Source organism: Crotalus tigris, unplaced genomic scaffold (genome assembly GCF_016545835.1).
Source record: "Crotalus tigris isolate CLP2741 ecotype Arizona unplaced genomic scaffold, ASM1654583v1 scf7180000024437.13266115, whole genome shotgun sequence".
NCBI lineage: Eukaryota > Metazoa > Chordata > Lepidosauria > Squamata > Viperidae > Crotalus > Crotalus tigris.
The window spans coordinates 12,590,603-12,662,691 of record NW_024100606.1 but is presented as its reverse complement, the minus strand read 5'-3'; the positions used below and the strand labels follow the sequence as shown (position 1 = coordinate 12,662,691).

At 37.9% G+C, this 72,089-nt stretch overlaps 1 long non-coding RNA gene across 1 annotated transcript; it reads left to right on the top strand.

The window, feature by feature from the left end:
* The first annotated feature begins 15,045 nt into the window (after window positions 1–15,045).
* Window positions 15,046–40,526, top strand: LOC120302765. Its single transcript, XR_005555204.1, has 3 exons — window positions 15,046–15,179; window positions 17,983–18,024; window positions 39,104–40,526. It is a non-coding gene; the product is annotated as an uncharacterized LOC120302765 (long non-coding RNA).
* The last annotated feature ends 31,563 nt before the right edge of the window (window positions 40,527–72,089 follow it).

The window sequence follows — 72,089 nt, the reverse complement described above, 5'->3', positions numbered from 1 at the left end:
ACTGCTTCCATCCTGTGACATATCTGTAATACCATCAAACAGCCACATCTGCCTCTCCCAGGTCCTTGGTAAGGGCTCAATAGCTAGACAAAATGCTAAATCCAATCTGAACATCTGGCTGACTGTGCGATGATCCATAATAATAATAATATTAATTATTATTATTATTCACTGCTTCTGGAGGCAGGTTGTTCCATTGGTTAATTGTTCTAACTGTCAGGAAGTTTCTCCTTAGTTCTAGGTTGCTTCTCTCCTTGATTAGTTAGAAGGGACCTTGGAGGTCATCTAGTCCAACCCCCTGCTCAAGCAGGAAGCCCTATACCAGTGGTTCTCAACCTTTCTAATGCCGTGACCCCATAATACAGTTCCCCATGTTGTGGTGACCCCCCAAGTGGGTGTGGCCACCAATAAGAGGGAGTAGGACAGCTAGGGAAAAGGGAAAAAAATGGCGGACAGCATGGTTTGGTGACCCCCGTGAAATGGTCGTTCGACCCCAAATGGGGTCCCGACCCACAGGTTGAGAACCACTGCCCTATACCATTTTGGACAAATGGCTGTCCAGTCTCTTCTTAAAAACTTCCAGTGTTGGAGCATTCACCACTTCTGGAGGCAGGTTGTTCCACTGGTTAATTGTTCTAACTGTCAGGAAGTTTCTCCTTAGTTCTAGGTTGCTTCTCTCCTTGATTAGTTTCCATCCATTGCTTTTGTTCTGCCTTCAGGCGCTTTGGAGAATAGCTTGACTCCCTCTTCTTTGTGGCAGCCCCTGAGATATTGGAACACTGCTATCATGTCCCCCCCTCGTCCTTCTCTTCATTAAACTAGACATACCCAATTCCAGCAGCCGTTCCTTATATGTTTTAGCCTCCAGTCCCCTAATCATCTTTGTTGCTCTTCTCTGTAACTTTCTCTTCTCTTTCTAGAGTCTCAACATCTTTTTTACATCATGGTGACAAAACTGGATGCAGTATTTCAAGTGTGGCCTTACCAAGGCATTATAAAGTGGTATTAATACTTCATGTGATCTTGATTCTATCCCTCTGTTAATGCAGCCTAGCACTGTGTTGGCTTTTTTGGCACCTGCAGCACACTGCTGGCTCATATTTAAGTGATTGTCCACTAGGACTCCGAGATCCCTCTCACAGTTACTACTATTGAGCAAGTTACCCCCTATACTTTACCTGTACATTTGGTTTTTCTTGCCTAAATGTAGAACCTTACTTTTTTCACCATTGAATTTCATTTTGTTAGATAGCGCCCAATGTTCAAGTCTGTCCAGATCCTCCTATATCTTAAGCCTATCTTCTGGAATGTTGGCTATTCCTGCCAGCTTGGTATCATCTGCAAATTTGATGAGTTCCCCATCTATCCCCTTGTCCAAATCGTTGATGAAGATGTTGAAGAGCCCTGGGCCCGGAACAGAGTCCTGGGGCACCCCACTACACACTTCCCTCCATGTAAATGCGGTTCCATTGAGGACCACATGCTGATTCAGCCAATCAGCCAGCTACGAATCCATCTGGTAGTGATGTTGTCTAACCCACATTTTTCAATCTTATTAAGTAGTAGGTTGTGATCTACTTTATCAAATGCCTTACTGAAGTCCAAGTAAATTATATCCACAGCATTCCTCTGGTCCACTAATTTTGTCACTTGGTCAAAGAATGCAATAAGATTTGTCTGGCATGATCTGTTTTTGACAAACCTACATTGGCTTTTAGTAATGACTTTGTTTATCTCATCTTCCTCCTCTGCTTTCCCTTCTTTTGCTTTCGCTCTATTTATTTATTGAACCTCTTTTTCCCAAGCATTGTCTGCAAAAACTTTGCCTGACTTGGATATAAATACAATGAGGAAAATGTAAACAAATCACAATTTGGAAGTCTTTTTGATTGGACTGATACAATGAGTGTTATTTAGAAAGAGAGATTCAGATGCAGAGTAAGAATCCTATCGGCTTTAAGAGGAAAACCTACAGCTCTACTCACAATTAAATATTAAGCATACTGATAAAAATACACTTCAGATGATTATTAAGTTGTTCTCAGTTCTTGAATCCTGTGCTGTTCTTTCTTAAGAGTAGTACAAAATGTTCTAAGAGCAATTTATGCTTTTTAATGTATAATACACTTTTCAAGAATATATTATTTTAAATATATAATATTGTAGCAATAAGGCTTTAATGTAGGACTCCCCCCCCACTCTTTTCTGGATTAGTTGAAACCATGATGCTAATGATCACCAATGCATCGAATAGCTGATTTGATGTTCATCAGTTTCCCTGGCCTACTATTTATTTTACTTTATTATTTTTTTAAAAAACAAAGTTAATATGCTGTAAAGCTTTAGCTCCAAGCAAAATCTTGGTACTGCTGATGGTACTTTTGCATCCTGCATAATTCCAAAGGTATTTCATTAAAAAAAATGGCAGATGCACCTATCACCCCTCCCCCACCAACTCAAGAAAAAGAGATTGAAAAGAAGGCCGCTATTTTGAAAGCAGATTAATTGCCTTTGATCAAAATTCCAATTGTGTTTATAGGCCTTAAAAAGTTGGGTCCCTCTGCTTCCCTTACAGCTAAACAATTTGGAACCTCATTTACAAAAGAGGCAGAAGATAATTGCCTTATCTTGTATGTGGATATTGTGGACATGTAGATAATTGTAGATGTGTGTATTTATTTCCTTAAGGGCCTGATATTTAATGGGAAGAAGTGTGAGAAATTTCATATGGGTTGATCTGTATAATGATATAGCAAAGACCGCTGGTGAACTAAACTCACAGATAATGAAGTATATATGTGAGATAGGCCAATTAGGAATGAAGGAATAGAAATGTTTCTTTCTGCCAACTTTGGAGGAGGTAAAATATGAAATGAGATTTATTAAATAATAAGGTGACCAACTTTTTTACAACAAAAAGGAGGACACGAATAAATTGAAGAAAAAAATATCGTAAATAAAAGAAACATTGTATTTATTGCAACAATAATACAGAATACACTATAATATGATCAATGCATAATAAAAAACATTTGTAACAATAACATTTTATATTGTAATTATGCTTACATGCCTGTCAATTATTTAAATGAGTACTTTTCCATTGAATGAATATTTTTTGTCAATGTATCATCTTCTAACAATATATTGGAAATATCTGAACAAGAAATATCCTTCATATTGAATTTTACAGCAAGTCCTGCAGCTAGAATATCAACATTCAACCTCGATTTCTCACTTGTCCAAAAATCTACATGGTTGGACTGCGTGGGGGTGGGGGCGGAGGCAGGTGTTGTGAGCCAGGCGCTCCAGGATGGCCACGTAGATGCGCAGGGTGAGGTGGTGGCAGCGCAGGTCAGCACTGCGTAGACCACCAGCTGGCGCGGCCCATAGAAGGTCAACTGCCCGCTGCACCCCCGCCCACAGCCGCCCCGCCAGCACCGCTGCCCTGCCGTGGAGAGTCGGCCCCGCGGCTTGCAAAGCACCAGCCGAGCCAGCTCCAGCCCTGAGCCGCCCCCCAGCACCACCGCCCACCCTGCGCATCCCCAGAGAGCTGGCCCCACGGCTCGCAAAGGCAAAGCACCAGCCACGCCAGCTCCGCCCCTGCAGCCGCCCCCCCAGCTGCCCCCCAACACCACTGCCTACCCTGCGCATCCCCATAGAGCCGGCCCCATGGCTCGCAAAGGCAAAGCACCAGCTGCTCCGGCTCCGGCCCTGCAGCTGTCCCCCCAGCCACCCCCCCAGCACCACTGCCCACCCTGCGCATCCCTGTAGAGCCGGCCCCGTGGCTCGCAAAGCACCAGCTGCGCTGGCTCCAGCCCTGCAGCCACCCCCCAGCACCACCGCCTACCCTGTGCATCCCCGTGTAGAACCGAACAAGGAAGATCAAGAGAAACTTACTGATCCAGTCTTCTCCAGCTATCTGCGGAACTAAGTAAGAGATGTGTAGTTGGATAGCAGTGATGGGTGCAAAGTTCCTGCAACTTGCACGTGCAAAGTTTGCCGCCTGGGTGTTTTGGCGTGCTTAGCAGCAATTCCTATTGGCTTTCGAAAGCCAATAGGGGAGTAGCACAGCTCAGGCAAAAGTTGAAAAAAAACCATCAAAAAAAGGTCCCAGAACGCCTTCTGGGTGTTCTATGAGGGAAAAAAAGCCCTGCAGATAAGTCTTCAAATATAGAAAAAGAGGACATTTAGGAGGACATTTTCGAGGGAGGACAGAACTCACAAAAGGAGGACTGTCCTCCCAAAAGGAGGACGGTATATGGAAAAGGAGGACATTTAGGAGGACACTTTTTGAGGAAGGACAGAACTCAAAAAAGGAGGACTGTCCTCCCAAAAGGAGGACAGTTGGTCACCTTATAAATAAGGAATAGTCACAATCAAAACTCTGAGTTTAGTGCTGAATGGAACCAGGAAGATATCAAGCTTCCAAAATTAATTGATTTTTAAGATTTGCTCTGAAGAGTCTAAGATTTTATATACTTTTTAAATTTAGAAAACCACCATGTCGAATCTGCAAATTCTGAGTCCTGCATATGTGACATGTAAAGGTCCACTTCTACTGGTACAAATCTTCTTGAACTCTATTTACCTGGAAGAAATGGTCTTCTCACTGGTTCCATCTCAACTATGAATCTGTTGTTCTAAACAGGTACATGCATTCCTTTTTCATGAACCCTTCCTGTACCAATGATGTGCATTATTTTAAATTGTATGTCATCTTAATATTTCTTTATTTAAAAGATTTATATAGCTGTTTATTTTATGCCACAGAACCCTGAGTGACACACAAACATATAATGGCTTGCTTAGTTACATTGTCCTAGTAAAGATAAGCACATCATTGGGAGGAGTAGGAAGAGATTATCACAGAGAAAATTTATCTATGTGGTTGCTAAAAACTGAAACTTACTTCATGGCACATAATCACTCAATCAAACGTATTGAAGGGGTCAACCATGTATGGGCTGTAAAAATCCTTATGACCAACAGAAAATTTAGGTCATTTGGATATTAATTTGTTCTGTAATTTTTATGCCTTTTATTCTTGTGAGATGCTGTTTCAACAGACCTTATGTCAGGGGTCTTCAAATTTGGCCCTTTTATGACTTGTGGACTTCAATTCCCAGAGTTCCTCAGTGAGGCACGCTGGCTGAGGAATTCTGGGAATTGAAGTCCACAAGGGCTAAGATTGAAGACCCCTGCCTTATGTCATGGATTAATCTACAAAATTGTATTAAATATATACCTCATAAAAATAAAGTACCACTCAGTTTAAGATCTCCATCTTTTGAGGACAAAAAAATTTCAGGTTCTTTTCAATGAACATTTCAAACTGTAAAATTTCTCAGAAATAGGATGTTGCCACCCACATTTTTAATGGTTTTTTTTGACTGCCATACTTTAATTATTGTTATATTAGCAGTTGATACATGCCCCTTTGCTGCTGTACATTTAATTTGTTGATATAACACATTTATTTTTATCTTAATTTTTATTTGGTTGGCTGATAAAAAAAATAGATAGTTTATCAAAGACACGTGACCAATTCTTTGAGCGGTAAATGAAATGGTGCTTATATGAATGTTATATAAGAATGAAAAAATACTTATGAAACAGAGAAAACAAAGGAAACATAATAAAATATGAATCTGTGCTTTGCATTTCCATCCATCTCTTAATAATGTAAACTATGGTATTCTAATCTATTCTAATTCTGACAAAAATTGAATTATCCAGGCACAGTAGCAGAATACTCTGTAGGCTTACTCACTCTATTCTAAGATACTATTCTATTTTCTGTCCTACTTTCATACAGCAAACAGTTATATTTTTTCTTGTAGAGAAAATTGATGTCAGTAATATTAATCCATCAAAGGGGGAAATGAAAAATAGTTAATAGTTAATGCATTAATTGTGGTTATTTTCATTGTTAGAAAGGAATGCCAAACAGTTTTTTTTTTCCCCCTTTGGGGGTCTGATCCTTTGGCTGGAAGTCCCACTGAAAATAGCAGAGTCTACTTCCAGGTAATTTTTTTAAGGTCAAATGTCAGAATCCAAGCATTTACTGTAACTAGAAGGAAAAATTTCATTGACCTCAGTGAGAATTACTTTCAAGTAATTGTGTTTAAAACAAGGCTGGGTGCCAAGTGGCAATTGCTCTTTTTGAAGAAACATGAAAAATTGCATTCCTCGTGGATGAGTTTTGCAGCTCCCCAACCCCTATTAGTTTCTGTTGTTCATGGAAATATGTGAAGGTTCACAATGTATTATACGAGGTTTCAGGCAAAGCAGAAGAGAATATGTCACAGGTAGGAACAAAGAGTTATTGTAAGTCTTTTTAAGAATTGTAATCTTATGCTTTGTTGATTGGCTTTTATATTGGATCACTCAGTAGTTTAAATATATTGAAAGATTTTTTTAAAAAAATGGATGACAGCAGGAGGAGGAGTACTTAACCCATCTGATAAATGTGTATGATTATAAATCCCCTTAAAACAGGGCAAATGCAACCTGAAGAGTATTAAACAAGAGCAAGTTAGTTCAAGACTCACTGAAACAATGTATTCGATAGTTCTGTAGCATGTAGGGAAATGAGCATGTAGTTTAATTCTTCCATTCCCAGTCAAAGTGGGATGTCTTTAAGAAAAAGATAAATTCATGGGAAATAAATCATCAGTCATTATTTTAATTATCTATCACCCCAGCATCAAACATATTATTACTCTAAATACTGGAGAACACACATTAGAGGATACTATTTCTCCAGTATCCAACTTGTGGGCTTTCCATTTGCATAAGGTTAAGTTCAGTGGGAATGAAATGCTGATTACACAGATTTTTTTCTGTGATTCAGATTCAACCTTTATGCTTTACCTGGCTGGTTATTCTAACTTATATGTAAAAATGAGAGTTTTTCCCTTTCCCATTTTGCTGTTCAATTATCAAGATTTTGATTTGTGTTCTACATGCTTCAATAAGAGTAAAAAAAGAACATGATGTAAGCTTCAGTTGACATATATCCCATGGTTCATCTAGCAAGATGTTCATAGCTGTTGTGTGCCAACACTAGATATTAACTGAGATCATGTGCATCTATCAACAGACAAGAGGTTATGCAAAAGCTACTCAAACAAGTAGCTTACAGAAAGATTAGCAGGTAGCTAATAATTGTTAAGGACTTCTAGATTTAGAATGGATTTCTTTGGAAGCAGACAGATCACTGCATCTTTAAAAATAGATGGAATCATACTTGGCTCTTTCTCATCTCATTGCAATGAACAGCCAATGAGCCAAGAAGGGAAAGGATTAAGTAATACATAATGGGATGGATTCATTCACACATCATGTACCATCTTGAAGCCTCAAAAATGAAAATTCAGGAATGGAACAAAATTCAGACCTTTTCCACACATTGACTTGTTTCAACTGTTACATCCATGTTTTGGCTAAATCAAAAATGTAGTCTCCAGAAGAATGGATGGTGAAGTTAATGGAATTAGATCAGATAGCCACAATGACTACTCTGATTAAAGAAAAGTCTTTGGCTAACTTTGTCTCAACTTGAACTGTCAGACTTCTTGCTAGAAATTGAAAAAAATGACAAATTAATTTTGGGATTTGACAAGTAGAAATACTATTATTGTTGTATTATTGCTGATTTTATACTGAGAGTTTAATATATTTTATATCTTGATCAAAAAAAGAGGGAAGCAATTGTTTTTTCCTCTTCCCTTTTTTCTTTCTCTTTATACTCTTGAGTTTGCTTTTTCTTTAACCTTCCCCCCCTAACTCCTCTCTTTTTGTCTTTTTTTGTATTTTATTGTTTTCTGAACCTTCAATAGTGGTTTTTTAAAAAAATGTCATCTCCAATGTGTTTGGTGATCATATCACAGATGTTCTTTGAAGGTAATTTAGCAAATCTAGAAGGGACCAATTGAATAAAAGCTGTTATGAGGAAGACCACATCTGTTGTTAGTATGCTCGGCAATAACCCTACCTAACCTTAATCTGCTTTGCTGTCAATTTTTCACTGATTGTGCTGTAGTTTTTTGCTTCATTGTTGTCAGCCTGTATTTTTCTAGATGGAACTGGAACATAATTTGGGGATTTCCTGGACTCATATCTCTTACTCAATGAACAGATAATAGCTGTAATCAGAAAAAAAGTTTTCTCAGATTTATCTAGTGTGCTGATTGTACTATTTTCTAGATCAGGAGGTCTAGTCATGGTCACTCATATCTTAATCACCTTGTATATTCACTGTTGCAATACGTTTTACAAGGGCCAGCCCTTGAAGACTTTTCAGAATCTATAGCTAGGCCAAAGTATGGTGGTACAAATAGTGATAAGTGTATCTTGGTGTGTCCCTTTAATGCCTCTACTATGTGACTATATGGTCATCAGCTGGCTTCCAAGTGCAATTAAAAGCCTTCTGTGAAACAGTATATGACACAAAACCTGGTTACTTACAAGATGGCCTGTCTCTACTTGTATCTGCCCATCTGATAAAATCTGATAGGATTGAACATGCTTTGGATTCCATCTTCTGGGCTCCAGGATGGGTGCTTTCCCTGCCCCTATACTTACCCTCTGGAATGGCATCCCACCTTGGAAACATCCTTCAAGACAATCCTGCAGTTTATTTCTCCAGATTCTGGGTCAGAATGTTATACAAGCTCACTAACAATCTGAATGGTCTCTTTTATTAATTTATTTTAATATATTTTATTGATTTTTTTTAACATAGTCACCTTAATATTTAGTAAACAGCTTGTTGTCCGGGTTTATATTTAAAAATAATCCATAACAATGTTTAGTCTTTAAATATTCCATCTGATGAATGGTCTGTTTTGAATTGGTTGTCTTTATTGTAATTTTAAATTGTTTGTATCAGTGCTTTTAAGCCTTATAAGTCACCCAAAGTCTTGTACAAATGAGCAGCCACAGAAAAGGAGGAAATAAATAAATATCAAATATTCTGAATGTATCAACCATCTTTGTTATCTCCACATTCTATAGAGTGATGGGGAGTTCAGGTCAAACATGGTTACATGAAATAAATTCTATTTCAAGAATTCTTTAAAATAAAAAAAGAAAGCTTCTTAAGTTTTCTAAAACAGATAATCTTAAGCAATGCCTGAATCCTGCAGATAATCTAAAAAGTAACCTAAAGTTGTACCACTTTCCTATATCTTAAGGCTCCATTGGGTCCTTAGGTGGAGACAAAGAAAACAGATCATCTTTATCTTTAAAAAACCAGGTTTTATTGATATAAGGGTCTAGAAATTATTTATCCAGAGTCAAGTTGTGGAATGCTATTATTCTGTTAGCACAGTAATAATTTGGCATTTAACAGCCATCTAAGAGGCAGGTTAGGAGACTAATAAAGGATAGATAAAGGGAAGAATTTGGGGAGGAAGGAAAAAGAATAGAATCACAAATGTCTGCTCATTTGTTTTATGAGTTCAAATGAACAGAAATGGGGCATGAAATCCACCAAAATATTATATTATTAAATGTGCCTTATTTCAACTCATAATTTTATCTGTGCACACATTTACCAAACTATGAACTCTATATGGGCTGAAACCTTCTGCAGGTTGCACAATGTTTCATTAGTATAATTTTGATTCTTGAGTATATTATTTTCCTGTCACAAATAAAAGATGAAACATTTGTGCAAATACATATTACAGTAAAATGAAGCCAGAATGTATTTGGCACATATGAGAAAACACAAGTTATAGAGAAATAAATGATAACTCAGTTGAACTTGTAAAGGTGAACCATCATTCAAGTGGTAGAAATTCTGTCCAAAGCAAATCAAGACAAATTGTTGAAATTGCCTCCAGAGTAATGGAAAGGGTAAAAAGAGACATATTTGCAATGCTACAGTTATTGATAGGATGGCTATCCCCTTTTATGACATACACAAAGGAAAAGATACAAGACTTATTATTATAAGAGTCCTAATTACATATCTGAGAAATGGACCACTCATTTTAGAAGAAATGCTTTCTTTCTATAAAATTGTTTATAGAACAATTCATTCTCACTAATTGTTTCTTTAATGTCAACATGCTACTAATTTGAATTATAGAGCTTTCTCTTGCTAGTCTTTGGTCTGATGACCATTGAACTATATTTGTTTTCAAATGACACTGATTAGTATATCCTTAAGTGCTTAGAATCAGTTTGCCCAAAGTAACATCTGATGGAATCTGAAACTGCACACTGAATATTTTGTTGTTCTTGTTTCATTTTATTTTGTTGCTTTTATTTTGCTTTAATGATCACCTTAGTTAGTGCATAGAACAAGAGAACAGAAAGTGCCTTCAGAATCAGGGCAAACAAATCTAAGTTCACATTATCACAATCTATGGGAGCTTTCTACTGAACTCTTGGCAATATGTTCTTTCAACTTCTCATTTTAAAACTATTTGTAAAGAGATGCTATAATATAGTAAAGCTAAAACTCTACTGTTGGAAATGAGAAATCAACATTACAATCTGTCTTTGAGCTTTCTGCTTACTAGTCCTTCTCAATTTACTGTTGGGGAATAATAACAATAAGTATACAAACCCTGTATAGATATGATAATTTATTAGTATATGTTATATGCTAAACATAATATGCAGAGTTAAAAAATATCAGCATTCCCATGTAGTTGCGAATATAATATATAGAATTATAGAGTTGGAAGGAGACATTTAGACTATTCAGCCCAACCTAGTCCTGAGTAGTGGAGTCCAAATGATCTGTTCAATGGCTGTGTGGCATCCATTTGAATCCATCCAATGAAGGAGCAATTGGGTTCACTGTCAAACTGCTTATACTGCTAGAACACATTTCTAACATTCCACTGGCCTCTGCCTTCCTGTAACTTGAGTTCATTTACCTATTTCCTGCATTTTGGGATGATAACGAAAAGACTGTGGCATTCTTTTTGTGCGACATCTCTTCAAATAGTTGAAGAATGCACTCTTACCCTCAGTCATTTTTTCTCAAGGCTAAATATACCCAATGCCTTCAATGTTTTCATAGGACTTTATTTCTAGTTCCTTGAGCATCTGCTTGCTGATCATTGCCTCAAGGGATCAGTCACCCTGTAGTTAGGTCCCAGCTTGATTGATTTATTCTTCTTGAAGATTCTTACTGGTACACAGTAATTGCCTCCAGATCCATAATTCTTCTTTCTCTTGCTCTTTCTCAATGTCCAGTTTTCAGAGCCATACATTACTATTTGTAAGACCCGCTGTTTTTAACTATTCTAATCTTTATGGTCCTGGAAGTAATCCTTAACTTTAATGATCCTGTCTAGGTTTGCCCCTGCCTTCATCCTTACGATTAATTTACTCTCTACTTCTCCATTTACTTTATTTGAAGCTTGAAAAAAAATCATTTCCCCACTTTTCCACTTTCAATTGTAAATTCATTAAGCATGAAGATTGACATTATCTTTGTCTTTTAAATATAATCTTTTTTTCACTTTCCATTTTTTTACCCTCTTTTTGATATCTTCTACTTTTTCCTTATTTCTGTTTAACAAAGTTTTTTTGTTTACATAAACCAAATTGTTAGTTTTTTGGCATATATTTTATTCCTGTGATCCCTTCCAGTTCTATCATTCTTCCATTTGATCTAAGTCCAATAATTACAAGAATAATATGCATTCTTGTCTCACTCCTCTTTCTTTTCTGAGTGACTCTGTTTTTCCAAACTGAATTCCTACAGTCCTTTTTATGCATTGTAAAAGTGTCTAAGAAGTAAAAACAGGGACTTTTGGCAGAACAATTAGCTGTAATATATTCCTATTTTTGCCTGATCTATGTGATCAATAAAACAAAGATAAACTGGCTTCTTATAATCTCTTGCTCTCCTATTTGTTTGTTTATTTCTATACTGCCTGATGGGTAATTATGTACAGTAAAACCACTGATAAAATGCAATGTCTAAAAATACTTTTCCAAATCCATTATATCTAAACATAACAACCCATAAATAATAAGAAAAAAGGTTGCCATATATTCCTTGCTAAGAGCTAGAAGCCCATTGAAAAAGTAAAGTATATCTATCTTATTTTGGCTATTTCTTCACATGTCCCTTCATCATTCTGAAAGGTGTTTATTTTTATTTTTTTTAATTTAAATTTATCTTTTAATGTATGCGTCTTCATAAGTTCTTGGCAAAATCATGAAATATGGTTTGGTAATGTGCATGTTTTCCTCAGTGTAATTATACAGACTTTTCAGATGTGAGACTTTTCAAACATGAGTCCATGCAGCCTTGTTCCATAGATGTTAACATAGAGCTGTTAGCACTTGAACTTCCTCCTTTTCAGCAATTGTTAATAGTTTAATGGGCATTTCATCTGCACCTGGTGTTTTCCTTTATGACTGTTGATCTATTACTTGTCATATCTCACTTTTTAATTGGAGCAGACACCTAGACATATTACCTCTCTGCAAATTTATCTATCGTTGTATAAACATCTGTCATGCTTCTTGTTTTTTCCTCTATATTTCTTAACATTCTTGAATGCAGGGCCTTGTCTTTTCTTGCTTAAAAAGACAAACTGCAAGAAGGTTGTTCTAGGAGGAAGCTGATTATTAAAAGAAGTAAGTAAGCACACAAATAAACAGGTATCTTATATTCAGTCGTCATTCTTGTCGCCCAAGGCTTTCATCTTTCATCTTCTTTGGTTGTCATGAGACCTTACTCTGAAAGTCCTCTGTATCTTTTCCTCTGAAATTTTAGGAATGTTACTTCTGTCTAACTTGCCACATTTTTCATCATTTTCTCCTTGTGAAAATAGGGCAGGGCTTGATCACATGGTTATGGCTACTATCTTGACTTCATTTGCATCTATCCCTGCAACTATTTCACTATGCAGAAACAGGTTACAATATTCTGTACTATCCTGCAGCTTGAGATGAAGTATGCTGATAAAAAAACCTTTCCCTATGAACATTATTCAGAGTTCTATGTTTCTCATTGTTTCATCTATTATGTATTCAGTTTATTTTGGTTACATCTCCACAATTATTGGATGTGTGCATGCTAAATGGACAGTGACCTAGTGTGATGGTACGTGGGAATGACCTTGGGAGACAGGACAAACACTTGCAGTCTAGACAATAGTTTTCCTCCTGTTTTCCAAGGTCACTCCCACAACCCATTACATTTGGATCCAGACTTATTCATGCTTAGAATAACTCCATTAAAATCAGTAGGACATGAATAACTTAATGATGCATTGATGATGTTACCTAGTTTGGGTAATGAAATGTCCGCAGGAAAGGAACCAAGCTCTGTGAGCACCAAGGACCACTTAATCCCATTGATTTATCAACACAACCAAATCCTCGTGGGTATAAAAAGAAAAAAAAATCTTTGTTTAATCTGTTCCATACAGGTTGTTACAGCAACTAAGATGATCAAAGGTCTGTAGATCAAAACATAAGAAGATTGGCTAAAGGACTTGAGTCTGGCTAGTCTAAAGAAAAGAAGAAATAGGGGAGACAGGTTAGCAGTATTCCAGTACTTGAGGAGCTGCCACAAAGAAGAGGGGGTTGGGTTATTCACCAAAGCACCAGAGGGAAGGTTGAGAAACAATGGTATGAAACTGATCAAAGAGAGAAGCAACCTGGAATTAAAGAGAAACTTCCTGACCGTGAGGACAATCAACCAGTGGAACAGCTTACCCCCAGAAATCATGGGCGCTCCATCACTGGCGATTTTTAAGAAGCTGGACAGTCACTTGTCTGAGATGGTAGAGGTTCTCCTGCTTGAGCAGGGGGCTGGACTAGAAGACCTTCAAGGTCCCTTCCAGCTCTATTCTATTCTATTCTATTCTATTCTATTCTATTCTATTTTTTAAACTGACATATATGCTCCTTCAAACTAAATTTCTTGTTAAGCCGTCAGGAAATCTGGCTGATTATATATAGACTTATCATCTGTATTTCTTTGCTATTAATTGTTAGTAGAATTAATGACAGAACAAATTAAGAGGAGGCTTGTAGTTCAATCTAAGTGATATGTTGTTTTCAAACAGATAAATTTAAACTGATGGGCTTTAGCATATCTATTTTCAGGAAATGTAAAAATCTGATTCACACAGCATTTGCTATTCTATCCTCCTCATGTATGGTATCAATTCTAGACAAAGGTTCTTTCTTTCTATCTATTAAAATACTGAGATGTTAGTAGAATTTCAGTAGAATTAATTTCAGTAGAATTAATTATCATAACTAATGAAAAGGACAGTAGGTTCAAAATGGCGAAATAGGGACTAAATCTCGAAACCTTCTAACCAATCTGATCCCTATTGACAGAAGCCCTTGTCTTTGGTTTTGCTCTCTTTGACTCATTCTTATTTCTTAAACCGATAAAGCGAACAAAGCATATACCTTATCACAACTGTTTTCAGGCCCTTTCACAAATCCAGAAAGCCTAGGTTGCTTCCAGCTTTTGAGGCCATTATTCATAATATTTTTTTTAAAAAAAATGATAAAGTGAAAAAAAATTACACCCAAATGATGTAACAACTTCAAACGTTTGGCAAATGTCTTAATTAACTCATCACTAATGTTTTAATTATGCTCTTTGCCGACAAGCTGAGCAGAGCACACAACTGATAATTTGCAATGTTATGATTCAAGCTGTCATTTAGCCTTGAGCATGGCACTTTGAAACATTTTATACTTACTTGTCTTTGGCAACATGTGGAATATGATTTACAAATAGTACTAATGATCACATAACCTTCCATATATAGATGAAGTAATGAGAAGATATGGGAACATTCAGAGCAGGGAGAAGCAATTGATTTTATTTTATTTTCATGTTTCCAAAGAAACATAGGATGGTCATGCACTAACACTCAGTCTGAACCCTCAATCCCAACCCAGAATTATTGTTTGGAATTATTTTTCTCAGTGTGAATGGAGTATGAATTATGTTGGGTTCCCCCACCTTTATTGGAGGTCCTAATAGTATTTCTGTAAACAAAATCACTTTGGAAACAGGGAAAGAAAGAGGTCAACTTCCTTTGGAGGATGTGCTGATATTTCTGTTTTAGTGTCTTGCTTCATCCCTTCATCTGGCCGTGCAGTATTGGTCAAGTGACAGAGCAAGGTTGCATTCTCTGATGAAAATTTCCTGGAATAAACAGGTAAGTAGAAGACTTCTTGCGTACTTTGAAAGTAAAGAAGAAAATGTATCTCCCTTTGTCATCTGCTTTCCCACAACTAAGTACAGTGATGTTACCTTTCCTACTAAGAACTCCTAAAATATTTTTAACCCTAATTTCTGTCCATTTCACTCGACAATTTTATGTTCACCCTGGGAACAAACTAAAGCTAGGACAGATTTTGCCATAGTGATAATTAGGACTTTACTCCAATGCTCTCTTCTTTAGAGTTAGAATAAGTCCCACGAACTGTATTGGTTCTTTCTTCTCCAAAGAGATATACAGCTAGTCCTTGACTTACAACAGTTTATTTGGTGACTGATTGAATTTACAACAGAACTGAAAAAAGCGACTTATGACCTTTTTTCACACCTACGACTGTTGCACAATTGAGCCCAGCATTTCTGTTGCTAAGTGAGACATTTGTTAACTGAGTTTTGCCCCATTTTATGATCTCTCTTGCTGCAGTTGTTAAATGAATTGCTGCAGTTGTTAAGTTAGTAACACAGTTGTTAAGGGAATCTGATTCTCTATTGACTTTGCTTGCCAGAAGGTTACAAAAGGTGATCACCTGATTTCAGGACACTGCAACCCGTCATAAATATGAGTCCGTTGCCAAGCATCTGAATTTTGATCACAAAACACGGGGAATGCTGTAATGTTTGTAAGTTTGAAAAATGGTGATGAGTCACATGTTTCAGTGTGTTGTAACTTTGAACGGTCACTAAATGAACTGTTGTTAAGTTGAGGACTGACTCTATGTCAGAAGATACAGTAAAATGAACTGAGTTCCACTGAAATCAAATACAAAATTTAGTGCTTAATGCATGCTGATTTCAATAGGGGTTAAATGAGCTTAACTTTTTCTGAAGTGTGCCCAGAGACTGGAATGCTTTGTGAGACCTCACCACCAGATAGTGGAATGGAATCCCTAATTCTGAATAATTAATGCTTGAGTCAGCTTCTGATTCTAGAGAATTTAGGTATTTCAGTATTGTTCATTTAAGATGAATTGTATAAAATATTTAATATATTATTTTATCAGTACATAAATCAAAGCATTTGATGGATCCCAAACAAAAAATACACACAGTGAAATATTTTCCAAGAACGTATAGCTTTCTCCTGTTCTCTAAGCTCTGTCTCCAATAATTTCTTCCATAAGAGGTTGCCGTGACAACGATAATTATTCTTGATCAGCAGCATACCATAATTACTGCAATAAAGTTATGTAAAGCTTGCCACAACATGTATGAGCAAGTCATCCTCATGTCAATTATGTGCTTTCATTTTTTTCAGATGAACTCAGTACCTTTAGTAATGAAACTCTAGCAAGCAAATTCTAACAAGCGAAGTGTGAAACTAAGTTTTATTTTTTTGCTAAATTAATTTTAAGAAGAAAGAAGCTGGCAATTGCTGTTGTCATTTCTTTAAATATTCATCTCTCTCACATTTCAGAACATACTTATCTTAAAAGTTTTAATCTTGTTTTATTCTCATGTATTAATACAATGATCAATGTTCATAAATAATGTAACACAATATTCAGGGATTCAATCTGCTCCTTACAAAGGGAGCTTATAATGGCCCTTTGTGACATCATAGGCTACACATGAAAAAGAAAATCAAACTCTATTGTTAAAGATCAGTACATTGCTAACCTTGAACACCAAGGAGAATCCTCTAGTGCAGTATTTCTCAACTTTAGGATGGATGGATTTCAGCTTCCAGAATCTTAAAAATTATCCAGGCTGATAAACACTGCTCTATTGATGCCATATGTCTAGATCTGAATAACTTTGAAAATTAGGTCTTTGCAGAAGCAACGTCAATTAAGTGGATGAGTTTATATTGGGGAAGTGAATAATTCCCTTTTCTGTAGAGTTAACACTATTCACCTTGAACAAAGAATTTGTGTGGCCTAGAGCTTTTTCAGGCCAGCTCTATGGAACTACCTGCAGTATTCATCAAAAGTAGCCAGCTAAGGAGACCACTGATGTGTTCATTTCAGATTGAATAGCTTTGGCATGTGTAGATTGTGGCTTTGCCTGCAGGGTATTGAAACATCCTACCTTGGAATGTATGTCAAGTGGCCTTGAGGCCAGCCAGATTCAGTCTGAAATGCAGTTAGTTACTCATAGCAGTTGCTGAAACTGCCCAACTCACAGTCCCTTCAGCCAATACTGACAAGAAATCTTGTCTCAGCCTTCTTCTAAAATGTGAGCTCTACAGAAGAAGACTCAAAAGGCTTCAGGTAGAACATCATAAAACAACATGGTAGTCTTGGGTCTTACAAGCAAGGAGGGTACATGACTCTGAAAAACACCTTTAAGTGGTTGTTTTGCTCAAAACTTTGTAAAGTTAAAAAAATCTTTCATGATTTAGAAATTATCATCTTACAGATAATTTGGAGATAGACTTCTGCTACCTGGAACCAAGCACTTTCTTGTGTAGACTGCATCAATTTTTATGAACCAAATAAATAACAAAAGAGAGTAAGGATTTATATATTTAATAACTATCTGCATTTTAACCCATTTGTAGAAGAAATTTCACAGAAATCCATCAAAAATAATATTTTAAAAACTGTTAAAATATGTAATATTATATCAAGTTGGCCCACTTGCATGAAAACATTTGTTCTATGCATATTTTCCATTTCTCAAGACTCAATTTTTTTCTTGCACAAAATGAGTGGCATAGGATCAGTGTTCCCTTGTATGTAAAACATGCTGATTTCTCTGTCCAAACAAGAGAGTGATTCGTTTCTTCATCTTTTCTAAAGGAAATGTTGGAAGTTGCAGAAACAGATCAAAGAGCTGACAAGGTGAGTTGGTCAAGTATTTCCCTTTCATCTGTATATATTGTTTGTGACATATCATTCCTCAAGGGGAGGAAGGTTTCTAATCACTTTTAAGAAGGAGATGACAGGAAAGAGCAAAAGGAAAGATTAAGGATCACCCATAAACAAATTGCAGTGAATGGACAGGTAGAATGGCGGAGAGAGGTTGATAGTTTCAATACAATGAGAAAAAGAGAAAGCTGTGCCTAGTGAGTAGAATCATTGTATTAATTTATCTATAGAAAGAATTCAGGCAGTTCCATTTGCAACTTAATAAATTATTTATACAATAAATTATCTGATAATCTTATGAGACTGAAAAATAGAGATATAAAATAAATTAAAAGTTAAGTGCATTTTAATTTTTAATTAGAATTTATACTGGTTAAATTTGGCCCAGTTTCCCATGTCCTCAACTGAGTTCCAAATTGATCAATATAGCAGAATGTTCCAGTTTTTATTAAATCACATTTATAGCTTACTCTACTAAAGCTAGAGAGAGTTATGGAATTCAGAAAATCAAAATTATTATGTGTGTATGTATGTGCTTTAGAGTTGGGTTGATCTTTAAAAGGACTCCTTACTCTGATGAAAGTTCAAATAAAAGGCTCCTCCAAAGAGTAGGAGTGCTATGGTGCCCTGTTTCTAAGTAATGGAACTGCTGAAACACTTCAGACCAATCATACTCCACAATGGTCTGTTTCCTATTATCCGTCTTCTGAATGACAACAGAGGTGTTCAATACTCCGAAAGCTTAAGGATTCATTGGCTGCAATTCAGCGTCATTGTCTTAAAACATGTTGCTTTCTTTATGATTGATCTCAGAGCAGGACTTCAAGCATTACAGTTTATAGCAGGAGTCCCCAATCCCCGGTCCGTGGACCAGCACTGGTCCTCAGCATGCCAGAAACCGGCCCAGGCAAACAAGCGAAGCCCCATCCATAGGATGCAGGCAACATGCAAAGCAATGCCCCTTCTGATCCACGGAAAAACCTTTCTCCATGAAACTGGTCCCTAATGCCCAAAAGGTTGGGGGCCGCTGGTTTAGAGCTCTTGGTTGAATACAGTGCACATTATGGATATAAAGTTGAATGTGAATCCAGCCATATTATTTCACTGTATCATTCACCTCCCCCCAAATTTGTTTTTCAAAGAAGACCTAAGAATTGATATTATGCGGACTTAGGTTTTCTATAAAGCAAGCCATTTTTATTTTAAAATTATTAAATTAAGTATCTTGTAGTCAAGCTCCCCTGATAGGCCTTTATTTGTTTCTTAGATTTGATTTTATCTTTTCTCTTAAGCACAAGATAGCTTTTTTCTTTCATTTTATCCCATACTAAGAAAGATTGGTTTCCAACAGGCCCCTAAGCTGTTTAGTGATGGTAGATCTACACCTGAAACTTCCTAGTTCTAGTTAAATGTACAGCTACTCTACTAAACCGGTTTACAGTTTCTGTGTGATGCCTCCAAATTAAATCTTTGTTGATCCTAATATAGGTTTTGTATGTGTCTCTCCTCAAGAAATACTGTCAGCAATGATCTATTTGGCAAAAGTAAGAAACCCTCCTTTTTGAAAGGTAGTCCTCAGCTTTGTCTACATTTTTAATTATTATAGATTCCCATAATAATTAAATAAGATCAGTTCTGATTATACCACTTCTTCATGGGATGAAGTAACACAAACCGTTCCCAACTATGGTTCCTACACTGGCCTAGCTGCAAAGCTGAAAAGTTATTAGCCTAAAGCCAATCTCTGTAACGATAATGAAGAACATGTTATTGAGAATTTGCATATATCTAAGTTGATTTTCACGTAAGCCAATTCACATCATACCAGTGTTATCATTTTTGCTCTAGTGGAAATAAAAAAAGATTAGGGGCAAGTACTTGCTATATAAATATTTATATAAAATCAAACTGTTCTCGGTGTGACTCACAGATGTACAGCCAAATCTCAGTAATAAATGTAGTAAATAGTTAAATAGCCTTGAGTCAAAAAGTGGATGTGTTTAGACAGATGCTTGGTGTACTGAAATGCCTCATTTTGCTACTGATGCTTTCCCAGAGATGGACACAGCATGAGACGAAACTATATTTTATAGTTTCAGACCAAAGTTTTGGAAGTCACTGCAGTGATCAGCAAGAATGTGGCCTTTCCATGGTTATTTGGTTTAAGTAGAAAAAATGATTTCATTATTGGGAGTTAAATATAACACACAATTTTGAAAAATTGTAATGCCAAAATAAAACTACATTATCTGATTCAGTCCTGAATTAAACAGGGGGAAGTTTACCCATAATACTTATGAGCCAAATGAGAAAGTTCTTTGTGCTTCTGATATAATTCAGAGTAGGTCCCTTCTGTACTTCCAGAAGTGGTTGAATAAGGTTCATACACACACACAAACATTATACACATAAATGTTTCTCATCTTGATGCAACATGGTACTTTAATTTATATTCAGAATGGTGACTGAGCATCTCCTTAGATTGTTGGAGTTGGATCATAAGCATATCGACGATAAAAGAATGTCTGGGGAAGGCATATTGAATTGAAAATGTTTCCACCAAAGTGGAGCTGACAGCTGTGGCAAAGAACAAGTAACTCATGAGTAGGGTGGTTCTTTGGAATGTCTTTAGATAAAGAGAGGATAAGAGATCACCCACTTGTGTTCCAGACAGCTGCTTCTTGGGAGGAAACCTCAGGACAGTGATCTTCCATGGGTCTCACTTTCTAATACTTTACTCATGCTCTGGTGCTTCCTGATGCATTTGGATAACTACTGTGAGATATTTGGCTTGACCCATCAAATCTATTCTTCCATTCATATTGTATACAAGAAGTGTTACCATAAGATAAAATTATAAATCTATGTCCTTCTGTATATGTCTCAAATATGAATTATCATGATTAAAACATTGAATCAGATTGGGGAATTAAAACAAAGCAAAACCACCAACCTGTAAGAAACTACTTTGGTATTGTTGCCTGAGAAAATTACAGTAAATGCCGGCGTATAAGGCGACTTCTGCAAGCGCTGAAATCGGCGCCAAAGACGGGGGTCGTCTTATACGCCGAGTCGTCTTATACGCCGGAAATACTGGTAGTTTCCGGCGTATAAGACGACGTTCTAGGAATGCGGCCCGGCGATAAAGACGGGGGTCGTCTTATACGCCGGGTCGCCTTGTATGCCGGCATATACGGTATATGGACTTGTCCATAAATTTAGCATTGGACAAACAAATATGGTTGACTTTCTGAGAAATTGCTTGCAAAGTGCAGCTGGATCTGAGATGCCTCAGGGTGACATCCATACAATGTACCAATTACCTTATCAATTATCTCTCATTGGTAAAATGGTTGAACAAGTGCTTTGTGAGCAGCACACCAGATACTCTCTGCATAAAATAAAGAAGATAGGAACCCTGTATGATGAGCTGAAGAAAGAAGCACGTTGCCAGGAGGCTAGAGGTAACTGTGCCTCTCCATTTTAAAGTTTATTAAGCAGAGATTGAAGTGAAATAAGATCCCTTTTCTAGTTAAAAACAAAATAAGCCTTAATTATGATACAGTAGACATTTATCCAAGTGTATGCTAGAACCACTTCATCTGGTGATTCGCTGAGCTGCTTTTCTGTATCACATAATCATGAGCATCTGCAGGAGGCCTGAAAAAAAAAGGCCAATGGATGCAAAGATGTAATCAAAGCCCCACAACTTTTTATGTGCATTTTACAACCCTGTGGACAAACTTGGTCGTTTTAAAAAAAATATGCTGGAGAGTATGCAGAGGAAAACTTAATTTTTGTTATAATTATCATGTTTTCATTTCAACCTTTGTTATAATATAAAGTTCATGTTATATATATATGCTGTATATGTATTTTTCCCTTTCTTTTTGTTTTTCCTTTTGTTGTTGTTGTTGCTTGTTCAAGTAATAATTTAAAAAGAAAAAAGACTTGGCAGAAGAGGCTTCAATCTGATAAGCAGAAGCTTTCTGAGCACCGGACCTCATGGAAGTCACCTTTTTCTTCCCTATGGAAGATGTGGCTGCCTATTTCCGGAGTCATTTGGAAGACTTCTGAGGTTCGTGAATAATGCCCATGAACTGAATATGTAAAAGGAAAACTTCCTTCTGCTTACCAATGTTATGTCCTGAGCCTGTGGAAGCAGGCTCGGGGCATTGTAACGGTCCTGGGCAGGTGCAAGCTGCTCGGGACTAGACTGGCTGTTGCCAGCACGTGTGCGCATGCGCGGGTGCTGACGCGCCAAATGTTGCAGATTGGCCCGGGAATGGCCTGTAAAAGAGGCCGGGAGATTCGGGCGTTGTCGGCGTTTTGTAACCAGTATGCTGAACAGAAATAAAGAAGCTCCTGAGAACTACAACTGCTTCTCGTGTCATTGCCATTTCGCGAAGGACGTAACACTGGCGACGAAGGTGGGATTGCCTTACATTGACCGAAGACAGGTGTAAGCTTACCCGAGAGAGTCCTGAGCGGTAGGAACAGCGTTGACTCGGCAGCTACCCGCCAATCCAGCAAGCATCGGGGGTAGGCTGGCTGATAGACCCTTCCTTTTCTACAAAAATGGCAAAAGTAGGAAGACTTTCAGAATTCGACGTCTCGCATCCGGAAAGATGGGAGTCTTACGTAGCCAGGGTGGAAAACTATCTTAAAGTCAACCAAGTAAGAGAAGATAGTTTGAAGGCCGCCACCCTGCTGTGCGTTTGCGGTCAAGACACATTCAAAATCGCTGAAAACATAGCAGCACCTGTACCTCTAGAATCTGTTAACTACACAGATCTCAAAAAACTACTCAAGGAACACTTCCAGCCCAAGCTGTCCGTCATCGCTTGGCACCACACCTTCGAACAGAGGGATCAGCGACCCGGAGAATCAGCCAAAGAATACATTGCTGCGCTGAGAAAAGCCGCTAAACACTGCGAGTTCAAGGATCTAGAAGAACGGCTGAGAGACAGATTTGTATGCGGACTGAGGCAGAGAGAATTACAGCAGAGACTTTTTGCTAAAGAAGACTTATCATTCCAAGATGCCTTGAGAGAGGTTACTGCAGAAGAGGCAGCGGGCGGCGCCATCAAGAACATGAGGCCGATCAGAAGCACTCCAGAGGCTGCGTCCGTGCACCAGGAAGGAGCCCAAAGGAACCCAGAGGAGGATCCTGACGATGAAGTAGATCGTCTCTACCCCACGAAAGAAGGGAAACAGAAAGGAAGCTCTTCAGCTCTCCCCAAGTGCCTCAGTTGTGGAGGTCGCCACAAGAGGACCGACTGTAGATTCCGCTCCGCTATCTGTAAAGCATGCGGAAAGCAGGGACACATTGCAGCTGTGTGTCTGGGCCGTCAGAAGGTACAACCTCAGGAAGAATTGCGCCTGAAAGGTACCAGGGTTCCCAGCCAAAACAGGGTGGGGTTCTGCACTTCGCGAAGAAGCATTTACAAGACAGGCACACACAAGCCCATCAAGAAAAAGCTGTCACTTAAAGTGAAGCTACAAGGGGTTCCATTGGCTATGGAACTGGATACAGGGTCTGCACTCTCGATCATTTCCATGCACACGTTTAGGAAGATTTGTTCTGGCAGCGGATTTCAGGCCAAGCTGAGGCCTTCCGACATTGTGTTAACGGACTTTCAAAACTCCAGAGTGTGTGTTAAGGGGGAGGCCACCCTTAACGTACAGTATAAGGATTTTGAAGGTCCACTAGATGTAGTAGTAGTAGGGGGGGAACGAACGAGTCTCATAGGACTCGATTGGTTTGAGGCCTTGGGAATACAAGTCACAGGGCTCAATAGTTTGCAAACACTTGACCTACAAGAAGTCTGCAAAGAATTTGCAGATGTTTTCAGCCCCCAGCTAGGCATGTACAAAGGACCCCCTGTGTCACTGAAGTTAGACCCCACTGTCACCCCTATTAGAATCAAAGCAAGAAGGGTTTCTTTTGCTTTAAAGGGTAAAATTGACACTGAATTAGACAAATTGATTCAGCAAGGAGTTTTAGAACCTGTCGACTCCAGTCCTTGGGAGACCCCCATTGTCACGCCTCTTAAGGCAAAGGGGGACATTCGCATCTGTGCAGATTACAAATGCACTCTGAATAAGGCATTGCAGCAACATGCCTATCCTGTTCTTGTGGTCAGTCATATCCTGGCCTCCCTCAAGGGGGGGCGTGTTTTTGCAAAGCTTGACCTAGCTCAAGCGTATCAACAGTTGCCTGTTGATGCTGCTGCTGCTGTAGCTCAAACCATTGTGACCCATAGGGGGGCATTCAAGGTAAAGAGGTTACAATTTGGAGTAAATGTCGCTCTTGGAATTTTCCAAAGTGTAATGGAAAACACACTACGGGGTATACCAGGGGTTTGCCCCTATTTTGATGATGTCTTAATTGCAGGAGACTCTACACACAACTTAGCTGAGAGATTGAGGGCTGTCCTGCTGAGGTTCAGGAAAACGGGCCTCAAACTTAAGAAGCACAAATGTAAAATTGGGGTGCCTTCTACAGATTTTCTGGGATTCAAAATTGATGCTACCGGAATTCACCCTGCTGAATCCAAATTGAAAGCTATTATGCATGCTCCTAGGCCAAAGTCCAAGGCCAAACTACAGGCCTTTCTGGGCCTTCTGAACTTCTACAACTCCTTCCTTCCAAACAAGCCTAGTGTAGCTGAGCCTCTTCATAGGCTCTTGGACAAACAGGCAGTGTAGCAGTGGTCACAAAAACACGAAGCAAGTTTCAATGACGTTAAGGCCTTACTGACTTCTAACAGTGTGCTTGCACATTTCAATGAATCCCTTCCTGTGTGCATCGCTTGTGATGCTTCTCCTTATGGGGTGGGAGCCGTGCTAAGCCACCTCAGATCAGATGGAACTCAGGTTCCTGTTGCATATTACTCCAGAACCTTGTCTTCTGCAGAGCGAAATTATGCTCAAATTGACAGGGAGGATTTAGCTGTTGTTGCTGGAATCAAAAAATTCCATGATTTCCTATATGGCAGGCATTTCACGGTCTTCACTGACCATAAGCCTTTGTTGGGGCTGTTTACTACACATAAACAAACTCCCCAAATCATCTCCCCCAGAATGCTGAGATGGTCTATCTTTCTGTCTGCCTACGATTTTTCCTTACTTCACAAACCTGGGAAAGAAATGGGCCATGCTGACGGCCTCAGTAAATTACCCCTGCCGGTAATAGAAGCTGACCCTGCACCAACTATCAATATCCTCTCCATTCAGGCCTTGCCCGAGTCTCCTTTAGATGCCAGGGATGTGGCCGCTGAATCAGCCACAGATCTCACACTTTCACGTGTCCTTTCTTGGGTTTTATCTGGATGGCCAGAGAGCTGTCCTGGCACTGAGTTTCAGAGTTTCTGGTCCAAAAGGAATGAATTGTCCACCTTCCAGGGTTGTCTGCTTTGGGGAAGTAGAGTTGTCATTCCTACCTCAATGAGGACTAGGGTCTTAGGTTCCCTCCACGAGGGTCATCCTGGCATTATACGCATGAAGGCGCTTGCGCGCAGCCATTTGTGGTGGCCTGGGTTAGATAGAGACATTGAAACTAAGGTGCATGCATGCCACCTTTGTCAACGCTCGCGCCCTGAAATGCCCCAAGCTCCTGTACATAGATGGGAGGAAATACAGTCTCCATGGTCTAGGGTGCACATTGACTACGCTGGGCCTTTTCAGGGTCAATTCTTCTTGGTCCTAGTTGATAGCCATTCAAAATGGCTTGAGGTTGTACCTGTCTCTTCCACCACCACTGCAAAGACTATTCAAGTACTGAGGGGGATTTTTGCTGCACACGGGCTTCCAGACGTCCTCGTGTCTGACAACAGCCCTCAATTCACTTCTTCCGAATTCCAAGCTTTCTTACAGGCAAACATGATTCGTCATGCCACCTCTGCGCCTTTCCACCCGTCCACCAACGGTATGGCTGAACGCATGGTTCGCATCACCAAGGACGCCTTGAAGAAAATTACCTATGGAGACTGGCATCACAGGTTGGCTGACTTCCTCCTTTCTTATCGCACTACACCGTCCACTTCTACCGGGAGGAGCCCAGCTAAACTTCGCTGGGGGCGCAAACTGACCACCAAGCTTGACCGGTTGCATCCGGACAGACTTCCTTCCACACTCACACGCCCCAGGGCACCTAGATAACTGCTTGTGGGTGCCCCGGTTTGGACTCGTAACTATGGGCCTGGCCATTCATGGGTCCCCGCCACTGTATCCAGAGTCACAGGTCCTCTGTCTTATGAGGTGTCTCTGGACAACGGTCGTGTCCTGCGTCGACACATCGACCAACTCCGCACTAGACGGGACATTCCCACTGAGACTCCTGGGTCTTTTCCAGGGGGGGAGGGGGACCCTTTAGGGCAAAGGGAAGAGTACGGGCTGCTGCCCATCATTAACGAGGAGGCTACAGACAGCCCATTCCAAAGTTCTGCGAGTGCTCCAAACAGGAATTCACAGAGCCCAACTAGAACTCAGGCACCAGTGCCTACTCCAGCCAGGGAGTCACCCCGGGGGCATAATCCCTACTCACCTGCATCACTCAGTGCTCCAGTCAGGGAGGATATCTGGGAGCGTCCAAACAAATCACACCCTATAAGAGAGCTGGCACACATTCCCTCTAGTTGGCCCGACACTACCCCTGTCCCTAGAAGGGGGCAAGCACACAAGGAGGTGGTCGAGGAACCAAATCCCGACTACAACACCTCTGACATCACTCAGGGGACAACTGAGTTTTGGGACAGCACTGAAACCCCAACAAGCCCGGGTACAGAACGGGAACGAGGGGAAAGACAACCTCTTGACAGGTCTAGGACAGACCTGGGAGGTTCTACAGAATTGCCCAACAGTGACTGTCACTTAAGAGGGCCAGAGAGCCTGCAGCCAGGCAGGACAACCAGGTCAAACAGAGAAAGAAGCCCTGGCCTGACGAGCCCGGTGGGCAAGCAAGCAGGCCAGGCATTGGAGCACAGTCCTTGGGAATCACCAGGGTGTAGCAAGAGTGACAAGCATACATCACAGTCAAGGGGTACTTGGTAGGTACCCAGAAGTCAGGAGGTCACAGAGAGCCAGAAGATCTCCTAAGTATTTAGAAGATTTTGTAACTCTACTGGCAAAACAGAGTTAACAGAGAACATTCCTGTACACATAGGAAAATAGAACACTGGGAATGATAAAGCAGAGGAAATAACTGGCACTAGGTAGTATGGGCACCACGCTCGCATTAGGTTGTATGTTATTATTGTATGATCATAGTCTTAGCCAGGGGGGAAGAGGTGTTATGTCCTGAGCCTGTGGAAGCAGGTTCGGGGCATTGTAACGGTCCTGCGCAGGTGCAAGCTGCCCGGGACCAGACTGGCTGTCGCCAGCACGTGCGCGCATGCACGGGTGCTGGTGCGCCAAATGTTGCAGATTGGCACGGGAATGGCCTATAAAAGAGGCCGGGAGATTTGGGCATTGTCGGCGTCTTGTAACCAGTATGCTGAACAGAAATAAAGAAGTTCCTGAGAACTACAACTGCTTCTCGTGTCATTGCCATTTCGCGAAGGACGCAACAACCAATACAAGGTGCAAAGACAGAACACAATACGTTGCTGGATCGCTCACTGAACACTCAAAAACCCAAATACTGCATTCAGTTGAGTTCTGCTAGAAGACAAAGTAGGTAATCCTTTCCATTCTCACAGAGTTTATTTTGGTTCAACTAATGTTTCTTGCTGATTTTAAAATAGTTGGGTAAATAAAACAATGCATGATCCACAGGACAGGTTACTGCAGCACTGAAGTATACTTAATGAATCTTTCATCGATTCTTTTCACCTGATCAAATAAATACTCATGACCACTGAACCTTCACTTCAGTGGAAATTAGCAATAATGTGTCTTTTTAAAGCTTTGGTGCCCTATTTTGACAACACAAAATTGACTACTATATAATACTCTCTATCCATGCATATTAGAAATGTCACTCAAGTATCCAGTTGCTGATTTGCAGATAGTTTACTTTTAAAAGCTTCTGGGAAGGAGCTATATTTAGGAAGTAATAAAAGGGCCTTAGTAAAAAACAAATTCATCTGGTCTTTACCTTAAACCTTTAGTTCACTTTCCGAACGGTGAGATAAAAGTGTGGACAAGTATGGCTTATATATCAGTTTACCTTCTTTTTTCTTTTCTATTTCTTGAGTCACAGAATGAAGAAACATGAATCTACAAAATGCCACATCTTCATGGCCTAGTTTTACAAAGGAATAGAGAAGTTAAGAAAGGCTTCGGTCAAGCATTTCTACTTGCCAAACTTAAGATCACATCAGACTATATTGGAATATTTCAGTTATTATTATGAAACAGATGACAGATAGATGATAGATAGATGATAGAATTAATGTAAAACAAATTATATAAATTATAGCAATAGCAATAAAACTTAGACTTATATACTGTCCCAGCATTCTCTGGTAGTTTACAGTGTCAGCATATGGCCCCCAACAATCTGGGTCTTCATTTTACCAATCTTGGAAGGATGGAAGGCTGAGTTAATCTCAAGCCCTGTCACTATCAAACTCCAGACTGTGGACAGAATTAGCCTGCAATAGTGCATTCAAACCACTGCACCATCAGGGCTCTAAATTATATTCCACAAATGTATTTATCTTAGGAAAAACTATCCTAGATTCAAGATGATTCTCTAAAGAGGACTAACTAGATTTAAAATGATCATAAACCTACACAAATACTTGCTATATATTATAAAGCGGGTGAAGCTTGGTCAAAAATGATGTGCAATCTTGGATTAAAATGAATTGCCTGAAAAATAAAGCAGCCTAGTTAATTCATGTTATGTTCATATAGAATATAAACCATTCGCTCTCATTCAAAGTACACAAAGAAGAAAAAAAGCATCTGCAGAAATCTATGCACACTTACTCTGTATTACATGTAGCTGATTTAAGAAGCTCTTAGTTCCAGAGAAGAGTGTATAGATTACTGCGGTATTGGGAATAGATCTGTTTAGTCAACTTTCTTCATGTAAACTGGGAAGGAAGATCTTTGGATTACTAAAATGCCTTTCCTTTCTGTTTGCATAAAGAAACTGAATCAATGGAAAGTTTGTGCAGAAGGAAACCTATTCATGCTTGGAAATGAGTGGCCCTGACTTCAGATAAATATGCCTAGGTCTTCTATTGAGCAATGTGCTATTCCCATCTTCTCTCATTGCCTTCTACTTGTTAGAAGGTGAATGTGGAGAGTCTGTCTTTTCATGGAGAAAGTTTCCATAGATAGAGAAAGCTTCCCACTTGAGATGTTTGTCTCTACCTGTGGAAGAGAACAACAAGAAGGTAAGATTACTATGCTCATTCCTGCCTCCTTTAGAAAAACCTTTCCTCTTGTTTTATTTTATCATTTGTATGGCCTACCCATTTTCTTGCATTCCAGATCTGACACAATCTGAAATTCAGATGTATTACAGATGACTTTTATTTTGGGTAGAACAACATATGTTTATATGTAATGGGAGTCTTTCAGACTTATTTCTGTCCTTGTTAAAATTTAATGTTTCTTGGTTCTTGTGATAAAGAGGTGCAGCAACTCTGATCACAGTCTGTGATCTGTCACCTTTGTTTTTTCTTAAATTATCTGAGTTTAGTACAGGCACCCTTGACTTTCATACTCTTCCTTTTATGGACATCATTCTTTATAATTTGCTGTTTTTTTTCATTACTGGAATCTTATAATGCAGAATGAAATGGAAAATTAATTTTTGTGATGACCTTTGGAAAATCATTCCCTCTTGAATTTAGATTGACTCTTTTGTAAGGCTTTAAAGTGTTTTGTCTCTGTAAAGTTTTATCACTGAGCCAGGGTATCTGGGTGTAATTGCTGTATTGATCTGTGTTGTGGCTTTTTATTTGGCTATGGATTACATATATGTTGATGGTTCCTAATTTCTTTAGGCTTTTATTTGTGATTATTGTTAGCCATCCAGAATCATGAATTTGAGATGGGTGGCCATATAAATGGAAACAAATACATGGATAAATAAGTAGACATCGTGCTGTTATTTACCTAGATGTTTTCATTTCTTATGTCATTTTACTTTCCAGAAAATAAATTCAACTCTGTCGGGTTTCATACCCCTTTGGAGGTTTCCATAAGTAATTCACATTTGACTCAGTATTAAATTTAATGATTAGAAAAGCAATCAAGATTAACCGAAGCCATTTCTTTATAATTTGTAGCATTTAATAGCATTATTCAATCATTGCCATGTTGATTATACAGGAGCATAATGAAGAGAGGTTTATATCACCACAGTATAAGAAGCTATAAATCATTCATGAGGAAATGGCCACAAAGCAAACTAGGGACTGTCCAATTTGAGCTGGAACTAAATTTACATAGATTTAGAAGCATGAACATTTGGCTGCCATGGGAAATCCATACATGAATACACACACACACACACACACACACACACACACACACACACGTTTTCTGAGGTTTTTGCAGGTGTTTGTATGTAGGTCTTTGGTTAGGAGCCAAGCTCCTAACCAATCAGAACACACCTCCATCCAATCAGAACACAGCCAAGCTCTCATCCAATCAATTCGTACCCCCACTGGCAGTTAAAAGGAAGAAACAGCTACGATCACACATTGCTCCTAGAAGCACGAAGCCGAAAACACAAGCCTGAAGATGACAAATGAGACTTCGTTGAAACGTCACCAAGACACTTCCAATTTGACGCGGGAGAAAACCCGAATAACCAAAGACCTAGATAGATAGATAGATAGATAGATAGATAGATAGATAGATAGATAAAAAGGCATCACCAGGAAATAAAATAACAAAGTTTTAATAAATATAACCAAGCTTTCGATGGCTCAAAATCTGCCATTATCGTCAGGGTGTAAACCAGTCAATGGGGAAACTTGCACCTAAATGCAGCCGCGCCTGCACTCGGCTCATGGATCTCGTGACGGGCCCCAGCCGGCCAATCCTTGCCTCACTTACAACATCAGTTGATTCATCTTTACATCCTTTACTTACATTTATGTCACCACCCACCTCCCTGTTCCCTTGTGTTCTCAAATCGGGGGGGGGGGGAGACGTCCTGTATTTCCCCAGGTTGGAGTATCCTTCACATTATTGGATCGATTCTTCCTCTTGTGCTCTTCAGGGTACTTCCTTCTTCCACCCCTCCGGCATGCGCCATAACCATTTATACTTTTGTTATCACAATATTCCGCCCTGGGGATCCTGCATCGACTCTCATGTTCCAACACGTTTGTTCTTATCACCCTTCCGGCATTTCCACAACCACTGTAATTAACCTCATCCATCCTCTTGTTTCCCCCCACAGCTCCCAGTATATCACACAATTGAGTCCAGGATCCACGTTGTTCCATTGCAACAGATGTTCTCCGGGATGTCTGTATAGCGCCTAATCGATGTCCCCCATCCTCTTCCTTTGTACGGTCTGGCACAACTCCCAATCCGGTTACCTCTCCCTCACCCCCTTGTGTTTGTTGCGCCACTTTCTGGGAGCGTGTGACTACCCCCGCGATGGAGCGGCTGTAAGTATTCATCCTCTGTGCGTTCTTTGGGAGCATGACTCTATTCAGACAGCTCCGGTCGGTACGGTGATGTGGCGGAGATTTTAAAGGTACCACTTTACCGTCACTCGCAGCAGTCGTCGTCCCCTCCAGGTTCGCACACATTCCCAATACATCAATAACCGGACAAGTTATGACGGGAGCATCGTCGGGGATGGGGGGGTTGGTATAATTGCTGGGGTGGCAAGCATGCTCCATTTCAATCAGGCTACATGTCGTCCGTGATTCCAGCTACTGAGCACAGCATAAGGAGGCATCCAAAGCATCAGGGGGGGGGCGGGCTACTGACATCGATGAGCTTCCTAATTTGTGACAGGTGTATGCGTGGATTGTTAGTCAAGAGGGCTCCAGATTGTAGATTTTTCTTTTCCTCGCTATCAGTCCCTTCTGATGGATACAATGTAGCCCGATTGAAATGGAGCATGCTTGCCACTCCAGCAATTATACCGACCCCCCCCCATCCTCAACAATGCTCCCATCACAACTCGTCCGGTTTTGAGCCATCGAAAGCTTGGTTATATTTATTAAAACTTTGTTGTTTTATTTCCTGGTGATCGCCTTTTTTATCTATCGAAATGTATGTACCCAGGAATCATTCTTCGATTTTTAGCGTTATTTTTAATGTATATTAATATATAAAAGAAAAAAGAAAAAGAAAGAAGATTTCTTTCTCCCATATTTGGGCTGACAGGTGCATCAAGAAACACTCAAGGTAAATCTCCTCCCCCTGTCTCTTCCCTCCCTGATACAGCTGACAAAGTGAGAAAGAGCCTGTGGCCTAGAGGTTAATACAGCTGCCTAACATGCACACAGCCCAGGCTCGAATCTCAGAAGGGTAAGTTTGGCTGAAGAGAGTTAAGAAGTTAAGAAACTCGAAATAGCTATCCCATTCTCCCTTAATTCTTTGTTAGCAATCCAAATTTTATAATATAAATGATGTCACAGTTGCGACTGCTGCCTGTGGATGGCTCTGGATTGAGCTGATACAGGCAAAAAAAAAAAAGAAAAAGAAAAAGAAAGAAGATTTCTTTCTCCCATATTTGGGCCGACAGGGTGCATCAAGAAACACTCAAGGTAAATCTCCTCCCCCTGTCTCTTCCCTCCCTGATACAGCTGACAAAGTGAGAAAGAGCCTATGGCCTAGAGGTTAATACAGCTGCCTAACATGTACACAGCCCAGGCTCGAATCTCAGAAGGGTAAGTTTGGCTGAAGAGAGTTAAGAAACTCGAAATAGCTATCCCATTCTCCCTTAATTCTTTGTTAGCAATCCAAATTTTATTATTATTATATATATATGTTTTCTGAGGTTTTCACGGGTGTTTGTATGTAGGTCTTTTGTTATTTGGGTTTTCTCCCGCATAAAATTGGAAATGTCTTGGCGACATTTCGACGAAGTCCCATTTGTCATCTTCAGGCTGGTGTTTTCAGCTTCATGCTTCGAGGAGCAATATACATACATACATACATACATACATACATACATACATACATATATAAACTGGGTGAAATCTCTAGGCAAAACAGACCTTCCGAAGGAATGAAATTTGGCAAAGTTCAGAGATATATGGGCAATACGATGGCTTTTATGCTGCAATGCTTTGCATTTTGGTTGTTACACAGTGCTTGTTCTTGTCTTCTCAAGTTCAAGACCAGACTTGTAGGAACATACCACTCTCAGTGCCTGTCTATGCTAGGGTGTTTTCAAAGTATAATCAAATAACATACCTGGGATCTGTTATCCCATTAAAGTGGACTATGCTGCGCTCTCTGATGACTTGGATCTATTGCCTTAATGCTGGTCCTCTCCATAATCACTGATTTATGATAAACATTAGAGAACCATCTGTCGGCATGGGTGCTTCTGCTTTGGCTTTTCACCTATTCTCATTAATATGGGCTTCTGCAAGAGAGCAAATAGGTGGAAGAAATTGCCTACTTACTGATCAGCTTAGGTCACTTGAGACTTCCTTAGGAAGCTCAGTGCCCACTAGAAACCCTCTTTTACATATTCTGTGATTGGATTCACTGTGAATAGATTCCAGGTCTCTGTTCCAATTTCTCAGTTTTTCATTTCCTCCATAAAAAGGTCCTCTTTCCTGGTAGTATCAGCTTCAGAAGTGGGATAATAGTAACTATTTCTCCCAAACAGCTCCTATCTGCAAATAGTAGATCAATACATTTATTTATGGCTTCTTTTGAAGATACAGCATCTTAACTGAAGTAAGAACAGGACCAACAACTCTGACTCTGCTTCTTCTACAAAGTGGTACCACCCATGGTTTACTATAATCTCAAACTCTTTATATTGATTTTAAAAAGTGTGGTTACTTAGAATACGCTTCACTAGATAAAAATACTTTTGTTTGTCACTCATCTCACACCAGTTTTTACATGCAAAATAAATATTTGCACAATTTACAAAACAAACTAAAGAATTCACTCACCACAAAACATTATGTGAATTATGTATAATTTTACTGATATGTGCTAGTCTAAGAACTAGATGAGGTAACAGAGAACATGAATTGACTGGGCCAAAACTGGAAGGGAGGGGGGCGGTGGAATGATACTGATTAAAATAGCATAAAAACATACCAGTGACATCAACAATACATAAAAGTTAACTTCTAGAGGCAGCATCAGATTGTGAAAGAATCAGATGAGCACAAAAAGAAAATCCTTATGAATGTAGAGAATGTGGTTAGTTGGGCGGAAAAAATATGAAACACCAAAAATGTCTGGAGATTCTCAATCATTCAGGTCATGGTTGTTCCAAATGTGCTTTTCAGAAAACAACTGGACTTTCTTGGGTTTTTTCCCCTTGAAAACATCCAAGAACCTTTTCAGTTGGCTGAGAAGCGAAATGTTTTCAAAGAAAAAACCAGGGAAGTCCAATTGTATTTTGAAAATCTCCTTTGGCAACACCAAAAAGTGTAAGTCCCATCTGTAATTTCATAAAAGTTTTTCATACATTCCTATTAGCTGAGAAAGAAGAAAGAAAGAGCATAGAAGGGAATAACAAATTATTCTCCAAAACCTCTGATTAGGCAAACATGGTGTCTTATTCACTGGGGATGGAAACATCTCTCAGTTGTCCAGTTCCTCTTCTTTCCCTCCCTCTCTAATGTTTTCCATGCACACAAAGACAAAAAAAATATTTGTTTGTTTCAATATCAGTATCAATTTTCAATTCGAAATCAATATCAATATCAAATCTATATTTGTACCAAATCTATTAAATATTTAGGTATGTGTAAACCAAATAATAAAACTCAGTTAGTAGCATATAATATAAATACAATATAGAGAGATTTCTTCATATATCACTAGATGGGAGTAATTAAACCTCACTGTTTAGGGAAAGGTGAAAACTCCCAAAATTAATATTATTCCCAGATTAATTTATATTCTGACAGGAATTGAATTTATATATCTGGAAAATATTTTCAGAAAATAAATTCTTTGTTTATACATTTTTTATGGAGCTCTTTAATTCTGAAAATATATTTACAGAAAATGCAATTACAATTAATGAAATAGGATTTAATTTTCTGTATCTGGATTTAGAGATTTCTAAAAAAAAAAATCTCTTCCTCCTATGCCATCCATTCACAGTGCTTGACTTACCTACTCACCTACATGCCTTGGAAGATTATTTAAATCACTCTTCACGTGGTAGCAGGTAAGGGTGTGGGAAAAATAACATATCATTACCACGATACATCTTCATTTCTTTAAATGCACTGAAGTGTTTGTCAACCCATGTAAAATACCAGGTAGGTATAAATGAAAAGCACATTCTTTGGCTGGTGATAAAGAGGACGTGAAAACAAAAATGCTAACATGGCATTCCAGCTTTGCTTCTTCTCATTCCAAAAAGACTCTATAATCAATTTAGAAATGGATGTTAGGTAGACATTTTAGAAGGAAATCATTTTTTTATAACCAAAATCAAATGATAAAGAGAGAAATTCTGAACTTTTTCACCATAATATACAATTTTAGCAGTTTTGGAGATATTGTTACATAAAATGCTGTTAAAAAGAAATATTTTTTTTGTCTATTATCAAAACAGATGGGATGACTAAAACAGGATATAAATGCAAAATATAAAGACTGTGGACAACCTTCAAGGCAATTAACAGAAAGCATGCCTGGGATTGAATGTAGTGCACAATTTTATTTGGTTTTTATTTTTATCAGATCAAATTTATTAACTAGTAGATTGGGATACAGTTATCCTCTGGATTCTATATTTATATGATTTTGCCCACAGTTCTAGGTTGACCAAAGCTTATAAATTCTTTTATTGTAGAAAATGTCATAACCCACCCACCCCATATATTAGTTGAGTCTGCTGCTGTTTGTACCAGCCTCTTTGTGGCAAAGCAACTTCCCTGCCTGAGCTCTTTGATGCCGTTGCCCTAGTAACTTCACCCTACCCCCCCCAATTTGGATTTCTGTAATGCACTCTACATGGAGCTGCCCTTGAAGTGTATTTAGAAGCTTCAGCTGGATACAAATGCCACTGGTGCAAAATGCAGTTATCTGTATCCTAGATTGGTACACATTTACACCTCTGCTTTGTCAGCTGCATTGGTTGCCAATCTGCATCCATATCCAACTCAGTTTAATTCATGGTGATGGTTTTGACCTTGGGTTATCTTGGGTTATTTTAGGGACCACCTTTCCCAGATTACCTCTGCCTGCTCCATCAGGTCTGGCAGACAAGGTATGATGCGGGTCTCCTCTGCCAGATAATTTACATTTGGCAAGTCCCAGGAGGCAGGGATCATTTTATGTACAGCGTTGTCTAATTATGAACTCTGAGCTGCTGGAAGTTACATGCTCCTCCTGTAAAAACTGTAAATTAACTGGCTGCCTTAATTTAATGACAAGGAAGGCTGAGCTGCTCAGACAGAAACACAAGCTGTAATCTAAGTTCAAAGGGGAAAGGGAAAGTTGTTGGATTAAGATTTTAGCTCCATGTAGTGACAACAGAAAGATATAATTTTTGTGATGATACATACAGCAAATAAAAAGGGAAAAAAGCAACAGGACAGTACTAGATATTACTTTGTGCAGTCCAGCCTGGCTTTTTTTAATTAGATACCTTCAAGCATGATTTGATTCAGTTATATGAGCTAAGAAAATCATAGAGTATTTATTGCAAAATTGCAGGACAACATTAGAAAATGCAGTGTAAGTTTTATTCTTTAGCCTAGCCTTTCTCATATTTTGCTGATTATGATTTATCCCCTCAAGAAATACTGGATACTATGCTAAATTTATATTTTCAACCATAAAAGAAAAAAAAACTTTTTTTGTCAGAATCAATGGATGTTGATGAAAGATATATTCCTTTTGCCAACATATTATTGTTTTTCCACTTTATGGATTACCTGGCAGATATTGGCAAGTTTCCTTCTTGAGAGTTCTGCTCTACAAGGAATAAGTGGATGGCAATTTAGGTCCAGTTTGTGTACTTATTCAAGCTATTGATTACTTGCTATGGAACTGTATTAGATTTCTTGCTGAATGAGAGGGTTTTTTTCTGTTTGCTTTATTGGTTTCTCTATTTCATCATGACTAGATTTGTTTGAGATCACAGCTATTAGTTGTTAGCAAGCTATAGTTTATGGGAATTTGTTCAGTTATCCCACCTCTGTGAAACAATGTAAATTTGTCTGAAGGTTTTCTAAAGAATGGTGTTTGTGAAAGAAAGAAGAGAAACCACCCAGCAAAAGGCAAGAAACCTCAAATTGTGAGGGAGAGAGGGGGTTATTGAAGGTGATGCCAGGAAATATTCAGGATTTTCTTTGATTTAGAGCACATTAAAGTTTTTAATTCATGAATAAACCACTTTAGTGCCCAATTGTAATGGATCTATACTTCTTTTTAACTCTATGGCATTTCATTTTCATTTTATGTAATGCTTATAATTTGTTTTTTTTCTTACAGAGGTTAGTTTAATGCTGCTAACTTAAGGGAAGATAGGATTGCATACAAGCTACCAATATAATTCAAATAACCCATTTTTTTCATCCACTATTTAAATTTAACTCTCATTGAAATCTAAAATGCATTATCTGTTGCATTTTGCTCCTACTAGCAGTCATACGAGTTCACGTTTCATAGACAAATTTCAGCACAAATTGATCATTATTACATCATAATGATTATAGAGGGAATTTTTGCCACTGCCGGAAAGGGTAGGCATCAGATGCTGTGACAAGTTGGCCAAGATTTCAATGCTGCATCATTGTGCATCAAACCTGACACAACACTTGAGATGCAGACATAAGAGATGCTGCAGATCAGACCAAGTGGCAGGCGAGATGCTAAACTGTGGAGCCCCTGACAGGACAGGAGTAATGCAAAGAACAAGAAGAATAGATATAGTAGGAGCAGCAACTTGCAAGTAATCAAATACATAGCTTACTGCCCTAAGCACAGCCCAACAAAGATACCTTACAGCCTTTCCATCGCTTAGCTGGCAACATATTAAAACTTAAATGCTGAAAATGAAATAAGAGATTTAAAATCCAGCTTTCTCCTGGCCAGACCCCACAATTATATTAAATGTAAGTAAGAAAGAAATAAAAAAGAGACAGAAAAGAAAGAAAAGAAAAACATGTAAACTAGTGACTTCTGAAGTTCTCTGCATTCATATTTTATCCCACCTCTCTAAGGTTATAGAGCAGTGGTGACGAACCTATGACACGTGTGCCATAGGCGGCACTCAGAGCCCTCTCTGTGGGCACACATGCCGTTGCCTCAGCCTCACCTCCCCCCATGACCCCCTCCTCATCAGCAGCCCCCCTGGAGGAGAGTAGCCCCTGAGCGTGGCCCACGCGGAGCAGCACAGCCAAGGACATGGCAGCCAGGCAGCATAGACAAGACTCTGCCCTCATGCCCCATCCTGCACAGTTGATGCTGCGGGGCGCAGGCAGAGGGCATGACCACCCTGACACTGCTGGGCTGCCTGGGCAATCTGCGATGGACCCTGGAGGCGGCGAGTGGCCCTGAGGGAAGGTGGGGTGGGGGATGGGGTGGAGGTGGAGCAGGGGTAGGGCAGGGGGTGAAGGAGGGGCAGGGTCAGTTTTTGGGCACTCGGTCTCTAAAAGGTTCGCTATCACTGTTATAGGGGATTACCTTCTTTCCAAGTCTTAAGTTCACCAGTTCATTTTTCCATTGATTTTCTTCGCAATTAAGATGGAATGATTCAATCCCAGCTTTCAAGTATTCCAAGTGAGCAAATACTGCAAAAGACTGATTGATTTGGCTATCTGCACTGGGGGGGGGGAGGAAGTTGCTGCATTTCAATAGTGCACCAATGAACTTGTTGAAAAGATGTCCAGGGGAAAAGTGACCAGCTCAGGGAAAGAAAAATAATACTTTTTTGTTTCTTTGTTTCTCTTAGGTTTCAAACCAGTGATCCTTCCCATATCAGGCACATATTATAACCATTGCAGTACTCAAGACTATTAGCAACTATAACCGAAAAGAAGAGCTTGGAGAACAGCATGAAGGCAACTGTTGACTCATGTGAAATTGCTTTCTCCGACTGAGCACAGGAACCTATCAAAATGCAGGATTATATCTAGCAGAAAGTAAAGTGCAACAGGCCAACTGGGCAACAATGCTTGAGCCAGTATAATGCTGCTTTCAGTATATTGAGTGGGATCATATTTGTGGTGGGCTTGGGATGAATAGAGGATGATCCCAACCATTTCTGCCCTCCCATAATGGTTGGTAATCCATACTTATAAGCAATTTCTAAAAGTGCAAATATGCTCTAAATGGCCAACCTGTCAGCAGCATATTTTACTGGCTGAAGGTTGTGAAAGCACATTTAAAGACAGTTCCAAACAGAAAATATTGCAGTAATATAATTAAATTAGATTTGCAGTTGGTGAACCAATATAAGTTAGTGAAAGTTCTCTTAGGCATTTCACTGGAACTATCAGGACAACCTTGAGCTGTGTTTCTGGCTTTCTAGATAGAGTACACGCTGTGCATGGATGATACTTCAAACCATACATCTAGCTACAAACCCATTACTTTTATATGACCTTACTACCCATATCCATGCAAATAGCCATATTTAGTTACCCTTCACTTTAGTGGAATTGTATGAAATCTCCATAAATGTAGGCATACCAGCCATAGCATCCTTTGCACTGGATGCTGTAGAAGCCTGTAATGTAGGACAATTTTTTTTTCTTATTAGTATCTGTATCACAAGTGAAATTCAGAAGAAATCTAAGTCAATGAAACATTAATTGATTTAAGTCACTGAAACTTTAATTAACCAATTAATATATTAAATATCAATATATTAACATAGTAATAATAGATTTAAATACTCTTGGGGAAAAAGGCCTTTTGTTTTGATCATGCTGGAATCCAGTTTCTTTTAATTGCCTGGTGGGACTTAAGATATGAAAAGTTAAGAACCAATGGTGTAAAAAGATATTTGACGATATCATTTTCATAAATTCAGTCATATGCCCTGTTATTTGTATGAATATGTGTGATTTATTGAAACACATTATGCAAGTACCTAATTCTTTGGAAATATCTTTAATGCTGGAAAGGTGGAGAAGAAGATAACCATCAGTAAGATGGATGGACTAAATTGGAATGGAATTGGAAGTAGAATGGCAATGGCAATAGGTGTACCATTGGAAGACATGAAAGGCCAGGTTGGGGACAAAGTCTCCTAAATAATTTATATCTGTGTGGTCACTAAGAGTTGATGTTGACTTGATGTTCCATAAAGATGTGCATTTTAAATTACAATAGAGCTGTGGTTTATTTAGGATGGCAATACATTTTTCAGATTTAGAGGCTTGAACAATTCTTTGGACAATAAAATATTTTAAAAAGAAACTGATGCTATGGGACCTTTATTTTTTCTTCCTGTTCTGCCATCACATTTCTCCTACCCTAAAGAGAATGCCTTTTCTTTTTTCTTGGCACATTAGCTCAAAAGGATCATGCAGTGATATTATAACTAATGAGAAGGGCTACAAACTACAATCCATGAGATCAAACCGTATTACAACAGAACAAGGGAATTTTTGGGCTAACATAACCCTACTGACCAGTCAGACCCGAACCAGTTGGCCCTTTGTAAGGCTTTAAAAAATGGCTGAATACCTGGGTTCTGAATGGGTTAAGGCCCTGTTCCTTGGCTTTACTGTTAGTTGGTTAACTCTCTTGGCTGCTGTATATTTTTCTCATTTTTAATTGTCTTAACTGTTTTATAGTTTAAGAATTGTAAGCTGCTTAAAATCACTTGGCTGAGATCGGTGTCCTTAGAAATTGAATAAATAAATAAATAAAATCAGCATGAAGAACAAATGCTTATAAATAGGTAGGCAAACTGCTTTCTGAAAACAGCCAAAAGAAAGAAGCAACAAAACCTAGATTTATTCTCTGGCAGTATTAATCACCATAAATTTGTTACAGAAAAAATAGTTCAACTTACTTTTTTTAGAATACCTAGATATGTAACTAATTTAAGTAACTAATACTTCAACATTCCATAGGGCTATTACTTTCTAATGTACTTCTAATGTACTTTCTAATGTACTTTCATTAACGTGATAACCTTAATTGGCAATTATAATCTACAATTATAATTAGAATAATATTTTGGCTGTCAGGTGAATATTATGTATAAATGAGCATGTTTGTATAGCTATATATCGGTCTGTCTGTCTCACCCTGTTGGCCTTGATGTGGGTTGATTAGGAATGTAAAGCTATCACCTTAAGCAATTGCAGCTGAGAATCTCCAAGAGTTGCCAATTGAATCTTGGAGAAAAAGATTGGAGCAGGGGTGTCAAACTCAATTTCATTGAGGGCCACATCAGCAGTGTGGGGGGGTGGCCAGAGTGGATGCGGCCTACTGTGTGGGCATGGATGGAGTGGGTGTGGGCTATTGGATGGGTGTGACCAGCTCTACATCATTCACGTCAAGGGTGTCTATGGGGGCCTGGGCAGGAGTGGGACAGATCTGAGGATCTCTGGCAGAAGGGGGTGGGACCAGGGCAAGTGCTAAGGCATGGTTCGCTGGAGGAGCCTCACTGTTCCTCTCAGGCCATGCGGGGGGGGGGCTGGATGGTGATGCAGGCTGCCGGGAGCCCTGGATAGCAGAGGTCAAATGCCCAGCCTGGCCCTCAAGCACTCGTGGCACCAAGCCCAGCCCCACTTCTCCAAAGGGGCGCCCAGCTGCACTTACCTGCTCCTCAAGGCTGCTGCTGCTGTGCTTGCTCTCCTTACCCAGGTTACTCATGATGGGTATGAGGGCAAAGTCAGAGGGAGGCCCATTCCCTCTCCATGGGAGGAGACCCAGCTTTGTATCCAAAGCTTCCTTAGCAATAGGATGGGAGACCCCCCAGGATAGGCCAGGAGGAGGGGGCAAGGGGATGGTGAAAGGGCAGCAGGGCAGGACTAAGGCAGGACTTTCCTCAGACCCTCCCTCTTCTTCTTTCCTTCTTTCCTTTCTTCCTTCCTAAGTACAGAGTGGTGGGAAAATATTTGAGATGAGGGAGGGAGAAAAACAGACAAGAAAGGCAGCTGGGGAGGTGTCACCCTTTGTGAGGAATGAAGAAATGCACCATCGCCTGGAAGTGGCCAGCACATGGCCCTCACCTACTTCACATATTTGGCTTGGTGGGCTCTGGGAGAGGGGATGCCATGAGCAGCGTGAGAGTCAACGTTACCTGCGCAATGCCGCCCAGCCCCCAGCCTGCCCAGTTTTGGCAGGCAGCAGGGCGCTTTCCTCATAGCACCAAGAGGCTGAACCAGGCGACGCAAATCCAAAAAGAAGTGCGATGCCACCCAGCCCCTAGCCTGCCTGGTTTTGTCAGGCAGCAGGGTGCTGTCCTCACAGCGCTGAGAGGTTGAGCCAGGCAGTGCAAAGCTCACCAGCTTTGCACCTTGCTGCCTGCTGAAACTGGGCAGGCTGGGGGCTACCAGCATTGCATTTCTCAACAGATTCACACCATCCAGTTCAGCTCTAGATGCTGTGAGGAGAGCGCCCCACTGCCTGCTGAAACCCATCCCCCAGAAGTATGTGAAATAGGTGAGGGCCATTTGCTGGCCACTTCCAGGCGATGGTGCATTTCTTTATTCCTCACAAAGGGTGACACCTCTCCAGCATGCACCCAGGGGGTGGGGCTGACACGGCAGGGGCTGGTTCCTCGCTGTTTCCAGATGGCCTTGTGGAGCTAAGACTGATTGTGTTTCAGCATAGATGGCCACCACAAAATTGTATATTGGCTCCCGGCTGGCCTGGGCCAGGGCCAAGGCAGTGGGGGCCGTTTCCCCCACTGTTTCCAGGATGGTTTCGCGAGCCACATGAAACCACTTTGCGGGCCGCATCTGTCCCCGGGCCTTGTGTTTGACATGTCTGGATTAGAGGGAAGATATTAGGGAACTCATTAGTTCCATCATTCAGAAACAAAACTGATACACAAATAAGAAATTTCCTGAGCTAGAAATATTGCTCAAAAAATTAAGCTTCTACAGTCAGCAATTGTCTGTGCTAACAGTAACAGAAAGGAAAATAAAATTTAAAAAAAGTTTGCAGATCAGTTTGGCAAATTGCAAATGGTTGGCATACAAATTATGAAAAGAAAAAGACAAGAAAATGATATTATTATTATTATTTTCACCATTCAATTGTGACCTATTCTTGAAGCCTGCCAGGACAAGTCACTGCAATTTTCTTGACAAGGCTTTTCAGATGTGGTCTGCCATTGCCTCTTTCCTAGGGCTGAGAGAGAGAGAAAGATTGGCCAAAGTTCACCCAGCTGACTTTGTGACAAAGGTGAGACTAGAATCCCTGGTCTCCTGGTTTTTAGCCCAATGCCTTAACCATTACACCAAACTGGATGTCATATTAAGATTACAGAGAAACAAAGATAAATTATGAACAGGCCTATAAAAATAAGGCAAGCTTGTGAAGCTATAAAAAAAGACAAAAACAGAAAAGGAGCCGGGATCAGATGGTTTACCAGCTTCTCATACAAATGTTTTAAGGGTGAACTTTACAATCTTTACAAAATATAATAAATTCTACTTTATAGAAGGGAAAGATACTGGATAGCTGGAAAGAGACTAACATAGCATTAATGAACATTAATACCTAAAGAAGGCCAACATTTGACTTTAACAAAAAAAAAACCTGTTGGCTAATACAATTATTGAAAAATAACTATAAATTGTTTACAGTAATTTTGACTGAGAGATTGAAATTATTTTGCAAAAATTTATTCATGGAAAGCAATGTGGATTTTTTTCCTAAAAGACCATTAAAGGTTAATATTAGAAATGTGTTAGACATTTTGGAATATTTGGAGCAACGTAATGAAAAACAACTGCACTGATTTTCTTAGATACAGAAAAGGCCTGTGACAATTTGAACTGGACTTTCTCTTTATAGCTTTGGGAGATATGAACTTTGGAGGGAATATTAATTGAAATTTCAGATCAGGTTATCTTTAATTTGTGGCTTTTTCCCTTGCCATACATAACTTAGATATAACTAGCAGAACATTCATCTTTATCACAGAAATTCTCTCCACCAGTAATAATTGTGGCACCCATCTTAATATGTCCTTTTTATATTTCTTTCCATATCACATTATGTGAAAAATACAGCAAGACTATTGTATGCACAAAGATGGAAGGATTTAACAATACTAAAATGAAGGAATGGTTGGAAGATGACAAAACTTGCTGAAATGGTTAAATTGATTTGTTTGGTTAGTGAAAATACAATATCTACATTTATTGGTGACTGGAAATCCATTATGAACTTTTTGCATAAGAAGAAAGAAATTAAGAGTATGGCTTTGACGATTAGTCAGGATAGATTATAGAAAGAAAAGATTCATGATGTAAATTTAGAGAGAAAAGTTAAAATATAATAATGCTTTTAATCACTCTGAAGAAGTTCAGAAACTCCTTATCTTAACATCATTTTGCACTTTTAGGTATTTCTTTCATTTATCTCTTTCTATGTATTTTTGTTCTATTTTTGTTTGTTATCAGTTCTTGCTATTGTTGAAAGAAAAATCTTCATCGGGGTACAGTCCAAGCTGGGAATAAACAAAATGGAGATTGCTTTAGAAAGAAGATTGTAGTTTATTGAAGAGCAGAATAACAACAGCATGTAGCTCTGAGGTAACTGAGATTATATAATCTAGTTTTTAACCTGGGCCACCATTTCCATGAAGAGCTCTTATATGTCCAAAAATATTGATAATATCCTAGATACATTTTTGGCAGTTATTATGAATTGTATTAGGCAATTTTGTGGCCTTCATGCTTACTTCAGTACAGTTCATAAACTTTCATTAATCATTCAGATGGCTATATATTACACCCACTAAAGTTATCCTGCCAAACTGTAACATGTGCTATCTTGAAATGTTGCAATAGTAAAAATGTCTTTTGCATCTCATTGTCATATTATAGAACCTCTTCTCTATCATGTGGGATAGGCTTTGCATACCAGCTTGATTTAAGACTATTTGATAACAAGTGATTTTAAAGCATATTGGGAAGTTAAGTTAAAAAGTCAAGTCAAGTGTTATAGTGTGTGTGTGCAGAAAAGAATGGAATGGGAGGTATTTGGTGCGAACTTGTTTTCATGCCAATAAGCAATCTATCTATGGAAATTATGGATACAGAGAGACAGGAAAAACAGCTATTTCAGAAAGAAATCATAGGTATGATTCAATTCAAACAGAAAAGATATTTTCAAATATTTTTTTATTAAAAGTTTTTAAAAATTTATTACAATATAAACCCCCCCACTCCTCTCCCCTTCCCCCCTCCCCCATTTCCCAGAGCTGATTACAGGGTAACAAATAAACAAACATAATCTAACTAACATAAACCAACTATACTATTAATCAAAACCATAACACACTTTAACTCCTTCTCAAAACAAATATTAACAAATTAAAACAAAAATAATAATATAATTAAAACTATTAATAATTATCTAAAATCTATTCAAAAGCAAGGTAATACTTTTCAGTTTCATATTTCTTTTGAATATAATCAATCCATCTTCTCCAAACCATAATGTATCTTTCTTGTGAATAGTCCTTCAAATAGGCGGAGATTTTCGCCATTTCTGCTAAGTTAGACACCTTAAGTATCCATTCTTCCAAAGTAGGCAGTGAGTTTTTCTTCCAATTTTCAAATATTGTTAACTTTAACAATGCCCAACATTAAATTATTTAGATAAATGAAGTGTAATTGTTTATATTTATATGCTTTCCTCTTAGGAAAAAGCATATGATTTGATATAAAATATTTGAAATCTATATTCCGGCTGGAATTTGTTCATCTACGATCTGAATAACTGTTACAAATGAAGGCAAATGTATATGTCCCAGGATCCAATCTGAACTGGTCACCAGGTCCAGAGATTTAATCTTCCAGGCTTTCAGATTCGTGCTGGAGCCCATCCTCAGGGAATTTTTCTCTCTATGTGCCCAATAGGTCTGAGGGGAACTCCTACTGTGTATCTTGGGGAGGCCGTAAAATCTTGTTGGGACAGCATCTGTTCCTATCATGTTCTCTACCATTCCTTTTCCATTATACAGTTGTTTTGTTTAAGTCGACTGAGATATGCATTCAATTATATAACCATTGTTCTCATCCCTGATGATTTTACTGGTCTCTATGCTGAGGAATCATTGAGCAGGGCAAATGCCTTCATTTCATAATCTATGCAGTTCATCACCACTGTTGAGTGCCCTTTATTTGCTGGTAAAATAGTAATGACCTGATCTTGTTTCAGGACTTTCATGGAATGTCTCTCCATTGGGTTGAACATATTGTTTGATTTATGGGTAACCAGCATTTCCAATACTGTTTTTCTGGTTCTTCTATTTCTTTCTGTTCAATATAGATTCTAATGCTGCTATGAATTCTCTTGGTGTGGCATCTCATTAGTTAACCCCCTCATCATGTTTAATTATTTGTAATTCCTGGTGGCTTAATTGTTTATTCAATAAATTATGGACCAAATTCACACAGGTTTGTGAGCATGGCTTTAGCTTTTGAACTTTATCCTCCAACAATTTCCCTTTTCTCATCTGTCTTTATTTCACAAGGGTCCTAATGATATTCTCTAGGTGAGTGACTAGTTCTTCTTCAAGTTGTGATAGACAATGCCCCTTATGTATTTTAATAGCTGCTTTATTCTTGCCTAGTTGTAAATGGCAATCATTGATTAAGACCTCTAACATAATTTGCTGAATGCTTTTGTCGTGCATCTACCCATTTCTGAGCTGACTAGTGGTTGGTATCGTAGGCTACATGGAAAGACCCTTTCCCAACAGCATTGGTGTCAGAAGCATAGTTGTTCATAAGCGGACACCTTGCGTGCTGTAAAGGATTCCCAAAATTGAACTGTTTGAAGCAATAGCTGCCTGCATCTGTTATGAATGAAGGCAAATATACATGACTTAGGATAATGTTGCAAGATACAGTCTGAGTTGGCAACTGGACCAGAGATTTAGTCTGCCAACTTTTGGACTCATACTGGAGCCCATCCTCAGGGGACTTCTGTCTCTATGTGTTTATCAGGAATAGCCACAGGAGTCTGATTGTTCTATAGGCAAAGAAATTTAAAGAGAATTTCTGACTTGTTTATAATTAAGACATATCAAATTCTTCCTATAGTCTTTCTTACTCTAAAGTCTTAGGGCTTGCTGAAGAAAAAAGGTCAATAAAGGAATGCAACTGGTTCAGGTACTTGAATATTATTGAAGAATTTTCATTCCTGGTAACTAATAGCTTTTACTCTTCCATAAACTAGCATTTTACATATTTATTATGTTCTTATGCTTAATGTGCATGATTGCATAACTTAAACAGTGATGAAGAAAAGAGAAGTGAGAGAAGGGAAGGGAAGGGAGGAGAGGAGAGGAGGAAAGGGAAGGGAAGGGAAGATTGGGTGCTTCAGCAATAGCAAAAGTTGGAAGTCAGGAGATTCCAGAAATTAGAATAGCAATCCCTGTCTTAAGGGCAAAGCAGTAACAGTCATACATTTACGTTTGTGTTTATTTTATTATTAATCTTTGTTTTGTTGTTAACTATTTATGAAATTTTTTTATAAACCATTTTGGAAAAAATAATTTTAAAATAAGGTTCAAATAATTTCAATAGTAGTAAAAACTATCAATCCACAAATATATATATTTGAAGAATTTTCATTTTGCTTGCATAATGATTATAACAAGATAGCTAAATAACAAAGGAATTAAAAAACCCATATGCTAGCATTAACCACACATTGATTTATTCATTAATAAGAAATCTACTTTACAAACTAGCCAGAGGTGGTTTACATTAAAGACTACAACAAAAACTGAACAAACCTGGATTTTTAAAAATTTGTTCTACAAATGAAATAAAACATGTTACTGCAAAGAATGAAATTTGATGAGGATTCTACCTTAAGGACAAAAAAAGTTCACCTTTTATAATAACAAATAGTTGGAACCAGAGCATTGCTTTAGTGACACTGTTCACTTCAAGACAAGTCCAAACTTTTCAACATTATGAAAACTCTGACTATTGCTTTGTAACAGAAAATTTATTACCACCAAATCATTTACAACAGACAGCATGCATTCCAAAACTGATTTGTTACTTTAGGCCACAACAGCTCACTTTCAAAGTCAAAAAATTCATTATATTGTACAGGAGGAAGAGCGTGAATGAAACAACTCCCAGAGACTGGTTTTAATGAACATCCAGTCTTTGCAATCCTGACAAGCTTGTTTGTTAATACAGAAAAAACATCATGGGTGCACTAAATTATAGATGGTGTCTGAAACTTAAAATCCTCTGTGAATTTTCTTCTTTCCATTCAACTCTTCAGTATCTCCATTGGATGATGGTTTCTTTCCTCTGAAACTGCCTAGGATTTGGCATGGTCCCAAGTTCGAAACACTGTGAACTAATCTTTCTTCAGGGGAGCATTGCTTATTTATATGGAAATTCAAGTTCTTTGGTTTTCAAGATTCCCCCATTATTTATTATTTATACAACCCTCCTTTTCCTCTGAGAAGTTCCAGGAGGTCCACATGGACTTCTTCTGACCCATTTTATTTTCTCCCTAATGCTGTGCTGCTGTGGTCCACCCCAGCTCCGCCAATGTGAAAAAAGTCGTGATACGTCACGACATGTCATGTGACGTGGTGAGTTTGACACCTGTGATATATGCAATGCAAGATGCAGGATGACGTATTATAAATTCTTCCCCCATTCCCCCCACGACATAACGATATTAGATTATCTTGTAGAGCTGACATAATTCAAATTATTTAACTACATGTTAAATAATGGATATTTCTTTAAAATATTTAGGGACTCAAAACAAGCACAGTTCTTTAGTTACAATTACTGAAAGACAGCTACAGGCCTTTCTTATAAAAGTATGTGAATTAATGACTAATATAGTTTGTAATGGGTTCTAGAAGAGCTAGAAACAAGATCTTTCTTGAAAATGAAAACAGAGAAGGGAGGAGAGGTGTCAACAATTCCTACTTGCCAATGTCCATGATATCAGACTCATTTATCTTAATTACACTCTTTAATTGTTGAAATCCAGAACTTCATGTCATTCCCCTCTAGTTTTCCAGGCCAAAGAGGCAAAAACACTGTTTCATAAAGAACCACAAGGCTTGATTTATCTATGGAAAACATCATTTTTCCCTCCAAACTCCTTGTCACACTCACAGGGAGTTGACTAATACGAGATTGCAGTTCATGGGTTTAAGTTCAAAAGGATGTGTTTCTGGTTCTGAAAACAAGCAAGCTGTAAAGCAATTCTACTTTTACAAAGTAGCAGTGTGCGAACAGACAGGCAGGCAGCACCACACAGAATGCTTCTGTAAGGATCTGTCATCAGCCTTTGTAACACCAAAGCCTCCCTTAGCCAGGTGTTGAAAATGTGAATGGACGGGCAAGCTCTTAAAGGCCTAGATTTTTTTCTTTTTCCTTCATGTTTTAGGAAGTTAGTATACCATAAGACAGATGAAATGCATTTTTATCTATTTCACCAAAATATATTTTCATCTCAGAACCTCTGCATACGTTAAGTTCTAGACTAAAGCTTTATTGAAATGGTCTTATGCTCTCAATGAAATGGACCAGAGATGAAATGGACTAATGAATTGGACCTCAAATGCTCTAGTGAAATGGACCAGAAGAACATAATGCTAATTCAAATTTCAATTATCTTCAGTTGTTTTCATCACTAAAGAGGGAGAGAGAAGGAGAGAGGGAGAGGGAGAGAGACTAAGAGACTGTAAATTCAGAGAAGAGCAACTAAAGTGATCAAACGCCTGGAGACTAAAACATATGAAGAATGGCTACAAGACTTGGATTTGGCTAGTCTAAAGAAAAGAAGAAATAGGGGAGACATGATAGCAGTATTCCAGTATTTGAGAGGCTGCCACAAAGAAGAGGAGGTCAAATTATTCTCCAAAGCACCAGAGGGCAGGACAAGAAACAATGGTTGGAAACTGATCAAAGAGAGAAGTAACCTGGAATTAAGGAGAAAGTTCCTAACAATGCGGACAATTAACCATTGGACAGCTTGCCTTCAGAAATTGTGGGCTCTCCGTCACTGGAGGTTTTTAAGAAGAGACTGGACAGTCACTTGTCTGAGATGGTATAGGTTCTCCTGCTTAAGCAGGGGGTTGGACTAGAAGACCTCCAAGGTCCCTTCCTGTTCTATTCTATTCTAGGGAAATAGAGGGAAAGAAGGATAAACTGCTGTATTCAGTTTGGAGTACCCTATGCTTGTGTTTATATTTTTGAAAAAAAATGAGTTCGTGGTTATTCCACATCATGTATAATATTATATCGTCCCTCAGATACCTTTTTTGAAGTTGTGGGAAAAATATGTGAAAAGCGAAACATAAGTTCATTCTATCATAATCTTAGCTGAACTATCTTTTGTAGATTTATATTTACTAACATTGATGTTTCTTTCATGATTCAGAACTGCCTACCAAGAACTTTGATCTGCTGTTTGAAAACAAAGCAGTTGATAAATACCTTTAAATTAAACTAGAACAGTGGTTCTCAACCTTTTTAATGCCGCGACCCCCCAACCGGTCGTAAGTCGAGGACTACTCAACTGGTCGTAAGTCAAGGACTACTCAACTGGTGCAGCACCGTTTGCAGAATGGGACTTTTGACGGGCTCAGCAGGGCAGAGACAGCCTGGACAATTCCTATTGGCTTTTGAAAGCCAATACAATTAGACTCTATTCAAGAGAGTCTATTCTATTGGCTTTCAAAAGCCAATAGAATAAAAGGGAGTAGCACAGCTAAGGAAAAGGGAAAAAAATGGTGGACTGTGTTGTTTGGCGACCCCCGTGAAATGGTCGTTCGACCCCAAATGGGGTCCCGACCCACAGGTTGAGAACCACTGAACTAGAAGAAATGACATAACATTAAAAATCACAGCTACATGAATTGTGAGACCTAAGAGCATCAGATCAGATGAAACCATTAAATGACAACAAAGAGAAATCCGTTTCCCCTACCATCTAGTACTTGTCTGAATTTTCTGCAACTTAGATCAGATACATTTTTGTAAACAATGATAAAAATTTTTTTAAATGCTTTACTGTGATGAATGATACCATTTTTACATTAGATGATATTTATCCAATGGTTGAACAGCAGCTGATATGATGGCATGTAATGATGTTATCTGTTCAATCATAATAGATTCTTGGCAATTCTATGGACCAGCTCTCTCTATATTTTCTGATCTTCTATGGCTTCTTTCAGTTGTTTTATGTTCTGGCTAGTGCCAGCTTTGGTATACCAGCCACTGTGGTTTTGGGTGACTCATTTCCTTTTACACTGACCATTCTGAGCATAACTGCATTTTTGTTTGAGTTTGATTGCACTTAAGGCAGAAATAACTAAGGTGGAATTTTGTGATTTTGCCTTCCAGTGATATGTTTGGTTTTATACATTCCAGTTCTTGCTTGTGTGTCACCCTTGCCATTCAAAGAATGTCCAGGAATCTTCCCCAACCAAAATGGGATCACTCGCCACAGGACAATTCAACAAATACAAAAGTTAAATTAATTTCAACTGAACAATGGCCAATAATAAAAAAAGTCAATTGAGAAATACATACAAGAGTTATAATAATTTAGATGCCGTGGTGTGTTGGCTGTAGTGAGTTGTCCTAGACACTTTTTTTAAATCATCATCAACCATTCTTCATATGTTTAGCCTTTAGCCCCTTTATCATCCTTGCTGCTCTTTTCTGCACTCTTTCCAGAGTCTCAATATCTTTTTTACATTGTGGTGACCAGAACTGGATGCAGTTTTCCAAGTGTGGTCTACATGCTACTGTTTGGGTATCTTTGATGCCAAAATTCAGCAGCACAATATCCCATCACTTTGAGGTGGAAAACATATGGAAATGTAGGACAATAGCAGGAATATCTCATTCCGCAAAACTGCAAAAACAGAGTTTCACTATTTTTCACCCTGTTCTGCCCACTATAGTTTTTGCCTATACCAAAATTGACTTTCAGTCACCTAAAATGGGTAATCCATTGTAGGCATCAGAATTGGGTGGACTACCTCGGTGGATCTGTAAAGTTAAATCTTGTAAATGGTTTGGTATCACTTACAAAATTTCCCTGTTTAAACAATTTTTGAAAAGCTTTTTACAGAAGATGTGTGAACCATTTGCACTAGGAATTAAAGATATGGATGCATTTCAGAAAGGAAATGGGAAAAACTTTTTTGAGAAATAAATCAAATGCCACAGTTTCTTTAGTATCTTCTACACAGTGTATACCATCTATTACAGACAACAGTTTACCTCTGCTAATATTTACACAAGGAGCATATCACTATTTAAACTGCAGTTTAATTGCAATTGCATTATTTAGATTAAAATATGCTTTAATTGCATTTAATTTCTATGTGTTTGCAATTAAAATACACTAAGTCACACCCTCTCAAATATCTTTTCGAAATGTTGAGTCAATAACTCAGCAGGCCCTTAACTATATACTTAGAAAAGCATCAATCAAAGCAAATATAAGCATATTCGTGAAATCCCTGAAGATTTCTGGGGGAGTTTGGAGAACACATAGGAATGCAGATTGTCTCCCAGCAGCACTAACTGGTAGTAGCTTATCATTCTCTTAGAAAGTGCTCTAAGAGAAACTCAGGGCAATAGAGTAGATTGTGGTTAAAATTAAAATTCAGCATAATTTAATTTAATATAGCATAATTTAATCCACTTCACTTTGAAAGAAAATGCAACTGCAGTTTAAATATGGATGGATGCTGTTATGCTGATATCATATCAGTCTAGCTCAGCGTTTCTCAACCTTGACAATTTTAAGGCATGTGGACTTCAACTCCCAGAATTCCACAGCCAACATTGCTGGCTGTGGAATTCTGGGAGTTGAAGTCCACATGCCTTAAAATTGTCAAGGTTGAGAAACACTGGTCTAGCTACACTTGGCCTAAACTCCCCCAATAGCGTCTGGGTTAATACATTATGCACAGCAGAACTCCATCTTATGCACCAGTTTCAAACATTCCTGGATCAGGAAGTCTTTGTCACGATCCTCTCATGCCTTGGTCACCTCTCAGCTGGACTATTGGAATGCACCATACGTGGGAGTGCTCTTATGTCTACCCAGAAGCTACAGCTATTCCAAAATGCAGCAGCTTGAGTACAGTTGTTCACTTGTACAGTTTACAGGTGCTATTTATTTTGGCCATGTAACTTTACCATTTTGAGAATCACACTGGGTACCATTTGATTTCCAGGTGAAATTCAAACTGATAGTTGTCAGCTGTAAAGTCCTACATGGCTCAGGTCCTGAGTATCCGTGTCACCACCTACTCCTCTGATAAGATCTACAAGGAATGTCTATTCTTAGGGAGTACTGCCAGTGAGAACATGGGGCTGGCCTTCTTTGTTACTCTTCTCCCTGTTCCTTGGAGATTAGATTGCCTGTTGAGATTAGATTGGCTGTTTCAGAAGACTTCGGGAGTCTGATTGGAGTCTATGATCCCTTCTATAGTGACAGAGTAAATGACTGCTGTCCTATATTCTCAATACTGCTAGATATTATGTGATTGGTTTATTCTGCTACCTTTATCCTTCATCATATTTTAATTATATTACTGCATGTGAAATATATGTTCAGAATTGTATGACTGAAGTGGCACACAGATAATACAGGGTGGCCAAAATAATGGAAAAAAAAAACCCCCATAGTAACTGGTTTATTAACAAGAGATATAATATTAGAAATATTTTAGTATAGAAAAAAGGGAAAGAAGGAAGGCATGGAAGTTTTAAAATCATAAATGACATGGAGATGATAGATTTTTCTTTCAGAAATCTTAAGCTCCAGCTGAACCTTTGAAGCCAAGTGGTGAGAGATGCAGGAGAGAGAAAAGCAAGTGCTTGGATAGTTTAAAAAGAGGCAATGGGTATCAGTTATTTTTCTTTTAGTAATAATTCTATTAGAGTAGAAGTAGAATAAATAAAAAAAACTAATACAAATGATAAAAAAAGAATAAAAAGAAAAATTAAAAGTTTAGAAAAGAAAAAAGAAGTAACTTTTCCCTTCATCATAAGTATAATTTTAGTAACTTATCATCCTCCATTAAAATACAACAAATTTTGTCTTTCTCTCACGTCTCATCTTTTAACTATAAACAAGATCCAAAAGCTTCATTATACATTCCTTACCAACAAAAGTCCATTAAGGATTACTAGAGATAACTACATATCTATTTTAACTTTGATCAAACAAACCAACTGTATATTTGTTCCATGTACTTTTGACGATCTTGGTTCTTAATCCTTTCAAATAACATCCTAGAACTTGATTTATTTTCAATTTTTTGTCCCCTCAAAACTTTTAACAAATCTCTTTTGTACATCCAGTAAAAAAGATTATTCAAATCATTCTTTGGATTTGATATTTTGTATATTTCCTTAAAGTATTAAAACATCAACCAGTTTCATTTGTATGTCCAGCATATTATCATTTTCCTTACAATTCTTGTAACTTCTCATAGTTAAATTCACATTCAAATTTAACTATTCACATTCAAATCAATTTCAGTCTTATCTGGTATAGCTTGTTCCTCTTCTGTGACATCATTAACACACTCTTTATGATACCAGATTTTTAAAAAATTAATTTCTGAGCACATTGTGAAAAATTATCCTTCAAGACATCTACTATTAAAATATTTTTGCTCCATTCTTTGTTAACAAGTTAAATTTAGGCATTCTAATATTATGTCTAATATTTATTTTCTTCTAGTTCTCTCTAATGTCCAACTTTCAAAGTCTCTTCGTATCATGTTCTTTTTTCCAAACAACACAAATAATGTCATTTTCCCATGGGGAGGATTTTTATAATTAATTTCAAATTTGTATTCCAAATTCATCTAGACCATTTTTAATTGTTCAGAGTGAACACTTTAAATACCATTTTGCTGTTTATTCCAAAAGAAATATTGTTTTAAGTCCTTAAAGTTGTATGTAAAATTTCTTTTCTAAAGACTAAAGACTCACCAGTGAATACAACAAAACCTTACCATTCCAAAGGATATTGATATTTCAAAAGCAGTAAAAAAATAATTCCAAGGGTGATTAAGAAAAGAGGTTTGGTTGAGCTTTTTGTCCATGAAGACCATGCTACTAGTGTGAGCTTAGATGACATCCTATAATTCCCAGCTGCTCAACTCATGAACCAATGGCAAAAACCTAAGTTCCTGTAGTCTACTCATGGAGAGCAGCTGCCCAGATTGCCTATGACAATCTCATAATTTGTCAATTTTCTGGAGAGATTTTGCTTGGCAGGGATGTCTAGCTTCCCACAGCCTCCCTGGAAGGCACCAATTTAGAAAACTGAAGAAAAGGGATTGGCCAGAATCATAGAGGACAAAGCTATGGTATCACTAGTAGATATTCACCTTTGCTCCTTCAATTCTACTAACTCTCCCAATTTCATACAATCTACTATAAAACTTTGATGGGAAAAGGAGAAAACATACAACTGGAATTAACTTAATGGCTGCTAATAGAGATCATCTTACAGAAGAAGAATAGCAATAGCAATAGTATTTAGACTTACATACTGCCCCACTGTGCTTTACAGCCCACTCTAAGCAGTTTATAGTGTCAGCATACTGCCCCCAATAATCTGGATCCTCATTTTACCGACTTTGGAAGGATGGAAGGCTGAGTCAATTTTGAGCTGGTGAAACTCAAACTGCTGAACTGCTGGCAGTTGGCAGTCAGCAGAATTAGCCCGCAGTACTGCACTCTAACCACCGTTCCACCACAGCCCTTAAGAAGAAGCAGAGTTTCTCTAGAAATCTATCATAAAGAGGATTTTATTATTGTTCTTGTAATCCAGCAAGGCACTTCTTGCATTTTAAAATGAGGAAGAAAAGTATCGGACAAAAAATGTGGATGTTTTGGTACTCCCAAAATTGCCTCCAAAAGAAAATATTTCACAAGTGGGACAGCACTGAGAAAAACTTTCTCCATTGCTATTCTGTTTTTGGGGAAAGCATCTCAGTAGAATGAAATATCAAATATCCCAACCAATGGAGGTAGGTGCCAGAGTGAATCTAGCAGTCTACATACATTTTCATAGAGTGCAAGGATTGGGTATTAGCCAGTCCAATCTCCTACCCAAGAATGCACAGCATCTCTAACAAATGGCCACCAGCCCTTATTTAAACACAAACAAAAGTAAGTCCACAACTTCCCAAAGCAAGTCTGCTCATGCCTTACTGAAATCTGCTTCATTATCCTGTCTTCTAAAACAAATCTAAAAATTCTGCCCTGTGGTGGATCTCTGCACATCAGACAGAAGCCTAGGGGGAAAAAAAGAACCCTTTGTATTCTCAATTATCTAAGTACAGTAGTCTTGCTGATATATTGTGTATGGGGTCTCACAAGATTTAAATATTATTTTTTAACTTGTGGTGGTAACAGAAAATTATTACAGAGGATACATGGTGTAGATATTTATCAAGAATGTGTTTACATAGCCATTAATAATCTGAAAACTATTTAATAACCTATTCCATATGTTATCTTTCCCTCATGAAAAAACACAAACATAATGGCTCAATCAATCACTCTAGCTAGATAAACCATTTTAGAATGACCAGTAAAGAAAATAGAGGAATAGACTACTTTTGGTCTAAAGAGCAATCAAGCAACAAGTCACAGTGTATCTAGATGAAGGGCATAGTTCAAAGGAATAAAATCTATTCCAATTTATAGTTAGGGATATGCAGGCATGGGTCTTGTCTCAGTACATACAGATTCGGATTAGGGAGTAGGAGACTGCCACTGGTAAGCAAACTGTGCAGCTGATATATCAATACTTTGCTGAACATAATGGACAACAATAAATTATCCAGAGTTTGAGGGATTAAGAAATCCTGCCAAATCCTCAAGAATGCCTAACACTTGATAAGAAAAAAATGACTTAGTGTTATTTACGTTATGTTTTATTTTATTACACTGACTTGATCTGGTCTGTGATTTCCCAGCTATCAAACCATGACACCATAATTGTGTGAATATAGAGATCTTTAACAATATCTAAGGGAACCTTCCCCAACCTGACACCCTTCAGATATCTTGGAGGTTGCTAGACTGGAGAAGGCATCCAGTGTAATTGTCTGAAATCAAAGTTATTTGGTTATTAAAGATTGCAGCTTGAAAATCTTGATTTTCTTCATTCCATTCCAAGAGATAAGATGATACCAGGGCTCTACAAATTCTGACTTTGATTTATGTAACACTCTCTTGTCTGTCAAACAATTAAAGTTCTAAGAATAAATTAAATTTCTACTGCAGCATCGGAATAATACTAATAAAGTTTTTTTGAAAAAAAAATAATGGTAATAAGTTTTTAATAAGTTTCCAGTATTTACAAACTGTAAAGACAACTCTTTGCCACAGACAGATTTCTCTGAATTGGTGCTCTTCAGATGTGTTGAACTTCATCTCCCATCATAACCAATAACTATTGGGGGATAATGAGAGTTTTGGTCCAACAAATTTGGAAGATATGGGACAGGAAGATGGTGGCTTAACAAAAAAGAAAAATATAGCGTACATTTTAGAATATGAAACAGTTGATGTCCAAATAATCAGAAATTCACCAATGTACCAAGTGCTATCTGGAATAGCTGACAGTACCATGATTTTACTAGGACGCTAGTAAGAACAACCAGTCTTTCTCATCCTTGGGCCACTACCTGTAATATGCTAATATTAACAAATCGGCTATATTAAACAGAACTTAGGTACTGCTATTAGTGTTTTCTGACTCTTTCCCCTCTTTTATAAGCCTTGTGCTCCCCAAAAGCTACCCTTTTCTCTCTGACCTTTCTTTGAACTGTGCAGACAATATAGCCAAATGAATTACTGTCATAGAAAGCCATTAAGAACACATGAAAACCAGTAACAATGAATAGAATACTGAAACAGCTTTCCAATCATTTATCCCAAGAACATGGTCGAAAAACAGCAAGTTAATTTTGCTTTTCATTCTTTTAAAAAAGTGCAACTGTATGTTCTGCGTAATGTGTGTTATTTTCCTGAGGTAATATATATATATATTTTTGAGCAAATTTCTCAGTATTTATTTAAATAAATAAGACAGTAACACGTTCAAAACCCCAAAAAGCACAATAACCCCCCCCGCTAATTATTAGAGGAAAACACATAATTTGGGAGTGTATATATCATGAGGATATATACAAAATTTTAAATACTAAATACATATTTAGTATTCCTATTTAAAAAGATATTTAAATAGTTGAAGTAATTCCCAAGTCCTCATGTGCAAATTCCAAGTTCCAAAGTTGAAGAAGGAAATCAACCAGTTTCTACATATATATATATATATACCATGTGCAAAGATATAATCAGGAATCATCACTGATAGGGAATAGAGGAGCTATGGGGTTAAAAACAAAAATTGTTTTCAAGATGAATGTGAAAAGAGACTCACAAAGATGGAGAAACAGAAAAGAGCAAACAGGCAGTCAGAACTAACGGACATTGCTAAACAGAGAAGAGAATCCAAAGAGAAAAATCTAAGGAAGAAACTTAATCAAGAATTTCTGTTAGAAAAGGCAAGAAGAACATCTATAAAGACACAGGAGATCAAAGTCAAAGATAGAAGGGATATACTGAAATACTGTACAGTAGAGATGTCAACACTCAAGTCATCATCCAGTACTAAAGATTCCTGTAGGGTTAGAAGATATTCACTACTTACAAGAACCTCTAGTATTGAATGATGAAGTTAGATCAGGTCATTACCAAGCTGGAAGACTACAGGAACTACAGGAATGCTCACAGAAATATTTCAAGGAACAGACTAATAAAAGAAAACCTGGAAAATGACACATGGCCAACCGATTGGAAGAGATAAATCTACATTAGAATATTAACTTTCACACAATTCCAAAAGGAGAGGTAGCAGAGCGTGTAATTTCACATGGTGGCTAAATAATGCTTAGGATCATCCAATGCAAATTAGATCCCTACATGGATAAAAAGATACCAGATATTCAAACTGGTTTAGAAATGGCCAAGGAAGACAAGTTTTCTTCAGGAACAGCATATTTCTGGATAATTGCGAAATAGTCACTTTGTGTTTCATTGATTATAGAAATGACTTTAATTCTGTCAATCACGTTAAGCTGTGGAATGTGCTTTGAAAAATGGGAATTCCAGAATATCTTATTGAGAAATCAATATATAAGTCAGGAAGCCATAGTATAGACAAAATGTAAAGCAGAATGACTCCAGGTGGGCAAACAAGTTCAACAAGGCTGTACACCAGACATGTCAAACTTGTGATGTCACATGATGTTGCACAACATATCAGGACGGTTTTGCCATTGCTGGCAATGGGGTGGGCGTGGCTTCTGGATGACACGTCCAGCCCGCGGGCTGGCAGTTTGACACCCCTGCTGTACACAGTCCCTTTATTTATTCAACCTATATATTTTAAGGGAGCTGGACTGGAAGAAGATGACCATTTTAAAATTGGAGGAATAATCATCAATAACCTGTACCATGCTGATGACAGTACCCTGATAGCTGAAAATGAAAAGGAACTGTCAGCTCTAATAAAACTCAAGGATCACAGTGAAAAAATAGAATTAAAACTAAAGATTAAGAAGACCAAACTAATGATAAGTAGAACAACCAACTTAGAACTGACAAGGTAGATATAAATGTGATAAATAGCTTCTGTAATTCTGAAAATTACAGAATACAAAATAACAGAATTGGAACAGAGACCCCCCGCCCATCACAAATGATGAAGTTTCTTGGATGAGAAACAAACCATTTTGTTCTTCTTCCTCAAGGAAAAAACCAGTCCAGTTGCCTTTTGAAAAAGCACTTCTGAGACAACTTTGACCTGGATGACTGATTATCTACCCAGAGTTTGAATGGACCTTGGAAGTAGCATAGTCCATGGAGGCATCTTTTTTGGTTAATGAATTCTCATTTCACCTGCTTAAAGGAGACTCCTTGCCTCTTACCAGGATGTTCTTGTGCATTTGTGGCTAAATCAGGGATCTTCAAACTTGGCCCTTTTATGACTTGTGGACTTCAACTGCCAGAATTCCTCAGACAGCCATAAAAGGGCCAAGTTTGAAGACCCCTGGACTAAATAGTAGTAGTTTTCTGTTTTTTTAAGATGACATAACAGCCTGTGGGAATATCCTTGAGAGAAGGAGGAGAAAAAACCACAACTGGGGCAACAGTCAGGTAAGAGATATTTCAGCCCTGAAAGAACAGGGATGTGATGAGCATCTCGGAAGAGATTCTTTCTAGTTCCCTGGAAAGGAAATGAGAGATGTGCTTTCAGACATTTAAGATTCTGTTACTGTAACCTTACAATAAAGTTAGTGTTTTGGTTTCTTGTTTAGATTACCTCGAAGAGCTGACATATCTTGAAAATATTGTGTAGCTGAAAATATTGTATTACTGCATCCTCTTAACTGCTGAGCTAAATCTCTCACATGTAGCTTTAATACACAGAAGACTGGCTGCATTAGTAATTTGCTACCCTGTACAATAGCCATTTATTTTACTATCCCATAATTATAGATTAATCTAAAGAAATACTATTTCCAGTTTGTTTGGAAATATTAATTAAACTCTGAAGTTGTTTTGAAAATCTGTTGTGCTGTTCCAAAACATCCTCTATAATGGCTATTTCTAAAATGCTGCAAAGTGTTGAAAGAATCAAATTGGTATGTGTGGGTGTTACGTGCTAACTTTTTCATTAATTTTAATTGCTATCATTCTGTTTGGTAGTTAGCATATTTAATCCCTAGTATCCCCAGAATACAGCAGGATTTATGCCAATTGTATTTGCATTGACTGGTTCCCTCAAGCCAGTTAATAATAAAAGACTTTGACATGTTTTTAATAACAAGTAAAAGTGTGCCGAGAGAGTTATAAGTAAGAAGAAAGCTCTACTGTTCACAAAGCTATAAAGCTCCATTAGATGCTTTATGTTTAAAGTATATAGTAACATACAACTTATGTTATAAACTACTTGCTATATCATTATGGTTACTTTCTGTGTTTATGAATTCACTATATGTGTATCTAGTCACTTCATAGGTATCTAAGAAGAGAAGATTAAGAACTTCTGTACTGGAGACAAATTCCTTGTATGTCCTTGGCCAAATTAAATGTTCAACTAAAATAGTCCATCTTCATAAATCTGCTTAGAAATCTATTCTGGAACTAGATGCAAAACTGAATACTTTTTGACAAAACAAGTTCTCCTCATCTCATATGCTTAATGATAAAATTTCATTTTCTAATATTGTGATGAATTTTTTATATCTTCCAAATTGGATTCCCTTGTTTACTAGAAAGCTATAATGTTTTTGTACATCATGATGAAGGTTCTTTATTTTAGGGTTGAATTCTCGAGTTGTTATAAGATGACAGAGGTAAAGTGGCCTTAGCACTGTCATGCTGCGTGCGGTCTCCTTTGGAAAGGTCTCCAGTTGCCCTCCCTAGCTGCCCCACACTCCCAGACTTTCCCATCTGAAGTGCCCTATGCAAAGAGTTCCTGCTTGATGTATTCCTTGACTGGACCTGGAAGTTGGGAAAGCTGCAGATTCTTGGAGATATGTTTGAGCAATGGAACACAGCATCTCAGCTATGAGAATATCACTGGCATGTTTTTGTTCAGGAGAAAACCCCATAATCTTGTCCACTTGACTGAATGAGAAAAGTTTTAAAAATGCAGAAATTCCCAATGCAGCAAAGATCCACTGTTTGGACAGATTCCTTAAAACATCAAGAGGCTTCTTAAATCACCCGTGGGACTACTTTTAAAACCTTCTCTGGTCTCTTACAAGTCCCTATATGTGTGTTGAAGACACTTCCCTCAGGGTGGCTGACTAATGGCTTTAATGCTTTGTTCCATCGGTGCCATGAGCAAAGTCCCATTCAATTTATTTTCGTGGACCTAATGTTGGCTTATATTCTGTGCCTAGACCCTCATCCGATTTATATTTCACTCTTTATTTATTTAAATAAAGAGTGAAATATAATTATTTATTCTACTTGCCAAGCATCACCACATGGAGTACAAAGTTAAAAATACATTACATGCAATAACCCTTGAAATGCCTATAAATATTACAGTAGCAGAAATTCAACATATTCATGAGCTCTCAAATCTTCTTGGAAATATTTATTTCTCAGTTAGGCTGCTCAGGCTTGCAGAAGCAAAGTGGGTGTTCTGTAAGAATTTTAAAGCTGATCGAAGTTGCACAGATTAATCAGGGAACAAAGCTGGGAATGTATTTTGAGACATGTCTGAACCTATGGGTCTAACCATTTGTCAAATCTTCTACCAATCAAGGAAATTAATTAATTAATTAGTTTCACTTGTGTGGAGGATTGCACAAATTTAAGGTTGGAGAATTCCTATTTTAGACTTTTTTTCCCCATGTCTCATCTGCTTTATATTGTTCCAGCCTTAAAACTGTAATTTCACATAGGTCCCAACCTACTTCACACCTGCTAGCAGTGAAAATGAAAAGGCTAGTAGAAAATAGGGCAAATGTTCAGTTCATCTCCATCTCAGCCTATGAGTTCGACTTTGATTGGATGAAGCAATTCATATTATGCAGGGCATGTTTTGAATTTATTTGCTGAATTGAAATTTAGAGTGGGGAGAAAATCCTGCATCTATGAAGAAATGTGGCCAAATCAATTCTGGAAGGATTTAACTCAAAGATGCAGTTGTGGGGAAGTAGGCATATCATTGTTCTCTGATTCTGTATTTCATCCATAAATAATATATAATTATATATATATATTCTATAAAGAGAGTTTTTCCATATATGTGTGTATGTATCTATCTATGTGTGTATATTAGGTAGATTTTTAATTTATTAATTTATATGTCACCCATCTTACCTAGAGGTGACTCTAGTCCAGTGTTTCCCAATCTTTCTGGGATGGCTGCCTGGCATGTGTATGTGTGGGGGGGGGGGAGCGGAAAGAGAGGATGATTTTGTGCGAAGGCAGGTGCGCGCACAAACACACAGCTTTATTTGTGTGAGCTGCAGGCACGGGCATCTGCTGTTCATGTGAGTTGGGCTACGTGTGCCCCAGCTAGCCAGACACATGGTCCAGTTGTGAATGGACCACAGTCTGGTAATGGGCCACAGACCCCAGGTTGGGGACCCCTGCTTTAGGCAGCTTACAACAAAATAAAAACAACAATGTAAAGCTTTTAAATGTTCAGATAATAAGGATGCATGCTGTGTACACTTTTACATACTAGATTATAGTCCATATAACATTGTGTGATATATAGTATTATTTTTATTTTATACTGTTCCTTTTATATTTGCTTTCTATAAAACTTTGCAAGTACAAGATTTAGGTTTGATAGTCCTTTGTTTCTTTATTCTAGGATTGGAATTTGATAACAAATATTAAAATAACAGTAATGATTAATGGGCACTAATTCTAAAGTAAGAGATTTATAAGCTCCATTAAATATAGCAATTGTGACACCCAAGTAAACCACAGATGTTCAAGATTGGCTGCAGAAATGTTCTACACACACACACACACACACACACACACACACACACACACACGCTTGCCTTAATGGGCTGCATGGTGAGCACACTCATAATATATCAATCACTTTTTGTTACATTGTGCAAAATGATTGAGTCAAATCTCTAAAATATGTTAACAAGACTACTCCTGTTTTGGATCTACTTTGATTGTTTGGCAAAGATATTTGGACACATGAAGAGAAGCATCTCTGCCTCAGCAGACTTGGAGAATATATTCTATGTTTGAAACAGAAATAAATTGATCCCATAGGGCAGCCTACTTCATCAACGCAGCTTTTAGCATTATCAAAAAATCTGGAGGTTGTGTAATCTCTATTTCGCTCTCAGCAAACTTTAGCAAAATGTGTACTAAGTGAAAGTATAACAAAGGAAATAGAACTGCCAGTTTTAAAACTGCAAACTAAAAACACCAAAAGCCATACAATTGCTCATCTCCACTGTGCTAAATCAAATTTTCTCTGGAAAAATTAAGCTACAGTTCTGAGTATCTTACATATTTACCTTTCTATATGAATCCACACTGGTTTCAGGATGAGTCTCAAATAAAATATTCCAAGCTTGGTTATGTTTATATTCCTCCCCAAAAGGATTACATTTATATTTAATTTTTAAAAATCTGCTGAGATGAAAACCTCTTCCCTGGCTTAAGCTGGAGATGAGATATCATGAATGTCAGTGGGAACAACAAAATAAAATCCAGAGGAATCCTAAAGAGATCTTAGAGTGATCTTATAGGGAAAGTATAATACGAGGGGGTCCTTGGTGCTCTCTGAGCTTGCTTGTTTTCTTGCAGATGTTTCATTACCCTGACTAAGTAACATCATCAATTTTAGTAAGGAGTGCTGATTGCTGTCAGTTTACAGTATATTCTGGTGTCTTGCCTGTCTGTGTGGGTGAGGGGGGTCTTAGAGATTATTTGGTTGGGCTGCTTACTAGTGGCTCTTTGGCAGTTTCTTGATTGGGATATTGCTTACTTGATTGTTGGTCTGAAGTATGATACAGCTGGTGTGAACCCTTTTCTCTCACTTCTACAACTTCAAAAGTGGCAAATTCCATTGACTCATCTGCCTTTCCTTCTATTTTCTTACCACCATTTTCTTTCTCCCTTCTCTCAGCCACTATGACTGCCACCTCTAATATCCCAATCTGGAATTTTTGCAAAAGCATACAAAACTTGCAATTTTTTCACAAAGTTTTTTTTTTCATGTTTAAAACTTTACTTTTATTTTTATCTTGTGCCCAAAAGATGTGGCCATCTATAATAATTTTTCAAGGTTCTGTGGGGTCAGAGCTTGAGACCTCTTTAAAGATCTTTACATCCTTTGTATGTAAGGATTATGTAATCCTTCACATAATCTAACATTTTAACACATAATCATGGTGGAGGTTGTATATTTTGATGGAAGAATTTCAGATCTGTTATTTTGGAACAATTGAGTAATGTTAATAAATAAACTTACACATATATTCTGTGAAACGTGCTGTTATTTCTATGTTAAAACATATTAAAATCATACATGACTAAAGAAAAACCAATAAAAGAATGATATTAGGAGTATGCATAAAATAAATCAGTACCTGAACACAAAAATGTATTTTCATTTGTAAAAAAACTCAGACTCATATTAAAATGCCTGATAGAGAGCAATTTCATGCATATATTAAAGGCACCAGGCTAGAAACCAGGAGACCATGCTAGGTGACCTTGGCCCAATACTCTCGTTCAGCCCTAAAGTTAAAGATAAAGGAGTCCCTGCAGATTTTATTCTACTAGTTATTGTTGACTACAGGAGGCAGTGCTCCTCTCCATTTCAAGCCATTGAGCCAACGCTGTCTGAAGACTCCCACAATCTGTAGCCAGCATGACATCATGGAGAACTGTTAGCTTCCCATCAAAGTGGTACCTATTTATCTACTCGCATGGGCTGCCGACTTTCCAGCTGACAAACCCAGTTGAGCCACTGTGCCCCCCTTCTTGCTTTCTAGGAAGAAATGAAGAGCAAATTACTTCTGAAATGTTTTGCCAAAATAGTGAGTATGTGTGTGTGAGAGAGAAAATAACAGAAATTAAAAATGAGAAATTTATCTATTCCTTGTTTGTGTATGGGTATTGCTTTGATTTCAAGTGTATAAGAAGGATCTTTAGCATAATGATTTACAAGTTTTTATCTTATATGGCAGAATTATAAAGTACAGACAGGATATTATGGGAAAAACACATTGATGAAGAAAATGCTTAAGGCAGAGGCAACAATAAATTTTGTCAGGCCTCATTTTGCTAAATATATAAAACTCTAGATATTATTTACATAGCCTGTAGTATTGAATTGAAATATTAGATCTCAACAAGATCCAACACAGTTTCCATTTAGTTTCTGAGCAAAATAGTAATGAAAACTACATTTATCTTTTAACACTAGGCCAGAAAGATCAAATTCATTGAGTCTCTGTCACAAAGGTTAAAAGCTTATACATAGTTGAGGCAGAGTCTACTAATTTGCTAATAATTATGAAATATTGTTTATATTATTAGAAAGTCAAATGAAAAATGTGATTTCAGATAAAATGCAAAATATATTACTACTAAGTAATATGAGCATTATATTATTACCATTATTGTATGGCAACAGGGACTCATGTACACAGTAAGATGAAATATCCCTTATGCTGAATTATTCTTATTTATTATGTTGAAATCTACTTATTTTAAAGATCATTGCCATTGCATAAATAGTCTTCATGCTCAATATACTATCCTTGATTCCTCTTAGAACCATTTTCAACAACTAGTGCCAATGATTATTTTGCACTAATACTTATGTGACTCTGACTGTGTTTGGAAACAACTATCTGATTTCCTGGTCTGGTGTGTCATTCCTGTGAATGTTGCTCATGAAACTTTGACCTTGGATTGGTTGACAAACCAATCTGGGGGTCTGAACCTTGGACTGTTTTTGACTACTCTTCTGTGTGCTCCTATTTAAAGCAAAACCACCCAAGGAAGCTTTCTTTCTTTCTTTCTTTCTTTCTTTCTTTCTTTCTTTCTTTCTTTCTTTCTTTCTTTCTTTCTTTCTATCATATTTATATGGTTGTCAATCTCAAAGAAGTTACTGTAGGCAGTATACAACAAAGATATTAAATTTCTTTCTTTTTTGATCATTTACTTTTCTTCTTTGTCTGTTGTTATCTGTTCAGCCTTGAATAAATTGCTTTCCTCACCTAGCAATTCTATGTATGTGAGTTTGAGATCTGAAACAGGACTAATGCTTGCAATTCTCTGCTTGTCTGTGATTATTATTTAATGAATCACAATGATTTCCTTAGGCTAAATCTGATAGGTTCCAATATTGAATATTTGAGCAGAAGATGAATAATTGTAACATCAAGACTAATGATTTTATGTTGATCTCAACAAAGTATCCTTACTAAATAATGCATGAATAAAAATTAAGGTAAAAATAGGCTTGAAATCTTCCACATGAGAATTATTGGCAATAATGGTGGCAACTCATAATTTATACTTTTTATATGTGGGGGGAATATTATATGAAATTGACCCTCCATCTTTCCAGAGGAAGAATGAGAAAACTAAAAAAATAGTTCAGGAATTCTGCCCTCCAAGAAGAGAATGTGTTTCTTGGTCTTTCCCCTTCTACAGATCTTAAGATAGAATGCTTCCCTACATCAGAGTGGGTGGGCCAAAATTAGATCTCTGTTTGTACTTTGAGTGATTAGGAGCTAACAGACAAAATCAGTACATTAAATTTGCAGATGCTTAAGGCACTCACCTGATCACTTACCATTCCCAAACTAGACCACAAATCATGGCCCTGCCCAGTTGTTATGCAAACCTAATGAAATTACCATTCCTGCAACTTGCTTTTTTATTTCACTTTTGAAGAACACTTGGACATGTTGAAATCCTTTTGTTCAATGATCTTCATTTTCACTGTTCCAGAATAGATTCTCAGCCACTCTGACAATCCCTTTTCCAACCCCTACCCAGCAGTAGCCATTTGCCTGCTGGGAAGGGAAGGGGAGTTTTTTGTTTTTTTTTTTGAAGTTGCCTTCCAGATTCCCACAAGGAAACTCAGTGGGGAAGGTGGCAGGAAATCAGAAGTCACTTCTACTCCCACTGCTTTTTTTGCCTGTGTTAAAATGCCCTGGCTATTCTGCTTCTGTTTAAGTAAGGAGATATCTCTGAAAGGATGACCCAATGGCATATGGATTGTCTAGTACCAAGTACGCTCCTAAAACAAAATACTTAATATCTTTGCTTTTACCCTCTAGGATGAATTCAAGACTGTTTATTTTTCCTTTCAATTATGTCATGGGAATTTAATCAGCTTTATGATTTTTTTGCATTGAGCAAATTACAACATTTCACTGAACTGGATTTACATTTTATTATGACCTGCATTGTGGCAAGTAATGAATGAAAGTTCCTTCAATCTTGTACTAATTATTCTTGACTCTAATTATTTTCACTGGCTGCAATGTATCTGTATTCTTTCCATGGGAACCACACCTTAAAAAGGGCAGGTATTTCCTTCTTTCTAGGCCTCCTCCCCATGGTTGTTTGGGCCGACCCTGAATCTTATCGGTTTCATAATGGGAATTCGAAAGGCGACCAAAAGAAAGAGGAAATAGCTAAAGATGAAGCAATTTCTGGGGTGTAAACATTATTTTAAAATAAAATGATGATGTGATATGTGAACAAAACCATAGCGAAGATCTGTTGTAAGATACTGCTGAGGAATAACTCATTAAAAAATAAGCGGATAATGGCTTCTAATGAATTAAAAATTCCTGCAAACACACACCTACACCTGCTCAGTCAACTTTCTCACTTAGCCCAAAACATTGTCTATTTTCAGTGCAATTCTTTTGCTTTTCGAAATAGCATCTGATGTATCATATTCACCTTTGGTCAAATTCATTTTCATTTTTATTAAGATTTCTTTTTAGGGTCTTCATACTTTCTAAAACTAGATTTGTAACTTTTTGCTCAGATTTCATATTTATGAACTTTCTTTACATAATAAGCAAAACACTTGTTTTTGAGACAGTTCAGCTATGAGTTCATAGTTGCTTGTCTGAATTTTTAGCTATGTTTAATTGAGAGAGAGCAAGAGAGAGAGAATGCCTAAATGAATATAAATTGGTGAGAATATAGAACATTAAAATGGATTTCAATATCTGTCCTCAGAATGGACAAATGCAAATTTCCATTTTCATGTCTTTGAGCCCTAAAATGTTTCCCAGATTCCTCAAAGTTGGGAGCTTCATTCTGTGCAGGGGTAGGGAAGAGAGGGAGGCAGGAGTGATTCCAAGAAATGGGATGAAGGTCCTTTACAATGAACACAGAATGTCTCTACTGATTTTTCCATAATACTACTCTTTCCTTTTCAACAACTGCACTACAATTTGCTCTGGTGGAGTCCAGCAACTAGGAAATGCTAAGGCTGTGCCAGAAACTAGGAAGAAATAAAGGCAATCAGATGCTACAGTATATTAATTCATATTTAATCTCCCACAAGTTAACAGAACAAATGTTTGCTTTTTGAATTATATAGTTGGAACATCAAGCCCATTTCCCTGCTTTAATGAAGGAATACAGAGTCTGGCAAAGGACTAATCACTGCAAGTAGTAATAGGATTTTAATTTCCCTATCATCTTTCCTGATTGATGCAGTGAGTGGCAGGAGTCTCAATATTTTTCCTGGTAAAGGATGACAAGGTTGTTTGAAATTAAATCTTTCCATTTGGAATTATACTATGGAAAAGCAATGTATATTTAATGCAACCAGACTGAGATATCATTTTCTCAGAGGAATTTGAGAAAATCCATCGACCACATATGACAGCAGAAACAATCCCAAGAAACAAATTACTGGAGCTCCAGTAGTAGTGGCTTCCTTCCTTCCTTCCTTCCTTCCTTCCTTCCTTCCTTCCTTCCTTCCTTCCTTCCTTCCTTCCTTCCTTCCTTCCTTCCTTCCTCTCTCCCTCCCTCCATCCCTCCCTCCCTCCTTCCCTTCCAAGAAGGGCAACATAATAATATAACTGACTTAGCTTATACTCATACACCTAGCCATTTCTAAATATTTCATGACCACATATATCATTTAAGCATGAGCAGTGTATTGTTAAATATCAAAGAACATAGTCAGTGGAACGTACAGATTGAAGACTAATTTATCAATGAAGTTGGACACTTGATTAAAGTTACATGTTTGCAATAGCAAATATGAGCCACAGTTTCGCAAACCTGCACATACTTTTTGTTAGAAAACAATTCATCCTGGAATAATCAACTTCTGGAAATCATTCACAGATGGGTGGAACTGAACACAATGCACTAGCAGTTAGCTGTGCATCACTGCTTTCAAATTGTATCCACTCAATTCAAGAAGGGGTGGACAGCATCACAAGTGTAAGTTGCACGCAGGATGAAATATCACTTACAGGAGGAATGTTTCAAGGATTAACATTTCAGGTCAGAATGAATTAAAAGTCTGCATGTTGCTTTTATGTTGTCAGTGATGTCATATCTAAACTGGATACTTGCTATCAGAGCAGACTTAATGCGGACATATTTAATATGTGCTAAAAGAAATCCACATTTTGTACTCAGTTTTAAAAATAGCTCTATTCTAATATAAACAATATTATTAAAAGCCACTCCTTTACTGCTGAAAAATAGCAATGAGGAAATAAGATTGCAGTAATGTATCTTATAGACTATAACATATTATTTTTCTGATTGTACAATCAAATGCTTGAAAATGTACAAAATTTTATAGCTGTATAAAAACTATATAAAGTATAGAACTATACAAAAAACAAACAAACCCCAGATCGAGTATTTCAGTATTTATTTTATTTTTAGTATGTATGAGTCATTCTATAGATAAAAGCTTTCAGACCAATGTATAACAAAACACCAGTAAAATCCATACTCAGGCATAACCCTTAAAGCTTCAAAAATATCTGAAAAGAGAGCATCAGCTCCATGTTCAACACAGAATTTTGCCTCTTGACAGAGTTAGAAGCAAAGCCTAAGAGTTGTAGATAACTGCAATAATCCTCTATTATAGATATATCAAGAAGGCAAGAAGAAGGTAGCCATATGGGAGTCTCTCTATGTGGCAACAGGAAATGCTACATCATAGATAGTCCAGGCCCAGAGTGTCTAAATGAAACATTAAAAAAAAAAGTCCAAGGCTGAAGCCATGTAACAGTAGACAGAGTGATATTAATTCTGTCTGACTTACACAAGTGGGGGCATAAAAGTCAATTCCTTGTCATAGATTTCACTAGAAGCTGGGTCAACAATCCTGCCCTTCTATGCCCTGCTTTACATGTTGTACATGTCTGCATGGTACAGTTCTGTATGAACATAGAGCGTAAAATAATAGGGTTGGAAGGGTTCTTGGAGGTCTTCTAGTCTAACCCTCTGCTCAAGAAAGAGACCCTATAACATTTCAGATAAATGGCTGTCCAATCTCTTCTTAAAAACTTCCAGTGGGAAAGCACTCACAACTTCTGGGTGCTGCTCCACTGATTAATTGTTCTTACTCTCAGGAAATTTCTCCTTAGTTCTAGGTTGCTTCTCTCTTTAATGATGAGTTGCTTCTTGTCTTGCCCACGGATGCTTTAGAGAATAGGTTGACTCCTTCTTCTCTGTGCAGCCCTTCAAGTACTGGAAGACAGCTATCATGTTACCCCCTAGACCTCTTCTTTGTTGGACTAGACATATCCAATTCCCTCAATCATTCATTGTATGGTTTAGCTTCCAGACCCCTTATCATCTTTGTTGCCCTTCTCTGCACTCTTTCTCTACCTCTTTTTTGTATTGTGATCAGAATTGGATGCAGAATTCTAAGTGCCAAGGTTCATTGTCTCATTCTCAGATAGTCTGCTTTTGTCAAAAGCAGCTGGATATTGCAATTGTGTAGCAAAATATTCACTGCAGATGGCAAGTTTGGGAAAGTAGCCTTGGGCTAGGCCATGCTTCACATACACACACAAACACACACACACACACACACACACACCGACATATACTATGCAGGCCACTGAATCCTTCAGGAGAGAAAGGACCACAATGGAGAGAATAAAGGTGACCTAAAGAATTAGTGCACACAGA